The following is a 69,792-nucleotide window of genomic DNA, read 5'->3' as shown; positions in this document are numbered from 1 at the left end:
TGTGTTTACTTGTGTCATCTTTGTATAATATTTAAATTTGTTTGACGATCTGATTAAAAGGTCAAAGGTTATGCTTCATGGCCCAACAGTGAAATTACTCTGCTGACGCTGGGATTTAAACTATTATATTTCCGTTAGTATCTCCCCAATCACAGAACCCTGATCAACTAAGGGGTTTGGCATCTGCTCAGCTCTTTCAGGGTCAAAGCTCAACTGACTTGCTCTCAGAACCCAAAATCTGCAAACACCACAGCCCACCATGGAAGAGGGACTCCCATCTCTCAAGGCAAGGTACCTGTGTGAATTGTCTCCATGGTGTGGGTAAAGTGGGACGCTCTCTCCTCTCAGATACAAACAGGATGAGGTCATCCAGCGATGGATTGGGACCCAGCTCTGCCTCATACGGCAGCTGGTGCTTTGGAACTGGTGATTCTATGATTACGAGAAAAAGGACCATCACTACGGCAACCATCCCCACAGGCAGTCAAGTGCATCTGGGCTATTTGGTTGTTGGATGCTTTCAGGATAATTCAGTCAAAAAAAAAAAAAAAATCAAAATATAGGTACCTAGTACATTGACCTTAAGGATGACCGGTTCAGATGTTTGAAACTTGCCTGTTACTTACTGATAATCATATCAAATTATTCTTTCAAAAACCTTCTATACTCTCTCAAAATGCTTTATCCAAACAGAACCATCCGCCCATCCATCTATCCAACCATCTATCCAACAGTTTGTCCCATACCAGATTGCAGAGTGGCACCGACCCCGGTAACAGGTAGCATTGTTACCTCACAGGTCTCTCCACCCCTCTGCATGTGTGGGGTTCCCCCTCTGTCCGTGGATTTCTCAGGGGTGGCCAGTTTCCTCCCACATTCCAAAGACAAACAGTCAATCTAAGTGTCATTTCTAAAAAGTGTCCTTTGACGCTGCAAAAGATTTTAATCTAAGCAAATATAATTTTGACATCTAGAGAAAATTCTAATTTCATTAATAAACTGACTAACACCACATCTTATTCATTAGATTAATTTGCTTGTATTTAGGCATATTGTCTTATTTTATGACGTCTTATCAAGTACAATTTTCTTACTGCATTCAAGTATTAGATATTTTGAGATCATTTTGGTAGTTTTAGGCCAGTTTGTCGCAAAACAGAAACAGAAAGGCCATTTTTTGCTGTGGATGGATGGATGGATGAATTTTTTTTTGGCTAAAACCATCTACACAACTATAAACAAAGCTAAAAAGCTAAAAAAAAAAGAAAAAAGCTGAACTTTGAGATTTCGTGCTGAAGGGGGTACAACTCTGCTGCTGTGCTACTGGAAAGCTGCTGGGAAAATAACGGAAGCACCCGGCAAACGGGTACAGGCTGTGCATGATCACCTGCATAAAGGTCGGAGCAGCGTGCCCAGAGCTCCCACAGCAGCAGACCTAGTGCGTACACATCCCCCTGGATCAGGCACCGGTCGTTGTTCAGGTTCACGCAGCCCTCCAGGACCTCTGGAGATGTGTAGCGTAGTGTTCCCACCTGACTCCTCAGCTGGCCAATTGAAAACACCAAAGACATCCAGCTATTATGCAACTGGCCGCCATACTCTCAATGCACATTACCTTCAATTCTGGGCTTTAAAAAGAGTTTGACGGCTGGATGCTTTTAAACACTGTTTGCCCCGTGTGTGCAAATGTTTCTGCACACTTTGGCATGTTTCTTGGAAGTTCCTAGTCTCCCTGTTTCAGATGTCACAGGTCTGTTCCAAAGGGGGGGGGGCAGGGGTGACCTTGCCCACCCAATCACAAGCTTGGCTCACACCAAGGCCAGGCAAATGGCAAATGATCTAGAGTGTTTGTTTATTTTTAATTATCGAAAATATAAGGATAACAAGCCAAAAACCTATTTCGGATGGACCTTTTGAGTTTTTACACCCAAATACCCCCCCCAAAGGTAACCAGATAATTCTGTGGTCCATCCTGTGCGTTAGAGCTAGACTGGGGCCTGAATAATAACTACCCGTCGGGAACGACAGCTGTTGCCAGATGTGTCATGTCATGCGTTCAGCTGACAGTAAGGGTCACCTGGGCACTCTCTCTCTGCTGCTGCCACCTCGGCTGTCCTGAGCAGCCGCGGAAGACCGTCGCACAGCCGAAGTCACAGAGAGCGCATGTGCCGTCCACCCGCACCAGCACGTTACTGCTGCTCAGGTCGCCGTGGGCGACGGCCGGCTTGTGCAGCTCTGACACACACACAGGTTGGGAAGGGTAATCAGGCGCAGCAGAAACAGAAGCATAAATGAACGAGCGTGACGACGACGAGGAAAATGTGTAAACGGTGTCGCAACGTTCTTGAGACGGAACGCGCTTCCTCGGATTCTAATCGTGGCCATAAAAGACGTTCATTCATTGTTTCGTTTGCAGCCCTTCTTACCGTTCCTGTACAGGTCAGTGTGAAGGAAAGCCAGTCCCTGAGATAAAGTTTGTGCCATTTTCACGGACGACGGCCAGTCGATGCTGTTTGAGGACAGGAAAGTTTTCAAAGAGCCCTGCGTGCAAATGAAGAAAGACAGCATTGGGTTTACCTTCATGTGGCTTAAACTTCATCACTATGAAGGCTTTTACCTGAAAAGCAACTTTGATTGCACTACGTCAAGTTGTGCTTAATTGTTTCATATATATTCGGTTCACAAACGAACATTTTAGTAGTGATTGGGAAAAAATACGGCTTTCCGACTCACTGTGGGAGGGATCACTAGGTACTGTCACTTAATTCCTGAATTAAATCAATTGAAAATGAGCTGGGAATTAATCCCAACACTGCATGTTTTAAAGTCCCATCTCCTCTTGCTAGCTAGGTTCCCACATTCTGCCTATGGGTGGCAGTATGGTGCACTGGGTATATGAGCATGTGGCGGCACAAACATATGTGTGCAGAGTTCCAAGCGTCTACTGATTTGAAAAGGCCACAGAGGATTCTCCAAAATACGCTGAATGCTTTACAATAAAAAATGAGCTTCTCCATTATTGCATATTTTTTTACACCGAATGCTTTCAGATCTCAAGACAAAATGAAACAGTAAAGGGAATCTAAGTAAACAAATAAACAAACACAGACATAAGTAATAAATAATGTTACGTAACATGAATTGCCCTGCGTGAGCCTCCTAGATAGAGCAAACCAATTAAAGCGATAATTAGGGATTCCTGTAACTGTACACAGCCAGACGTGATTGCAGGCACCCTGCTATGAATAAAATCACTCTTTGATCTGTGTATGGAGGAACACAGAAATGTAGGGGGAAGAAAATCATGTTGTTATTTATCAACGTGGAAAGTGATGATGGCAGAAACTAGTTTTTGCGAGTGCGACTGAGGATCAGAGAGCAGGGTCGGACAGTGTACTGACACAATGGAGTTATGGACCTTGCTCAAGAGCCCAATGATATAATTACTCTGCCAGCTATGGGATTTGAACCCACAACATTCCGAACATGGGCACAGGTCCCTGACAAACATTAATATTATGATCATTAAAACGTTTATTCAAAAAGTTGTTGCCTTTGGTAATAAACAAGGCATAGTTTTGAATACTGCACTTACATACTTAGCCAACTCCAGCAGAAAGACCCACTGTCCTCCAGTAGGTTCCATCCCAGCCCCCATGAAGCACACCAGCCCGGGATGCTCCATGAGAGGCAGTCCGAAAACCTCCCTCTCCTTTACGAAGGAGCGCTGGTGTGCAGCGGGGAATACCTTCACTGCCAAGGCAGCCCCATGCAGACGGCCCTGCCACACAGATGCAAAATGGCCGCTTGCCACCATCTGTAAACCAGAAACGCTTCGCAGAATCAGGAAGATGGTCAACTGGCTGCTCAGCTTGGTCTAAGAGGCAAAACTCCATTCTACCCCTGAATCGAAACACATTTTTGTCGAAGCTTGTAATATTTCAATCCAAAATTTGTTTCATATATTGAATTTGGCAACTGAACTGTTAACTGCTTTGAATCCTTTGGGTCAAAAAAAATGTATAGATGTGTAACAGCATTTTGTTCTGAAGACACAGCACCCCCCAAATGATACATAAATATTGTCGGTTTTTGTTCCATTTTTAGTATTAAGATGACGCTTATCAGGAAACTGGGTGGAACAAAAACTTGGGTGAGTCCCAAGGACCAATAATAAAAGAACGCATTACCAAACCGGCTGACTTTCAAAAATATTTCTCTTCGGAGACTGATGAACTCTCTTGGAATCATACAGCTAATCAGACAGTTAAGTTGTTATTGCTATACCCCTAGAAACATCTATTGTGACAATACATTTTTATCTGCCAATATAATACAAATTCCTCATCAGTCAAGTCAAATATAGATATTATTCTTAGAAGGTGACAAAATATTCTGGTTAGAATCTCTAAAATAATTTAAGTAACCACCACAACTGACATGAGAAACTTAATTTTGTAATTCAAAGTATATAACAAGTGTCTATAATATTCCATTTACATTTGAACATTTCTATATATTCCTTCACTCACGTTTGGCTGTATCATGTTTAGATCTCCCATAATGCATTGTGTTTGGTGCATAAGAAGATATGAATTACATGCAAGACTAGTTTGCAGCAATTATACATAGAGACTTTATGATTAACTTATTATCTGCAATTTTTCCCCCAAACCTGCCTTTCAGGATCAGAGCATATTTACAGAAAGTAAACTGCAAGACTGAAAAACACACAAGCCATAACATAATCAAAGGGATTAAAGAACAGGTAATATTGTCGGTTTTAACTGCCCCTGCAACAGAGTGCAAAAAGTTTGTTACCTGTTGCAGCTCCAGGTTAGTGAGATCAAGGTCACTGGTTCCTGGCTGAGCACAGGAACACTGTGCTGTGATTGGTCCTTTGAGCAAGGAGGCCGGATTCTCTACAGAGCAAAAGATAGGATGCTGATTCACTTCAAGCCAATCAAAGGGCACCACACCAGATCAAGCATCAACATTGTTTTACAGTCTTACATACAGACCTAGAATTCAGAGGACTAAGACTTGAAGTTGCCTCTAATCATTAATAGGTAAGCGGTAATAGCAGAAATTAAAGAATGAATGTCTGGAAGAAGGAGGTATATTATTCCAGGAAACGCCAAGGTCAGGCAGGAGTGAGGTGGGAGAGCTGGAGGAGGCTTAGCTGCCCCATCTGGGTACTGATATCTCCATACTGTTTACATTCTCTAGGCAGAGCATAAAGATTTTTTTTTTTTAATGAAGAAGCAAAAATAGGAAATTACATCATATGTAATGTACAGTAACTAAGTGCAGACGAGCTAATTTACCATAACATTCCCGGGCTCCCCCACCAAAACGAGCTGAAAGGAAAAAAAAGAGATTACTCTGCACATCCATAAGTATTTTAGTTCATTTTCTTTGACTTTCCTTTTTTTTCAGCTGATTTTTGAGCCTAAGCTTATATGGGTGATTGATTGGGTAGTACTGTTCCTGGAACCTTCTGGCAGTATGTGTGTGGGGGTTCTGTGGGTTTATTCTCTAGTTTCCTCCATTCATCCATCCATCCATCTTCTATATCCACTTGTCCTACTCAGGGTCATGGAGGTCTGGAGACCGTCCCAGAAACAATGCACACAAGCCAGGGAATAACCCAGGCCAGGGTGCCAGTCCATCGCAGGGCACACACATTATTCACAGAAACATTCATACTTATGGACAGTTTGGCGACGCCAATTTACCTCAGCATGTTTTTGGGCTACGGGGGAGGGGAACCAAAAAAACGGGGGGGGGGGGGAAACTCTACAACATCACAGGGAAAACAGGCACAACTCCACACCCTCCACACAACACCAATGAGCAACTCTGAATCCAAACCCTGGCTCTGGATGCCGTTAGGCTGACTGGTGTCTTGAAGTTGCTCATTGTGTTTAAGTCCCCTTTGTTGTACGCTGGGATTCCTGGAATAGGCTCCAAGCTCACTGTGACCCCATGCGGAATAAAAATATGACATAAAAAACTAAATCAGTTGACTATGTCCACCCACTAACTAAAAAGTCATTCATTACCATCCATCCTCTAACCACTTATCCTGGTCAGGATGAGCTGAACCCTAATCCAAGCAGCACGGGGCATAGCGCTGGATTACACCCTGGACAGGATGCCAGTCCCATGCATGGCACATACATGAACACACTCACACACATAATCTTGCTCTATGGGCAGTTCAAAGACTATACAGAGCGAACACACAAATTCCACCCGAACAGTCTGAGGAAGAGTACACCCGTAGAGTACACCCGTAGAGTACACCCATAGAGTACACCCGTAGAGTACACCCATAGAGTACATAGTCCTCAATCATTCAGTTCTGGTTTAAGTGAGAAAAAAAAATAAATTGGCAAATACAAATAACAGCAATTTAAAAAGTCAAAGCAGTGGTAATGGGTTAACGGATTAAATCCATCGTCTAATACGCGAAGACTGCGAATTAAACTCGGTTAAGTTTCAAAAACGATCTTACCCCAGTCTTTGAAAAGGCTCCTATATCGAATCACCGCGTAAAAGATGCCAAAAACGAAAAGGATTCCTATGACGGTGACAGCTACCCATGTGCTGCTCTCACCTGTACAAACGTTAACATTGTAGCGATTCAGACACATCACACCGCTAATGTTGGCACAAAGATATTGGATGCTACTAACGCTTACTAAACACACACATGATACGATATCACAGCATCTTCTAAATTTAAAGAAGTCATTAAGTCATTTTTTTTTTAAGGAAAGCATGACGCTTTTGTGAGCATGATTGCTTGACAAGATTTTTTGGAGGGGGAAGGATAGAGGGAAACTCAGTGGCTGCCTGGATTAGTGTTCAAGGTTGACACACAAAAGAACAGAGAGAACAGGGAGGGAAGGAGTGTGAAGGTAAGCAGACTGATAAGATGGGAAATTTTATTTGAACTTTAAAAAAAAAAAAAAAAAAAAAAGAGTCAGTCAATTAATGCCTAAGAATGACTCAGCAGGTCTGGTTAAGGCTGAAAACTCCAATTTGTTAACTGTGGACTGTTTTAAGAACTGCAATGAAGAAGAAAAATGCAATTTGTGATTTGTGATCGTCATAGATGACGATGATGATAATTAAAGAACAGGTAAATATCCATCCTGTCACACATGCTGTTTCAACACAGGCACACCGACATGCACGCTGCAGTTGTGAGAAAACACATACTGAGAGACCGGGGGTGCTGCGACTGGCTGGTTTCTAGGTTCCATGTGACGTTGGTATTGCAGAAGTCGGAGCTGCAGACACAGCTGACCGTGTTCTCCTGGCGTGTAAAGATGTGGCAGGTGGGATCCAGGCAGTTAGTCTGGAAAACGTCACAACCTGTAACGACAACAGAAAATGCCCCTGTAGCAGTCATCGGGGTACCGGTGTCCATCAGCGGCGAGCTGCCCTGTCCCCTTACCCAGCTGCTCCGGCACGGCCTGCCCATCGACAATGCTGTAGAAGCCCATGCAGCAGCGGGTGCTTGCACAGTACTGTACTGTTCCACTGACATTACCTGCCCATTTCACGTTGGCATTGCGGGGACTTGTCAGGAACTCACATCTCCTCCCTTTGAACTCGGCTGGAGCTGACAGTCCGGCTCGGAACTGTCCTAAAACACAATGGGGAATAACAAATATAGTCCCACAAAGCACAACATTTTATTGAATGCAAAGTAACGTAAGGAGCCGGACTCACCGAAAAGGAGGACGACTTTCCATGGCTGCATGGTTTTTACAGCGATGTGCCCTCTGTGCGAATCGGTGTCTTTCCGTGTTCTAATCGCTGGTTCTTTCGTCGCTGGGAAGATGTCCAGTGTGGGAAACTCCCCGTCACACACAGCACCTGCAAAGCGCACACACACAAACACACAGTGCGGGAAGGCTCGCGGAGCTGATAACCCCGAAGAAAACTGAAAAACAGTTTCACAGACGCATTACCGCATGTTTTTTAAATACTCATTCCCGGCATCGTGTCATAGAACAGTGGAGCGATGATGAGTATCAATACGTATCCGCCTGTTAACTGGAGTACGTCGCGGGGGGGACAATCCCAATCCACATAGGGCAAGAAGCTGGGATGCGCATTATGTGAGATGCCAAAGTATTACACACTGCATCAGATCAGGGAAGCTGATCAGTCAGACTGGATGTTTTCAGACTGCGGGAGGAAACTTGAGCAACATGCCAACTCTGGAGGTGTGAGGCAACAGTTCACCATTATTAACTATTATTACTTACGTCATATTTGAGACTGCGGTAAAAAGGACTTAACCTTTTCACCTTATTCCCGCTATATAAAACACATTTTTATATTCTGATACGCATGCCATATATATTTAAGTCACAACAACGAGTAACATAGCCTAATATTGCGCAACATTTGTGTTCCTGAAAAATGGCACTCGGGGTAAAAATACCAGGATATACGTTACTTAGGAGTGTACACGTGCTGCCTGTTTCATTAATAATAATATGAAGTCACTTTTGTAATATGTCTGCAACATATTTTTTTTCTGGTTACAGTCCTAAAAGAGAAGCACTGTTTTTACGACTAAGGATTGTAATTTTCGAGCACAAACCCTTGTGATTTTTTTTTTTTATCCCAAGGTTAATCTGCCGTCCTTCAGGTTTGGAATCCTAATTGGCTTCAGGAAAATATAATTAAAATGCATGCGAACCAATTAAAAACAATATGAGTGCTATGAGTGGTTTGGAGGCTAATATTTATAGGCAGGTATTCGTACGCATTTGAATTTTGTGTTGCGAGTTGAGGAAACGGATATAATGGAACAGGTAATGGTATTTGTTTACTTATTATTACACGAAGAGTCGTAAGGACACATTTACTTTTTCGAAACTTTCCACGGGCTATACAATTACATACGAATTACGGCTCACTACACTAATCCATATTTTTCTCGGTAGACCCTGTCGTCGTTTTCTAGGGACGTCGCGGATATTTTCGCAGAAAATTCCGACAACGATAAAACTTTCTACGGATTTTCTGACTGCGAAATAAGCGGTGGTGGCGATTTGAAGGTTGGCCCTGAACGTGCATATTCACGAGTTGATGGTCAGGAATAAATGTCATATACCAGTTGTTTGACTCGAAATTTCATTCACTTTACACATGCATATTTTTAACATGACCCCTAACATGCAAATAATTGTAATATTATGACATAAGGAGTTTGGCTGTTTAATATTACAAATTGTGAGTGCTTAATAGAATTTTTAGGTTGGGTACTAAAATTTAATATAAGGTTGTTGCCCTCAGGTCACCAAGGTGGACAACCGACTTTTATTATACCTTCCACCCACCCCAGTGTCTGCTACCACTTTTGATTTTTCATTAACTAATACTGATATTTGTTTTCCAGAGTTCAGAGAGCGACGACGCTGCTGTCAAACGCAAAATCCCAGATCGCAAACCTGCCCACCGTTTTACCATTAGGGTGGCCCTGCGTTCCCGCTCAAACAATGCCCAGAGTGAGGATGAGGGTGAGAAGGGAGAATGGCCTGAAAATGATGGGAAGACTGAGTTTAATTTGAAGGAAAAGGGGGAATGTGGCAGGCCGTCACCTCCAAAGTCAGACTCGGACTCTGAAGCGGAGGGTTATCTGGAAAAACGAGCCTTAAACATCAAAGCCAATAAAGCGATGGTGAGCCAGGAAGCAAGTTCACTTAATCCATTTAAATGTATCTTTTTTCCCCCCACTAACGAACCAAAAGTATGTACAAATGTCCTGTTACTCTTTATTGTATGGCGAGAGCCAGGCCTCAACCCCACAGTATTAGGGTGCAAGTTCCATGAGATGTGGTTGGTTTTTATGGCTTTCAAGCAGCGGCCTGCTATAATCTCCATATCTCTTGACCTTGCAGCTGGCCCAGCTAATGGCAGATCTACAGAGGATGCCTAGTGCTTTACAGAAGAGCCCACAGGTGGATCGACCAAAGGGCCAGCGGAGTGTGAGCGAACACTTCTGATGACGTCTTTGGCCTGGCTGTGGATGAATCTATTCAGTGTCTGGTGCTATTAACCAGGCGTAATGATTGGCGGATATTGTCTTATCCATCAGTAACGGCATGTTAACTTGTCTGTCTGTCTCACCAGTGGGCTCCCCCTTCCACTCCAGCTGCCAGTGGAGGTCGACGGTATCCCGAGCGAGCCTCAAGGAGGCAGACTCGCTCCATGGGAAATTATCAAGAGACTCCAGTACCCCAGAAAGAGAAGGATTTGGAGCTTACTCTTGAGGAAGAACTTATGGAGGTACACGTTGTGTTTTGGCAGCAAATGTTGGAATTAATTATAACTCGAATCTAAGATCAGGGTTGGGGGGAATATTTGTTCTGGAAGTATGTGTCAATATGCTTTCTACAAAACTGCAGATGTGATGCAATAAGGATTCTGGCACCTGCAGGTCCGACAAGCCCCTCGCCGTCGTGGCAACCCTCGAATAAACAAGTCCAAGCCCCACATCGTGCGGCCGGTGGAGGAAATCGCAGAAGACGAGCTTAATCTGGTGGCAGATGGCATGACGGACAAAGTGTACAACAGTGCCACCGTGAGTCTCGACTGTATTTGTGCTTGTTCACGTTTAATTGGAAGTTAGGCTAGTTGTAAAGAGCTTGTTGAACCTGTAACCTCAGGGCACGACGTGTCATCAGTGTCGGCAGAAGACCGTGGACACCAAGACCTGCTGCCGCAACACTGACTGCCGTGGGATCCAAGGCCAATTCTGTGGACCCTGCCTACGGAACCGCTACGGTGAAGATGTCCGTAAAGCTCTGCTTGACCCGGTTGGTGATTCAGCTTCTGGATTGTCTGTTTTCAGACTTCAAATCCAATAGCAACCAACGTAGAGTGAAGCATTGGAAGTATCCTGAATGACCTTGCTTGGACACATGCTGACTCCAGGTCCCCTCATTGCCTTCAACCCCCAGGGATGGTGGTGTCCTCCATGCCGTGGAATCTGCAACTGCAGCTTCTGTCGTCAGCGGGATGGTCGTTGCCCTACTGGCATCCTATTTCCTCTGGCCCAGTACCATGGCTTCAATGATGTCCACTCCTACCTCAACAGGTCAGGTACCTGGGGACGGATTGATATTCTTCAAAGTCTACAGCTAACAAGGCACTTTGCAAACCAATTACCCACTGTCATTGCCCATCTTTTGCCAATTATGTGCATTTCCGCTCTATTCTTGTATACTTTTTGGGGGTGGTTTTCCTTTTTGTATTGTACTGTGTTTATGCTTGATGAATCCAGGAATCGGGTTAAAGCATTTCACTCCAGTCATGCAGTGAATGATTTCATATGTGACAAAACATTAAACTTGATTTCTGTGGCACCTAGCCCTTTCTGATGGGTAATGGGGCTTGCATTTCTGGAAAAACTCTCTCATGACCAGTATTGGTAATTTTATTTCACAGCCTTCGGAATAAACTGAAAAATGAAGAGGATGAGTGACCAAGAGCAAAACTGCTCAATTGCACCGCTGTTGCGTAATTTTAAAAATGAGAAATAAAGGCTTAAATGTGGTCAAATTAAGTCGTACCTCTTGTTCATCTCTAACTTTCACTGGCCAGTCTGGGATACCAGATCTTTAGAAATGGGTTTAAAAGCAAATTACTTATCAGGAATGTGTAATTTAACGGGACAAATTCGTGAGGGGGAACTTGTGCAGTATTGAACGTTACCATCCAGTTTGACCACAAGAGGGCACAAGTTGCCAAGATGGCCTTTCTACTTCTGACAGCGTTCAGCTTTGTCCACATTTGCTGCTACTCCTGCTTGGTACATTCACTGTTCAGTCAGTTACTTCCATACACAGTTAAGCACAAAATTATTTGATCCTTTGCCAAAATGATGTATTGTGAATTATTTGATAAATTAGGTTTCTTTAGCTGGAAATGACATGTAAGTGATAGTAAGACATTGTGCTGGAGATGGTCAAATCATATTTAGACACCGACATTTTTACCAAAGAATATCATTCATACCCTTAATCATTGGCAACGCCTTTGACATCACAGCAATCAAACTATTGTCCAAAATCCCACTGTAGGTTTTTGCATGACTATCTCCTTTGTAAAGATCTACAGGTTTTCAAGGTAGGACAACTACCTGTCATCACTCTAGTTTCCACTTCCCTCCACAGAGACTCGAGAGAATTCAGGTCTGGACTGGCTCAATGACTCCAAAAATGTTTCAAGTATTTCTTGACCAGTTTACCGTGAGTTTTAACTCGCTGTCTTGTTGAAAGATCCAGTGCTGCCCAAGGCCGAGTTTCTGTGAACTGGCTGATGCTTTCCTCCAGAATCTTAATGTAGTCCTCTTTTTCCATGATGTCATATACTGCAAGGCTGCCTGGTCCATTGGCTGAGAAACACCCCTAAAGCATTACATTGCCACCACACTTGACTGAGGATGTTCTTGGGATTCAATGCTTTATTTTGCCAAACAAAAGCCATGTCCCTGCGTCCAAAAAAAATCAATTGTCTCATCCAACCACAGAACTGATAACCAAAAGCTTTCTTCTTTGCCCGGGCAAGCTTTAATGTCCCTGCCTTGGACAAGTGGAGTCCTCTGTTGGCATCCGCGGAGATCAGCCTTGTACAGTGTCCACTGAAGTGTCTGCCTAGGGATGTCGATACCACAATTGCTCAGATGTGTCAGGACGGTCTTGGTAGTGATCACTGGATTCTTCTTGGTCTCACACACTACGATTCATGCTAGAGCAAGGAGGACATTTTTCACATCCTACCAACCACTTTGATTTCTCACAATATAGAACTCCTTGTACTTTTAGATGTTTTGCACAGTGACCACTGGAAAGACTCCAAAGCCATATCCAGTGTGTCAGAGATACAAGGCTCAACCAGAGGTCATCACTAAGCTCTTAGGTTTTAGCCGTGATTTGCAGTTGACTAGTAACTGACTAGAGAACTACTGCATCAGTTATGTTCGTTTTATAGTCGATTTGAACACTCAAGAACATGGTAGTAATTACCAGGACAATTTGGAATGGTACAAAAGCTTGCATTTTCCAATATTTGTGCAGTTTTAAGAGGAAAGAACAATAGGGAACATGGTTCTTCTTATATCTAAAAAAAGCTTTTCTTAAAGACAATTTGACTAATGTGACACCTTATATACTTATGGTATTTACAGCCAGGAGAAACCTGTTAGTCAAATTCATTATACAGCAAAATTTGGTATGAATTTTGAGCTTAACTCTATACCTGTATGACACTGCATGCTGAATCTGTGGATGCAAAGCTGGCAATGCTTTGATCTGTACAGATACCATCACGGGATTACAAGGCGTGAGGAAGCTGTACCTCTTAAAGAATAGTCTCAAAGTTTCAGGAGTTGGTCCAATGCCTACCATGACCCAGTCTTAGGACCACTAACGTGCCAGTGTAATAAAGTGAACGTTACCATAAAGCACTGATTTAAAACAAAAATGTGTTAAAATTTATGTGCACTTACTGCCTTTTGCCAGAGTAATTTAAAATTTGGGTTTAACATATGCAGTGTCATAATTTAAGGTTAAAGGAAATTGAAGCAATATTTCCAAGATGCAGCTAATCTACTGTATGAAAGCCTCCTGACGGTTTAACACATACATTTGATAATTGAACTGGACCAGTTAGAGTAACAGGCTTGTCTGGCTGACACAGTGGACAGACCCTAGCCCAATAATTTACTATATAAATGACACCCTAGCAATATACTTCAATTAAGCAATATTACTAGTATGGTCTGACACACACAAAGGCCCAGGTGCCTACGGCAAAGGGAGGCACGTCTAACCATGACAGGGGGTGTTATGTCCGAACCAATGACAGCTCCGCAAATGACAAACACCAGACGACCTTTGTGTTCATAAGGACTTTAATCCCACTGTTGCCATCTGCAGTAATGGTACCCACAAGTAAAAGATCAGCCCCCTCATATACGTATTTATAAAACAAAAACAAAATTGTATAAAGAATTCATGATGTTAAAGGGCACCAAGTTCCCTGGAAAGAAGTTACCTTAGGAAAGGAGTTTATACCAGCCAAATACTGTCCCTGGCATTATTACGTGTATATAAATATAAATATATATATATATATATATTTTAGTCACCTGACATTCCCAAAGAGATACTTTAAATAATAGTCGTATACTGCCCTTTAAAAGGTTTAACATTCTTCTCTCCTGAAACTGCTTTCGATCTCAGAGCCCGTCCCATATGTTTGCCTGTAACGACATTCAGCCGATTGTGACTAAAACAGTATAAAAAGGTACACCTTAAACACAACGTTAAAAGATAGCTCGCCACCAGTTAGACCTTTTTAATCTGACCGACAAAAAAAAAAAAAAAAAGGAAAAAACTGATATATGGCACAGCTCGGCAATTTCATTTATGCTTCCACAATAACTACGATCTCTCGTGGAAACAAGTAAAGGAAGAAAAACCAACCCAGATACATAACAAAACAAGTGACTTGCTACAGCAGTCCAGGTAGTGAAAGTGACAGGAGCCAGATTCCACACGGCTCCAGGACTCTGGACAGTACATCACCCCCCCCCCCCCAAGCTGACAGTCCATCTTACCCGAAGTCCAGGACAATGGGCACCATTCCCCTTCCAGAGATTTGATATTGTGTACAAGACCTTTGGTTTGAGCATAAATTTTTAACGTTTGAAATACACGCTTTAAAAAAAAAAAAAAAAAATCCAATATTAACGAAACTGCGTTCCTCAATTAAACAAGCTAATTCTACAGGAACCGAACCCAAAAATCTAGATGAACGTGAAAGGCAGGATGAGAATGAACCGTCCTGTCATGCTGAATGACCGACGTCCATACCTGGAGTGACACGACTTTCTCAAATGCATACAACGGATGCTCTCTCTCTCTACGTCCAGCTATAAACTTGGTCACACAAGATCTATTTATATAAAAATTATAACAATAACAAAAAAGCAACAACAATAATAATGATGATGATGATGATGATGATGAATATAACAGACTTAGGATTGTTCGTGTATGAGGCACACAGCAGAAAGGCAACATCTGGCGACCATACAAGTTGATCCTTACTACGGTGAGTTGCTGTAGATTTCCAAATCTAGAAAATATATATACAAAAAGCAAGCTATCCAAAAACAACGCAAACGAAAACTGCTGACAGGTTTATCAAAGCATGATGGCTTATATGTACCTATATTATCGTTCATATAAAAGGCAAAAAAAAGAGCCATAAATTCAGTGTCCTTTCACCCACAATTAATTAGTGCTCCTGGGACTGATGCCGGCGGACCCAGTTCAGCTCTCCATAGCCGCAGTGTGATCTACGTGTCCACTGACAGTCGGAGCAATCCCAAAATGCTTTCGCCCAGCACCACGGTGACTTAACGAGCACTACAGTGGAGTACGCTTCTGCTGGAGAGGGTGTAGGCGACCTGAGAGTAAAGGGGAGCCGCCGGCCAAAAGCAGCAGCGAGGGAGCTCACTGGGAGAACGGAGTGTGCGGTTTGGGACAGGGGCCTTCCTTACGGGCAAACTCCCGATAATTCTGCTGGCTGTCCTTTGTAGCTCCAAGTGGTTGTGGAGGAAGGGGAGGGGGCAATTTTAAAGGGCGGGGAAAGGGGAAAATAAGAAATAAAATAAAATAAAAAAGATACACTGGAGTACATGCACATTTCTGCTGGAATCCTGACATTTTCCCCCTTTTGCAATTTAACTTAATCAGCTCCAGTCCCTTCAGACACAAAGGGTCCTCCAGCCACCACTCTGCTCTCCCCAGAATATCAGCCACCCCTCCCACAACCCTCCCCCAAGTCTTGCCAACATTTACACATCCCCACCCACCCCAGTCCAGCATTTCCTAACCCACCGGCCACGTTTCATCTCGCCACCGTCATTGGCCTCAGTAGCCATTGCTGTTCATGTTAATGGAGTGGATGTCAGCCACCTGCATGACATTCACGCCGCTTCTGGCTAGCCGCGAGATGCTTTCGGGCGACAGCGTCTCCATGGTGATGAGGGCGTGCTGGTCTGACGGGACTCCGCCTGTGGCCACAGAGTCTGAGCCAGTGGTGGAAGAGGTGGTTTCGCTGGTTGTGTTGGTAGCAGCTCCCTTCTTGTTCAGGTGGGTTTTGATGTGCTTGGACAAGTGATCACTCCGCATGAAGCGTTTGGGACATTCTGGGCACGAGAACTTCTTTTCTCCTAAGGACCAAATGCTCGTCAGGAGATATGTAGAGTGTTTAGCTTAAAACGAAAACAAGCCCACGGGACCAAATGATCTTACCAGTGTGCGTCCGCTTATGTCGCTGCAGCTCATCAGACCGAGTGAAACGCTTCCCACAGAAGGACCAGGAGCAGACAAAGGGCCTCTCTCCGGTGTGCCATCGCAGGTGGGCCCGCAGGTGGGAGGTCTTGCCGTACACCTTCCCGCAGCCGGGGATGTGACAGATGTGCTGCTTTTTCTTGCCAGGGTCACTGCTGCAATAATGTAGACAAAAGTCAGTAAACCCAAGGGGGGGGGGGACCTGTAAAGTTAGCATCTTAAGGTGGCCACAACTCTCTCTTGCTGGCTGTCTGGAGCTGCGTTAACACGCAAATTTCCCCACTGTGGGATCAATAAAGTCCTATCTTATCTTATACTTCAAACGAAAAATTGGCAAAAAAAGTCGTTTTGGCAATACACCGTTGTATGAGTGGTGATTACAGGCCCACAGCCAGTGCAGCGTCCTGAACTCAAACCATTTCATTTTTCCCACAATCACGTGACGTCTGCTGTGGAATGCTTGCATTTCATTAGTGTGTGACCTTGAGTGTCAGTTAATTGTTGGCTTCCCTCTGTGTGCTGCTGCTAGTATATCAACAGCAGCTGTTAATAGAATCAACCACAGCAACTTTATTTTCACCCACAATCATCGCAATACTTTTTCATTTGCGCTCTTTGTGGGTCTCCTTCACTGGAAACATTTTGCTTACTGTGACATAGAATGAATGGCGGCAGCGTAATTTTAAGCGTGCAGCATGTTCAATTTCGTTTCGTCCGGTCCGTTTAAAGTGTGTGGCCAACTTTATCCAGGCTCCTCCCTGTCAATTATACCCAATGCACCGCTAGGCCACTGGACAAGTGGGTTATTAGAATTGATAGATGGACAGTAATGGTTTTCAGTCAGCCATAAATATACAGATGGCCAAGATGGCTAAGATGGCTAAGATAAACATGCTCTGGGTCATAAAGACTGAACCGAACTAGAATCCGCAAAGTTTGTGGCAACACCAAGGGGTTCGCTGCTACAAAACTACTGCAAAAGTTGTACTGTTGAGAGTATGTATCACATCACACTTTGCCTCTATATATATAAAAATGTTGAAGGGTGTGGAAACACATGCAGACACAAAATGGAAACCGCTGAAGACACATTGTGCTGACATGCTCGATTTCGGATACATACCGTCCTTCACCCTCCTTGCAGTAGGGACAGGTACAGGCCTCCCGGCGTGTACGACGACTGGGAGGTTGTGGGCTGGTCTCTCCTCCATCATCTATGGCTGTGCTATCATCCAGGCTGTCTCCACCCACCCCACTGGTATGCAGCCCCTGGTCTCCTAAGGGAAGGAAGGAGCACCCTTCTTACTAAAACAATCACTGGCAGCTACCCTACACGAATCTGCAATACAGATTTTATATAAAAGTTAGGCATCCTTTGCATGCCAATACATGTCATGTGACACCTTCAACTAGACCTACCTAAAACACTTCACTGCCATTTATAGTTAAAATAATCTGTTCAAAGGTTCTGGGCAGAAAGCAAAATGTTGTTGGGTTCATCTAAATAACCTAATGAGTTCTGACAATAAGTAAAATGAGTACAACAGAAATTCCTAGAAGTACCACACCCTGGTTTTTCATGACATTCATACTGGGGCCACTTTAATGCCCCCTGGGTCTCAGATACCATAAAACTCCACCCCTTCTTCTTCTAAGAAGCAGAGGCCACCGTTCTGTTTAGACAAACTCACACCAAGTCTTATTCACACTTGAAATCATGCAGAGGCAGGAACCAGCATTGACACTTTGGCTAAGAGCCAGACGAGCAACTAAAATTGTAAAATGGAGTAGGAAATGCGTACCAGACAGCCAGCTATGCATTTACACTATTGGTTTCTTGTATATGTGGATCTTATCACAACTGGCAATTATGCCCCCTCCCCCTACTCAAGGGAGTTCTCAGAAAAGAACAGAAACAATCCAAGCTGATCTTCCAATCAATTAAACCGCACTGCCTTTTGAGTTAAGGTCTGTAGGTGTCCAGGCACACGTGTGTTTACCCCGTTGCCTTATTATGTCTGCTTCTGAGCTGAGAATGGGCTCTCAGGAAACAGGAAGAGTGCCCAAGGACAGAGGGAAGGAAATTCGTAACCTGCCCTAAAGTCCCATGGAAAGCCTGTAGCATAAGCCTCACACACTAAAGTTCTGAGAGTATGACCCTTGCTCACTTCAACAGGAAATAAGAACAGTAAAGCACTAGTTAAATAAACGGGACACGTGACTCGTCTCCTCCTCTCTAGAGGAGGGTGGTTTGGCCTGCGATAAGTCCACCCAGAGCCTGGGCAAAGTGGGCGGTGTTCAGTTACACCCATCCATTGTACCAGTTCTCTGTCAAAACACGATTCACACGCACCCACGTTGCTGCAAGTGTGCAGTGTCGCATGCCATGACGCTTACACCAGTCAGCTACTGCACAATACACAGCTTTTGCAAAAACCGACCAAACCAGTGTGGTCGGCAGAAAGAAAATAGGAAGCCAACCCATCCTACCCGACATGCAGTCACTTTTGTTATAATGTCAATTTAGCCTATGGCCCGACACAAACAGCCTCAATCAGATAACACGTTATTGGCTCTTAATGAGGGGGGGAAATATGTTCTGCCTTCTAATCAGGTATTGCACAACAAGTATCCTACAAATAATAACTTCAAGACTGAGGAGCAGAGAAAGCCAAAGTACAGCTAGAAACCCAGGTTAAAACACGAAAGTGGACAACTTAACTGCAATGCAAAAAATGCTGCATGTCATTTTACAAACGTCGACCTGTACAGCCTCCAAATAGCTACTCTGAGAAAGATTGTCAGTCTGTTAACTCACCAAGGCAACACTGGCTACACCTAAAATTATTCCTCTCGTGATGTATTGACTTCTTTCATACACATATTTAAATGAGACTGCACAGGATACAAAAATTGAAAGCTTATGACCTCTCAAACCAACACTTTTTTAAAATCACATGTACTTTTTACGCGTTTGCACCGTTACTTTTACTCATTTACTATAAAGCGAGTACAACTATCAAGGGTTCAAAAAAAGCCAAAAGATGGACATCTCGTATTTTTTTCCAATGCCAATGCATTTATCAAGCAGAGTATTTAAACTGGACTGATTTCTGTATGTCACAATGTAGACAGGAGCTGGTCCCATATTTTTAAAGGAGCTCCCTACATTTCTCATTATGAAAATGTTACCTTCTCACCAGTTTGTTTGAATACACACTCCAATTTGCCTTTGCTCGCATAAAAAAGGACATATTGAGAAAGCAGCCCCTTTCATGCTACCAATATTAGCAATATTAGCATTATGGTTTATTGACCAGCAAGGATCACACCGCATTAAACATCACACTGTGTTGAAAACTTCATGTGCTTCATGCCCAAACTGTCTCTTGTGCTCTCACACTCACACATACACACTAATCAAACATACCAACTTCACATTGCTGTTAAATGCCGACTTTTGAGAAGTAAGTGTCAGCCGGATCCCTGCTGTAGTTACGTAGAAACATAGCAAACGGCTCCTATGTTACCCTGAGAGACTTGACACTGTCACAATCAAGCAAATATCAGAGGCAGACCCTAAAAAAAATCATAAAGCTAACATTGCAGCTCTAACAAAAGTTAAGGTTTAATATATGCTTAAGACAAATTTCATTTCAGAGACTTTCCCTTAAAATGATACGTTCCTCAGTCCTCAAAGGAAAAAAGAAAAAACTCCACTGTTAGTAAAAAACACTAAAGGAAAGGCAACACTCCCTTATGCCTACCTGTTGCAATGGCAATGGGGACCCCCTGCAGCTGGTGCATCTGAAGGCCTGTATTGCTCAGTGTGTTCAGGTTGATGGTCTGCAGGCCAGGCAGCTGCACGGGGTTCACTGTGACCCCGCCTGCGCTTCCCGTCTGTGCCAGCTGAGGAAGCGACTGCAGAGACTGCACAGGGGCGAGCGTGATCTGGGCTCCAGTGGGACTCTGCAGCTGCAGCGTCTGCCAGCTTACTTGCCCATTGGGGCCCAGGGTGCGCACGAGGATGGGGCTGGCATTGGGGATGGCTTGAATTTGCAGGTTCTGCAGGGCGTCCTGTGGCAGTGCCTGTGCGAAGACCTGTCCGCCGGCACCAGCCTGTAGGGTTTGCAGGGAATGTCCCCCTTGGAGAAGCTGCTGTGGCTGAATGAGAATTTGCTGTGGCTGCTGCTGTTGCTGGCTGTCTCGGTTATCTGGCTGCACTGAGACCCCACTGGCTGAGCTCTGGAAAGTGCTGCTGCTCTGAGACTGCGTCCCACCTCCATAGGAGGTAGCTGCCTGAGTGGTAATGGTAGCCGTGGAGCTAGTGTAGTACCCAGTGGTAGAAGACACTGGCTGCTGTAGGAGCTGCTGGGAGGATCCTGAAGATCCAATGCCAGTGGCATCACCACTGCCACCACCAGTGCCTCCTGTGGCTACAGGCAGAAGGGTGATGTTCCCATTGAGCGACACAGGCATGTTGGCCAAGAATGGAGTCTGGTTCTGTATGTTACCCAAGCCCAGGTTCTGTAGTGGGATTGCTTGCTGGATAAGGCCAGGCATGGTTAAGATGTTCCCAGTACCCGCCCCCCGATTGGCAGTTGCGATCAGCTGCTGCCCGCCGCCAGGAGAAGACACCAGCTGGAACTGTCCTGCCGCAGCTGCTGCTGTGGGGTCCTGCTGGGCTGTGGCAAACTGGAGCTGCTGTCCATCCACTGTCTGGAATTGGGGGATGACCTGATACTGGATGTTAGGCATGACCCCAGACAGGGCAGTGAGGACCTGCTGGCCAGGTATAGTGGGAGTGGTGGCTACTACATACTGCTGCCCAGGCTGGCCTGCAGCTCCAGATGACACCACCTGCCTGTTCTTCCCTGCCTCGGCCATGGTGCCCTGCCCGGACGTTGTGGTGCCGGAAGTGCTGGTACCAGAAGATGGCTGAGCGCTGACCGGGATGATCTGCCAGCCGTTGGCCGTTTGGGTCAGCTGGGCCTGGTCTATAAGCTGGCCCTGCTGTTGGGACTGCTGCTGCTCGGACTCTGCGTCACCCTCACCAGGAGTGTCGATGCGACTGCAGGTGGCGGCTAGCAGAGCCAAGGGAGACGGCTGCTGAGAGTCCTGTAGGTGGTAAGAATGGGCGCCCTGCCTTTGTCAACGGTTACTGCTAAAGAGGTCTTGGTTCAGTCTTTTTTTTTTTTTTTTTACTGTTTAGAGGGGTTTTCCCATTCTCATAACAAGCTTAAAACACACACATTCTATGGTGTAATAGCAGCACAATTAAAAATCAGCTGTGCTAATCTTAACCCATGCCAGTCGCCTGTGCAATAAATGTAAGCAAACATAAAAAGATAAATACGTCCACGTTAACGCCCGATTAAAACAAAAAAAAATAAAAACAAATCAAACCGAAATAGCGATATATGGAAAGCCAGCAAAAAAAAATCTATACAAAAATGATAAAGGAAAAATAAGATTTCTGATGTGCCGTTTCAATGTTGTTTTCTCCGCTATTAGTTACACGAGCTTTGAATTTCGGAGGGAGGGAAGCATGCGCGCTCTGGCAAATGGGTGGGATTAAAAGGGCTTTTTTCCAACCGAAGGCTGGCCACGCATCCCCTCCCCTCCCCCCTTCCACCCCCTCTCCCTCCCATCTTTTTTTCTACCCTATAAACACACTTATTCGCTGGAAGCCACCCCCCGAAGGACAGCCAAAGTGGGCCGAGCAGACCGCTCTCAAAGTGCGGGGCTTCTGACAGGAACACCCCGGTCAAGCCCATTTCACCTCCGCGTTGGTGCCTCGGCTCTCCCCCACACAAATGACATGTGCTCGAGCGAAATCGACCGAGCAGGTCTGCCCAGTAACTCAGCAGAATCACATTTCTACCGGAAATTAACTGCGAGATTACGTCGTTATCATTACTAAACGCGGATAAAAAGAAACTACGAAATAAGCTTAAAGCGAAAGAAGGAAAAAAAAAAAAACTTACCTGCCCCGTATTCGAGTTTCGCTTTTGAAGAAAACCTCCACCGCTTTCCACCAACGCGGCCATTTCATCTTGCTGTTGGTCTGCGTGAGAAAGGAGAAACTAGTGGTAAGTTTAACCAGTCCTGCAGCTAACCAGGGCAGCGACGCGGTCATTAAGCGCTCTCCTTTCACCGCAGACCGACCTGGCGACAACCTTAAACTTGTCACACGAGTTCCACGCCGCGGACTCGGCGCTCAGCGTCGAGTGACCGCGAAAGCTGAAGGAGAGACGTCGCCGTGAAACCGAGCTGACTATTCGGACTCTTAAAAAGTCAGCCGACGACGTCGAATGTAAACGCAAAAATCCCGACGACTACGCTAAGCTGTCTTGATTTTCAACTCCCCAACTCCGCCGCAACGAACTCGCCGCCCCGACATTTCACGCACAGTTTGTATTATTACTACTTAGCCCGACGCTTGCGGTCGGAAAATTAACCAGTTTCTGCACTATTCGTTACGGTAACGATAACGACGTTTGGGGCATCTAGCTGGCTAGTTAGCAAGGTAGCTAAGCCAACTTTGCTGAAATGCTAACTACCTAGCAAGTTCAGCGCCTGTACATGAAACATTCCGGTTTTACGGAGCGGTGGACAATTTCATTAATTTTTATTTGGAACAACTTTTTAGGCGTCCGGTTCTTTATTTCTGGCGGTTTGGTTGGCGTTTTACCAAAAGTAATTTACTTTTAAAGAGTTCACTTACCACTCATAATTTTGAGACGGGAGGAGTTTCACGGGCTTCGTTTGGGCTGACATCAACTTAGAAACGACGCAACCAATCTTGACAGCGTCACGGCGGAGGAGAACGAGGAGAAACTCTGTTCCAATTGCAGCGCGCAATCTCGCGTCCTTGTCCAATCGGAATCTCCAGTGGGATGATCCGCCATTAGTTATGTCTTCAGCCGCGTTTTTTACTGTGTGGGTAAGGAATGTTGGGCGTGAGCGACGTGCTTCACAAGCCAATAAAATACGGGCATAGACACCAAGGGGCTGGTGATATCCAATGGAAATTTGATTTTGGGGCGGTATTTGGGTGGGGTCATCTTGGGGTAGGTTGTATTGCTGCAGGCTTGACTGACATTACGTCGACATGAGGGATGATTATTTTTTGGCGGAAAAGGCGCCATTGACAAATATGGCATTGACTAAATAAATGATCTGTAAACTTTCATACAACGTAAAAGTAATCGCTGTTAGCGAGAGATAATAACGAAATCCACACCAATGTATACGTTTCATCCAGATGACGAATCCTTACTTATGCTTTACGTGTGAATGTGACTCGTCTGTCATTGTTGAATAAATTTACCCGAATAAAAAATTAATGTGCTTACATAATGATTATAATTTAACGAGAATACATGCAGTACTTTTCACACGCTAAAAGTGGTGAGCTACTTCATTTGGCACACAAGCTTTAGGCGAAGACTGAAATAAAAAACACCTTTATCCATTTCCGTGTACGTACTTGTTACTATATTACCTGCAACAGCACCAAGCTCGTGTTTACCGCTGTACGCTGAATGTCATCTACTTTTTTGTTTATCTGTATTTTTCTACCTAAAGAAGCTCCGTTTTCTCAGGTCCATGTGAGTAGGGAGGGAGGGTAGTAAAAGATACTCGCAGACTGCGAGGAAGACACAGACCAATGGCTGGACACTCCCTGCAGTCCAGTAGGTTGAGAGATAGATGGGCGATTTAAGGGGGAGGGGAGAAGGTGGGGCAGAGAGAGGTCAGTCAGCGAGAACGGGCGTGGGGGCCGGTTGGTGACTCCCAAGTGGGGGTGGCGGGGGTGGGAATCACCAAAAGCACATGCCAGTTCCCTCGCATGTAAACATTGCAGTCCCACTGACGGTGGAATTGCCATGCTTGTCTTTGTTCCTTCGTTTTGGGCTGTGCAGTGTTGAGTAACTATTCACAAGTCACCTGGTCCAACAAGCAGTCACTCAGGTTGCACCCCCCCCCCCCAACATACACTTACATTATTTCTGGAGCATTTCAAGGACTTCGTTGTAATTTGTGCAAGTGTGGGTAATATGTGTGACTGATTCTTGTAAGTAGACTGATTCAGCGTAAGTCTTGTAAGTAAATAATAAAAAAAAACAAATGAAAAGATATTTGAAATGTTATTTTTATGAATGAAGGGAATCAGTATGTATCCACATTACCATTTAAGTTTTGCATAGTATTTTTTCAAACTGTTATTTTTTAACTGCTTGTTTCAGTTCTGGGCCAGTAATACTATACTACAAATTTGAAACCTTAGCCGTTAATAAAACATTTATTAGCATTTAGCACATTAATACAGATTGCACACTATTTAAGAATACTTGAGGAATTATTACAGTCAAACACCTTTCCAACAGGTATAATATAACAAGTTATAACACTCACACAATTGATAAGACCAGCAGCACTGAATGACACAACAATTTCTTAAACCCCATTTATCAATGCCATAAAAGCTGTTTAAAAGACACATATGACATTATTAATAAACTTCATTCGTGTTCTTTTTTGTCATGCGCCAACCTGACCATCAGAGGGAGCCAAGGAGCAGATTTTCTCACCTCAATCCACCTGCTTAGTAGTTTATCGAATAATTAGCAGAAGCGATATTAATATTTGATCCTTAGGGGGACTCAGCCCCCAGTAGGCTAATCACTTTCAGTCTGAAGAAATACAGGGCTGAGACAAAAAAAAATATGTCAGCTGAAGCCCCCTAAACAGAATCTAAAATCGCTTATGACAATTAGTAGAAAGGACCTACATCCTTGTGTAGTTTGGTACTGCCATGGAAATACAATAATCAAGCGTTTGACTTGTATTTCTATCTTTGGTAAATGGGCTGCTAATCTACAGTGGGACTTTGGAGGAAGAGCTTTTCCAGCAAGCGCTGTGATATGCTTTTATATATCCCTATACCTAACCTCATAACCGGCACAGTGGCACAGTGGTCAGGGCTGCTGCTTCACACCTCTGGGACTAGAGCTTAGCATCTCCACCATGCCTCTGTGTGTGAGTTTGCAGGACCCCCTGTGTCATCGTGGGGATTCCTCCGGATTCTCCAGTCACCCCCCCCCCCCCCCCCCCCAGTGTACCTACAGTATACGAAAAAAAACATCATTGTGCCAATAAAAATGTGGAGGAAACGAAATGAATTTGCAGATGGATTTAACACTTGTACAGCATTTTGAAAAATATCAGATCCACTCCATCTACATCTCTGGCCTTGAAATCAGCACTGGACACTAATGCAAAGACACAAAATAGAATATAAATGGATTCATCTGCTCCTGACAAGGGATTCTATGGCGCTGAAGCAAAGGTAAGTGATGAGAAGTATATCAAGAGCGAAGTATATAAATAGCAGAATGGAGAGATCAGAAATGAAGTGATTGTTATTTATTTGCACATGTGCACAAGATGAAATAACATTGTAATTCTTTAGTTTTTGCATATCCCATCATGCTCTCCCTTCAGACAGACAGACAGACAGACACACACACACACACACACACACACACACACACACACACACAGGTGACAGTAAAGCTAGGGGTGAAAGTGTGAGTACAGGGTCCACTATTTACATGGCGCCCCTAGAGCATTTTAGGGGGGTTAGGGCATTGCACTAGGGCTCAACAGGGATGTTACTACCCTGCCGTGAATGGGATTCTAAACGGCAGCGACTGATCACAGACACAGCCCTAAATCTCTGAGCCATGTGCCCCACCTCAGATGCCATGATTGTATGTGTTTATTTATTAATTTAGGGAGGTATGCATTCTACTGTTAAAGAGAATTATTTTAGTTATTCCTGAATAAATCATATTTATTGTGTGGAAGCTTTTTTTTTTTTTACTAATAAATTATAAGCACTTTTTAGAATCACTGGGTGATTTCTGGTGAAGGGAATTGTTTACTTTTTCAAGAAAACTGTGCTCAGCTTTCCTGCATATATATTATTTATTATAACCTAACCCTTACGCTATAACCCTTTAAAGTTCAAGCTAGGGTTAGGTTTCAGGCTAAGGTTAGGGTTACGGTTAGCCTCGCTTGAACTATAATGCTAACCCTAAGCATAGCTTATAAAACCTTTCTACAGTAGGTGATAGTCAGCAGTGCTACTCACTCTTTTTCTTCTGATATATGATATACGGATTATGGAAGTGGGGCTTTTTCTAATCTAAAGGGATCCTTATTTGTCATTTGAGCCGATTGAACAGAGACATAGAAATATAATAGTGGTACTTTATTCATCCCCTTGCGTAAATAGTTTTGTCACCTAACCCTTCTTTCTCTTTATGAGATTCACACGCAGGTGACAGCAAGCTTGGGGGTCACACCACAGGGTCGGCCGACATGTAGCCCCCCTGGGGCTGGGGGGTTAGGGGCCTTACTCAGACCAGCAGTGGAATGAATAATCTAGGTGTAATAGTTTTTTTGTGCATGCTAAACTATATACTACAAAATATATTTCAGTGTATTTACTAAGATTTGTAAAAAAAAATAAGGGAAAAATTGTGCAGAACTGTTCACCTAGACTTTACACTGCCTTGGTCCCAGCTAATGTGTATGCAGCCTGAGATTCATGTGTGCCTGGTGTCTAACAAATACTGCACGTGTGGAGGACTGAGTCATGACCTTATGTCATCACAGAAGGCCCCTAATGGATTACAAGGGCACATCAGCAGCCACTCTCCATATCACCATCTTCAGTCTTGTATCTAATACGCAGAAACCCTCTTGGTTACCCTTTTGTACTCTTCTGCTGAGTTGAGTTTTGGTCCTCTTTGAATAGGGGCCTATTGCTAATATTGTGTGTGTGTGTGTGTGTGTGTGTGTGTGTGCGTGCGTGTATTGGATTATGTTTTTATTACATTGTGGGGACCAAATGTCCCCTGATATGTAATAAAAACCTCTTTTTTGACGTTGTGGGGACCACTTTTCAGGTCCCCACAAAGATCTGTGACTGCAATCAAAAAACAAAAAATACCAAAAGTCTCATGTTTTGTTTGGTTACTTATGGTTAAGGTTAGGGCTGGGTAGGGGTTAAGGTCGTCACGTTGGGATTAGAGTTTTCACCATAGAAATTAATGGAGAGTCCCCACAAAGATATAATTACAAACTTATGTATGTATATATATATATATATATACAATAGCAGTCAACAGTTTGGACACAAATACCCATAGAAAGGTTTATTATTGCTATTGTCTGCATTTGAGAATAATTGCAAAGATATACAAATTATAAAATAGCATATATGGAATTATGCACTGACCAAAAAAACATCCATCCACCCATCTCCTGTAACTGCTTACCCTATTCATGGGGGTTGCAGAGCCAATCGGCACACGGCAGGAAAGAACCCAGGGTGGAGCAGCAGCCCCTTTGCAGTGCACACTCACACACAGTCACTCACACACAGTCACTCACACACCAGTCACTCACACACCAGTCACTCACACACAGTCACTCACACACAGTCACTCACACACAGTCACTCACACACCAGTCACTCACACACAGTCACTCACACACAGTCACTCACACACCAGTCACTCACACACAGTCACTCACACACCAGTCATTCACACACAGTCACTCACACACCAGTCATTCACACACAGTCACTCACACACCAGTCACTCACACACAGTCACTCACACACAGTCACTCACACAATGTTACTCACACACCAGTCACTCACACACAGTCACTCACACACAGTCACTCACACACAGTCATTCACACACAGTCACTCACACACCAGTCACTCACACACAGTCACTCACACACACAGTCACTCACACACCAGTCACTCACACACAGTCACTCACACACCAGTCACTCACATAATGTCACTCACACACAGTCACTCACACACACACCAGTCACTCACACACCAGTCACTCACACACAGTCACTCACACACAGTCACTCACACACACAGTCACTCACACACAGTCACTCACACACCAGTCACTCACACACAGTCACTCACACACACAGTCACTCACACACAGTCACTCACACACCAGTCACTCACATAATGTCACTCACACACAGTCACTCACACACCAGTCACTCACACACCAGTCACTCACACACAATCACTCACACACCAGTCACTCACACACAGTCACTCACACACCAGTCACTCACACACAGTCACTCACACACACAGTCACTCACACACAGTCACTCACACACCAGTCACTCACATAATGTCACTCACACACAGTCACTCACACACCAGTCACTCACACACCAGTCACTCACACACACAGTCACTCACACACACAGTCACTCACACACCAGTCACTCACACACCAGTCACTCACACACAGTCACTCACACACACAGTCACTCACACACCAGTCACTCACACAAGCACACATCTGGCAGCTCCAATTAGCCTTAGCATGTTCTTGGAATGTGCGGGGAAAACTGAGTCCCCAGAAGTAACCCCCTGATGACATGGTGAGAACATGCAAACTCCACTCGCGGAACCCTGGCAGAGACTTGAACCCAGGTCCTCGAGGTGCTAACCACTGACCAAAAGAATATTTTTTGAAAGTTATTTTTTGTTGGGGGGGGCAGCTCTGTGGGTTCGGACCCACAGAGAGGTTGCCCATTCAAATTCTGTGGTTGGCAAAGTGATGCCACCCTTGACCAAGGCCCTTACCCCAACTGCTCTACGCCAGTTCCGTAAGGTGGCCCCTGAGATGCTTTTCCAGCTGTCCTGAAGGAGATCCCACATATTCTGAGCTCCCATTGTCTTCTTTTCCTTCATGCTCTGGTAAAACTCCTATAAAAATATTCTGATGTGTTTAGGTCAGGTGGTCAGTTCCCTTGATTCGACACTCTGTCACTTTTCTTTGTACGCAGCTTGCCCTGTAAAAACTTTTGACTATAGTTTGTGTGTGTGTGTGTGTGTGTGTGTATAGGTTTGAGTATTAATGTGTGGATATACAAAATATTCTCCACTTAGTATTTAGTTGTGCATCAAATCAAATGTATCGAATATTACTAATATACAAAACCTATTAAAAGCTATGAAATAGAACCTTACGTGATTACGTCATTCTGGTCTGGGTGTAGACTGCATGTTCTGTACCCCCGATAAGAGACCGCTCTCTTCATATCTACAGCTTAATCGGGTGATTCATAAACAAAACTGTAAATAAACCCTGGCAAACTAACACGTGGGAGCCCACATGTGGGAAAAAAATATTTAGCTGTAATATGTGTCCTGTAGGTTTTGGTTGTATTTTTGTTTTCATGAATATCGGAAGTCGCGTTCTTTCTCCTTAATCATCAATTCTCCTTAAGTCCTGTAACTGAAAGCATTTTACTGAAATAAAATTGCAGTTGGAATATGTTTACCACGCTGGTAAACTTATTCGGAATGCCTTAACATCCGTTTCCCATATTCACTTGCGATGGGGATGCTTTGAAAGTAACTACTGACGTTGATGTATTGCAGAAGTCAGTCATCAGTGGAAACAAATTTGAACGAAGCATGCCTACTGGGTTTTCCACGTGCCGGTGGTCAAAAAGAAAAAAAAACACGTTTGGCACACAGAGTTCTAACGAAGAGAAAGTAGGTACAGCCAAATGGACTTTTTAACCGGTATTGTGTAACTATTGTGTAAAATAAGTTGCGATAACATTATGATACCATACTTGACAACCCAAACTGACAGGAATCTGCGGTGGATTAAGAACAATCTGGCAGATGTACTCAAGAATGAAGTATGATTTCTGAAGAATCTGAATAATTCGGCTCCGCTTTTCCCTTCTTCTTTCTTTCTTTCTTTCTTTCTTCCTTTCTTTCTTTCATTCTTTCTTTCTTTTCTGTCTTTCTTTTCAGCAGCACTTCCTTTCTTGAGCTAGCTCATTAACGCGTCACAGCTCCGCCGCGCCAACTTCACCTTTTTGCGTCGGCGGAGCCGCAATGACAGTTCACTTGTTTTCCGGAAAGTTATTGTCGAGGAGCCAAGAAAAGCATATCGGATCACCGGTAATCGGGGGCTACAGAGGCATCTAGCCGGGGGGGAGGGTTGGGGAATCCTCTGATACCGAGCTGCGTCCCCCGGAGGCGACGACCTAAATGGATCAATTACTGCACATGTAGCTGGACCCGCTAGATCTGCAGGTAAAGACAACGAAATTAGAATTGCTCAAATAACGCTTAAGCCTACTCAATCTCACCGAAACAATTTTATATTTGCAAAGATTTATAGTTCTTCTTAAACTTCATTGCACCTTGAAAAAAACATAAAATCAGCCTTTTGTTGTTATGTTACATTTTGATGTGTTTTGTGAATTATTTTTCAATTGAGTAACTTTTACCGGTATTTTACTAGTTACTCAACCGGTTTTTTTGTTGTTGTTGCAGTACCACTTTCATTAGATGATTTCATGTAGCTTATTGCGATTTCATTGTAGCTGCACCTGTGTCTGTCTAAATGTAGGCAAAAGCAGGAGCAACTTTAATACCTTTGTATTGTGTTCCTGCGTTCTGTAGGAGGTATGATATTATCTCTGGGCAAACATTTTGCCTCCGTTCAGGAAATAAGCTGGTGATGTGAATGCTGTTCACATATGGCACTTTGTATTCAGTTCATAATCAAAGAGAATCCGAAAAAGTAAACGCTGGTAAAAAATAAAAAAAGTACTTGGAAATGAAAGTACGGGGTCTTCAATACAGTGCCTGAGCTTTGCCAGCAGTACGAAAAAACGGGCCAATTGTTCCGTGAGAGAAATACCGATTCATTTGGTCGGCAGATGAAAATGTTATTATATATACAGTATACAGTATACTGTATCTATTATGTCATTATATTATATTGTATATTAAAATACATATTAGATTTTGAATTCGTTTACTTCTGCGCTTAAGAGCAACCCCGTAACCCTCAGCTCCCGAGCGGCTCTTGGCCGCCGCGATGGAGACCCCGTCCCCTACCGACCGCCGCCAGCGCTGGGCGCGCACCAGCCGCCGCTGGCACACCCTGGAAGAGGCTGACCCCCAGGGCTCTCACACTCCCGTCGGAATACCTTCTGACAACTCTGCTCTCTCGGAAGGTGGCAGCTTTGATTGCACTTTAAAAATAATAATAATTTAAAAAAGTAGTTTTTAAGGTTACAAAGCTTGAGTGAATTCACTTGTCACTTTTATATAGATGTTATATTATGCCGCAAGGAAAAATCATCCCTTAATACGTCTTCTAACTGCTTATGCTAATCAAGTTAGCACGAGGGCCTGGAGCTTATCCTATAATAACAACAGATTTTTTTTTAAAGCTAAATTGCACAAGTAGCTCTTATTGATTTATGCTACATTTTTACAAGTATGCTATATTCAGACACTCACTAATAGGAACTAACTAAAGAAAACAGGCATGAATGTAGTGAGAAAACATGTGTTCATTCATGCAGAGGCTGCTTTCAAGCGTACGGTTTATATCTCTCTCTGTTTCCACAGGATGCTCTACAGGAAAGATTGAGAGCTGGCTGCAGGCCTGGGGGTGAGTTAGCGTGCGGTTTCTGCGTCGAACATGGCTAGATGGACCTGAGATATGAGAACATAGCCTCTCTCAAATACACGTATTTCTTTTTTACAGTGTCTGATCTTTGGTCTGTTTCGAGCCATTGTAAGTGGCAATAGAAAGCAAACTGAATGTTGGAAAAGTGTGGAGTTTCGGTTGTGATTTGAACAGGAGTGTTTTTGGAAGGGTAAAATAAAATGTGTCTGAATCACAACCCGGTTTATTCTGGGAGAGAAATAATTTTGAACCCCCTCCATGTTTTTATAAGAAATTAGTCAATATCTCATTAAACTTAAACTATATTCTTCCAGTCTCTTGAATAATTTATAATTATGGATTTTCTTTTGTTAGTGTACATTTTAAACCCGTTTTTAACAACAGGTTTTGTTTAATCACAAACAAATGCATAGAATCCACTCTCAATTGGCAATGTAAGGAAGCCAGTTTGCCTAATTGTTTGTTTTTGAACTGCGAGAGGAATCTGGAGGAAGCCCAAGCAAAGGGGGTGGGACTGGAAACCGTAACCCAGAAGATGTATTTGTTAGAACAATATCATTGTCTAATATTGTACTAGTCAACAACCACATTAACCCAAGGCTGTGTGTGTAGTCTACCATTAATAACGGATCTGTGCAGTAATTAACAGTTGAAACCAGTGATTTTTTTAAATTCCATTCTTTTGTGTGAATGTCTATTTTCCCCAGACCTGAGGAAGGCTTGGACATTCATCAGAGTTTTGGTAAGCATCTCCATCCACCATTTATGGGTTTGCCCACTTTTGTGTCAGTATTATAGATTTTCCAAGGTCTTCTGAAAATACGCAAAATGCTTGCTGAACATTGCTTTACACTGCAATAGATTCTTCTTCTCTATGTTCTTGATGACTGAGGTGGTTTTAGGTCACAGTTTAAACTGGAGTCTTTGGAAAGTAGTAGTTGTACTGTACAGTTGTTGCCAGCTGATATCGACAGCAGGGGAAAAACATGTAGCAATATACAATTTATCGGTACTCAAGTACTTAATCAGCACATGTCTGGACTTATGTCTACAAATGGGGTACAAAGTATTTTCCTTAATTTCTGAGCTTTGACAATTTGCTTTGCATCAATATGACAAGTGTTCTAGCCTTCCCATGAAGCTATGGAATTTAAGGCAAATATTTATGCTTCAATAAGCAACTATAGATAAAGGGTATGATGTACAGGGTGGAGTATATCTATCCATTCGTAACTGCTTCTTCGGTGCAAGGTCATTGTGAGCCTGGAATCCATTCTATATGACACGACATGGAGACACCAGTCTGTCACAGGGCCCACACAGTGGGCCTTGTAGAGACCAATTCAGAGAAAACACATGCTTTCAACTGTGGGAAGAAGTTGTGTTCCAGAAACGCAGAATGGGACTCAAACCTACAACCAGCTACGATACCTCCCATGAAATGATTTATATTGGGCTCTCTTACTACACTATTGGTTTCCAAAGGGAGTATTTCAGCAACATGGAATTTGTGTCAACTTGCAGTTCCATGAGTAGATGGTAATCTACAGGTGAATGCATTGTGTGCAAAGTATCCGTGTTACCGTCAGCAAGCATCTTCTTCTGGTCTGAGCTGTGCTCCTCACTTAGCGTGCCACCAGGGAAGGTTCCAGACTCACATTCCTTCGAAGGAGAGTATCATGGTGTTTGCACTGATAAACAATCAGAAAGAACATACAGGGTGAATATCTTCTCAGAATTCTGATAAGAGACCGTCATTTTAGCTACAAGATAACAGCTACAAATATTTCTGTGCATGCTGTATGTCTTGAGCGTTCATCATACTGTTTGGTTGGCTGATTGTTCCGCAAAATCGTCCATTGACTGGGAGTTCCTTCTTCCTGCTGCTGCAGAGCCTCTCCTGAAATCCGGGGCCAGTTTTGAAGATGATCTGAGTCTAGGAGCTGAAGGTGAGGGAACGGCTCCGCCAGGTTTGTGACGCCCACGGTGTTTTGGCCCATGATGTGGAATGACAGGTTTACGAGTACAAATCCTGTCGAAACAGCGTTCCACTTTCCCGTCATTTGACCCACATCGCGACCCAGCGACAGAAATCGGAACGTGGAGTCATAGGGAAATGAGCTGCGGAGTCACATGCGTGGATTTGTGAATCGTTACATCATCTTTCTTATCTGATATCCTCATTATTGCCATTATGTCTGCTTCCCTGTTGGGTTTACTGGAGCGTGCGTCTGTATGTGTCTGTCTGTGTGTGTTTGTGCACGTTTGCTATGTCTGTTCTTTACTAGTGCTTCCTTCACCTAGGTTGTGACTGACCACTCAAACGTGAATCCATTTTAGTTGTCGTCAAGGAGACAGAAATTTGCAAATATTACATGGCATTAAGATTTCCTCTTTGAGTCGAACTGCTAATTGCTGCCGAAATCGACTGCCTCAGTTTTGTTATTCAAATGCTCATATCCTACGTTTGTTGTCATCAGGCTTTTTTTTTTTCTTTCCTTCTTTCTTTCTTTCTTTCTTTCTTTCTTTCTTTCTTTCTTTCTTTCTTTCTCTTCCCCTTTTCCTCTATCTGTATATATGATGTAGCTATATAATATAACTTAATAGTATAACAACACACCCAGATAAAGTACCTTGGGGAGACTGTTGTGGAAGGCACACTATAATAATGAACTGAATTGGGTTGATTATATCAATCAGCAATCTGTCACTCTCCCTCAGTCATTGTCCTCCATCCATCCATCCATCCATCCATCCATCCATCCATCCATCCATTTTCCAAACCGCTTATCCTTCTGGGTCGTGGGGGTTCCGGAGCCTATCCCGGATGCAATGGGCACGAGGCAGGGAACAACCCAGGATGGGGGCCCAGCCCATCGCAGGGCACACTCACACACCATTCACTCACACATGCACACCTACAGGCAATTTTAGCAACTCCAATTAGCCTCAGCATGTCTTTGGACTGTGGGGGGAAACCGGAGTACCCGGAGGAAACCCCACGACGACATGGGGAGAACATACAAACTCCACACACATGTGACCCAGTCTGAGACTCAATCATTGTCCTACATTAAACGCTAATTGTCGGGCTACCCAGTCGCAGAGGACCATAACATGAGGCACTTCCGCTCCTTGTGTGAATGGGTCGCCGAGGCCTGGCGACAATCCACTCTCCCGAAAGCCCGGAGTGGCAGTGGCAGTTGCAGTGGCAGTGGCAGTGGCAGTGGCGTGTGGTGACCAGGAGCCGCTGACTGCAGACTGTAAACAAAGGGCTCTTTGTCACACTGAAACCTCTGGCTTCTTCCTTAAGCGTAGCCAGTGTTTTTTTTCACATCCCATTTTACTTTTGCTTTCTTCCGGGCTGATCACACACTCAGCAATTACGTGGCCCTCTGGACCCACCCTCTTCACCTTGTGTGGTCCGCTCAGAACGTTCACGAAAGATTTTTTTTTAGCTCTTCTCGAGTTGCAAAATGAGACATTGCACAGATATTATTAGAAGTGCTACTTCTTTTAATTTACGCAGGAAGTGCTAAATCACATGTAATAGCAGAGAAGGTCATGCTAGTTCGCGTGAACATTTAATTAATGAAGAATTTATCTAAAATATATGTGTAAAAAGTTCAGTGAGGACTCTCATACTTTTACTCGTAGGATTTTCACGATCGTACCTTGAGATTTAGCTCTAACCTGGGCTGTTTTTTTCTATTCCTTCTCATATTGATTGCATTTGACTTTTACTTCCCAGCTTTGGCTTTCACTACCCAAACTGATGGACCAGAGATAAAGGAGGGTAGAGGGTAAGTTTTCGTTTTTGGCTTTCAGGCAATTTTGTTTTTAACAGGGTTTTTTTTTATCAGGAACTGTACGAGATGAGGCTTTGGTGAAGATGCTAGTTCAGCTATGAAAATGCTCGGACTGTTTATCAGATATCATTTGGAATCATTAGTATGTGCCGTAGCATTTAATGTGGAAGGGAAATGCTCTGCTATCTATAACTGTGGATCAAGGTACACAACAAACATCTAGAATAATAGGTGAAGGTCTAGTGTTAAAAATCTTTCTTGACTATGTGCAACAGGAGCACTGAGCGGTTAGGAATTCCGGTGAACCTGTTGCACTTGGCCATATAACATGTGGGTTAAAGGACAAATCGAGCATTCAAGCAACAGGACAGGAATTTACATGAAAAGCAGAATTTTGTTTCAACCAATCAGTTGAGCATAAAGAGTCACAGTCACAGAGTCCTCAACTGGTTGGTTGGAACAAAATCCTGGATTGGATTTTTACTTTCTGGACCTGAAATGTCCGCCTATGCTGATGACCTGGCTGTGTCAGGTGACTGCTGCTTACCTGCCCCTGTGCCCATTCTGCAGGGGCTGTCCGCTGCTGTTGCCCCCACCTAGGCCACGCAGCAAGGGGCAGGTCACCAGGTAAGCACCCACCAACCCCTAGCCTGTTCCTATCAGGCCGGTAGACAGGAATAAATTTTAGGTGGTGGTAAATTTTGAAGGGGGATCATACTGGACATGTTTGTACCGGGATGGTGAACAGAGCCACTTATGGGGGTGGGGGGGGGGTGAGGGAAAGGCTTTTGTGGAGTGGTGAGAATGGGGACAGGTGTTATAAACAGAGAAAAATGAAATGAAGAGGCAGCAGTTTTTCTGCTGGGTCGGGGGGAGTAAATCAGCCAGGGCGTTTCCTCTCACCTCAGAAGGACTGAGTATGACTAAATTCTTGACCTCACTTGGTTACCACATACTTGTTGCTGACCATAAGGAATTTCATCACGTGCTAACATGAACAATCCATTCATTTTCCAAACCACTTATCCTACTGGGTCGCGGGGGGTCCGGAGCCTATCCCGGAAGCAATGGGCACGAGGCAGGGAACAACTTAGGATGGGGGGCCAGCCCATCGCAGGGCACACTCACACACCATTCACTCACACATGCACACCTATGGGCAATTTAGCAAGTCCAATTAGCCTCAGCATGTTTCTGGACTGTGTGGGGAAACCGGAGTACCCGGAGAAAACCCCACGACGACATGGGGAGAACATGCAAACTCCACACACATGTGACCCAGGCAGAGACTCGAACCCAGGTCCCAGAGGTGTGAGGCAACAGTGCTAACCACTGCACCACCATGCCGCCCCAACATGAGCAATCAAACATGCTAATTTTAAAAAGTGGCAAAAAGCATATGTAGTTTACCTAACATTGTACTACTGTGATCTCCAAAGTTTATATAGCCAACCTTAATCTCTGTCTCTATATTATGATTATTCCGATATTTTAGTTAATCTATTTTTTTTGGCACAATTATTAATACAGTGGCTTAATCAGCTTCATTTGGGTTCAGTGCGTCATCTTTGTTACTCTTGTGTCACTCGGGCGTAACCCAGACAGCATGGCGCTATGAATCGGGAGCTTTGTGTCTCTGCATCCGTGATGTGGACACACTGCCTCATCCTCTCACCCTGCGGCCTACGTTTACACACAGCACTCCCAATGAGAAACTGGCCCCACCGCTCTCCCACCTGGGCCACAGCACCACCTCCAGCGCCCTCTCGTCTTCCAGCAGGACCGCCTCCAGGTGAGGGGCGGGGGGTGGGGTCTCCCCCCAGGACATTCCAGCTTGCAGTTCTGGCCCGGGCTCAGAACGTCAAGACCTCTTTCCATTTCTCTGGCTAATTGAAGAGCAAATTTCCAAAATTCACGCAGGCCATGCGATGGGTCCTTCAGAAAATGTCTGCGCACGTAGTGAATTTTGGAAATTTAATGAAAGTTCTTCACTGGATTACATGAGGACTGAGTGAGTTCTGAGTTTACAGTAACGTATGCTGAGGAAGCCTGACTTTAGGTCATTGGTGGTCTCACCTCAAAAACACCTGCTAGCATTTTAATATTACCATTCTAATACTTATTATCCAAGTTCCCCAGTGAACCTTCTGAGAGCCAATCACAAGACATTAGTTTCAGTCCCTTAACACCACACCCACTATCCCTTCCTGACCCCCACCAGCGTGCAGGACCTGCTGCAGCTCTACGCCGAGGACGCGGAGGACACGCTGTACCGGCTGGGCTTCGGCGGCCGCGACGAGCCGCAGGCCACCGCCCGCATCCCAGCTCGTTTCTTTAGCTTCCCTTCCCAGCTGCACGGCATTAATTTTCGCGTCTTCCTGGAATCGCAGTTGGCCCGCCTGCACCAGGAAGACCCGGGTCTCTCGCTGGCCAGTGAGTCTATCCAACCGCTCTCTTCTCCACCTTCATTATCGAACTGACTATCATCATACTTTAGTCGTCTGGCCAGTGTATCTGGTTTGAGTACAGAGTTCAGCACCAGAAAATCCCACTGTCCACAGATGGGGGTAAAGAATGGTGCTTTGATAGAGATCTTCTTCCGGCAAAATGTTCCTTCACCCATGTTTTTACACCAATGATCTGTAACTGTGTTTGTGTTGTTTTAATCGTACCATGTCTACCAAGAACAGGCAGCACATTGGCTTAGTGGGTAGTTCAGTAGCCTCATGATTACAGGCAGACCCGGTTGGCTATCTGGTACACCATGCATTTTCCTGTAGGCCCATGAGTTTGCGGGTCGCAGAAATTATCGCACAGGACCCCAAAGTCCAGGGCCGATTTGGGTGACTGGGTGGGGTTGGATGATGATCAAACCCCACGCAATAGTCGCCTCCTCAGTTTGTGCTCTTCAGCTTCAGCCTTGCCTCTAGGGTTGTGGGTGTGAATCCCACCTCGAGGTCTGCTTGTGTGGAGTTTGTATTCATATTGGTCAGGCTCGCTGCTTTCCTCCACCAGTCCAAAAACACAAAGTTATGCGAATTGGTCTCCGGCCTGTGTGGGAATGGTGTGTGTGCCCTGCAATGGGTTGGTACCCTGGCTGAGGGTTTTCCCTTCCTTGCCTGTACCTTCCTTGCACAGAACATGCAGGTACAAGAATTGGATAGTATAATGCAGGCCCATAGCCAGAAATTCTGGCGGGGTCCCACTTGGTAGATTTCGTTGACAAGGTGGCAGGAGAAAATCTTGCTAGGGAAGGTGGTTATGGAATTCGGATGCCTATTTGCATGCATCTAAAGCTTAAGGACACGATATAGAAGTAAATGGAACCAAGTGTCACATGTCTGTCTCCTGTGCAGGCCGCTTTCGGCAGGTGGAGGTGTTGGCGGCAACAGCCAACGCCTTCTACTCGCTGTATTCGCACGTGTCGCGGACTCCGCTCCAGAAGCTGGCGCCGCCCGACGTGAGCTTTGCCCAGTCTCCGGCGGAGACCAGGATGGCGCCGCGCTTCTTCAGCAGCACCCGCAGCGAGCCAAAGTCTCCAGTCGAGCGTCTCAAGGACACCGTATCCAAAATGTGCCTGTATACGGGCTCCTCCCTCCGGTCCCCAGAGGCCACCTCCATCTGCAAGCGTCCCAGTCTGCCGGACGTCATAGAAGCTGTCCTGGAGAGGGTCAAGGGTGGTGATACCGTAGCCGAACAGGCTGAGGAAAGCCTGTGGGGTGGGGCTGTGAACACAGACAACAGAGTGGAGAACCAGAGGGATTCTGGGAAAGAGAGGGAAGAGCAAAAGACAAAAGCAGAGAGACATAACTTGGACTGTAGGGATCCCAGGGGCAGAACTGCCAAGGGGGAAGCAAAGAAAGCCGAGGCGCTGAGCATTTCTCCACTTCTTCAAAAAGAAGACTCCGAAACGAATCAGCGCACCTCCAGTCCTCTAAGCAAGGGGTTTCAACTAACCAGCAACCCCTGCTTTATCCCAGATAAACCCTCGAGTACCACTGATGATGCTCAAACCCCACCCAGGAGTCCCCCAAAAAGGCTTTGTCTAGGAGCAAAATTCTCAAAGGATATCATTTGTCCTCAGATCATGGAGAGTGTTCGCCAGGTGCCCTTCAGCTGCCTTCAAAGGAACGATGAGCCAGCTTCTCCCATCATGTTTCATCCTGATGGGAATCCCAGAAAAGATGGGTCCGATTTAACCACAGAGGGCCAAGCTGTGCTGGGAGAAGAAATGATCCACAGAGACACGAACGCTGAAGTCCTTCTGCTCAAATCCAGGACACTGGACAATGAGAGCTACATAGGAGATGTCCATCTGGACAGTGCAGCACATTTGGAATCCATGCCTTCCGCCCATTCTGACCCTGCTAAGCAGAGTTCCCCATGCCGCATCACTGTGACTGGGTGGGAGGGAGACACCCCAGCTACAACGAAAGGGTCTGGAAGTATTAGCGAGAACCAGGAAACCCCTGATCCTGAGCCACTAGGCAGCCGGAATTTCCTGAATCCCGTTGAGCTGTGTACTCTTGGACAGACTCCCCACAGTCTGCGACAGGCTAACTCCTTTGAACTGGAAGAGGTAGGTATTCTCCAAGGGTTTCCAATCAGATCTGGGTGCTCAGAGTGGGTGCAACTTGTGAAACTTGTGAAAGGGCCAGATTTACTAATGGTTTGCACCAGCGCAAAGACTCTTTTGGCATTATAATAGTAATGTTGGGATTTACTAAAGACACGCAGTGAAAAATCAACAGTGGAGAAGCACTGACAAAGTTAATTTTGCGACTGGCCATATTGTATATACATTTGTAGGAGTTTCTTATTTAAATGAATCATGCAACGTAATTTACTTAAGCATTAAAGGCTAAAATGCACAGCGATTTCTTGCCATGACAGCATGAGCTACGCATTTGCGCTGCTACGACAAGAAATTGCCACAAATATTGCTTTCTACAGCGAATGTGTACCAGTTATGTGCACCCCTGCAAATTATAATTATAGACGCTCCTCTACTTATGAACTTTCAACTTACGAACTTTCAGAGGACTGTAAGACCAAATTGTGTTCCTTTGGCTCCCGTTTCCTGTCTGCAACATCAATTTTTTTTCTGCTTAGTACAACTTCTGAACGCTACTCCCTCCGCGCAGCAGCGTAGCGTGCGTACTCCTAGCATCCTACTTCTTTGTACTTACATATACCCTTAAAATGATGTTGAATAACGACTTACGAACATTTCAAGTTCTGAACAGCCGTTCGGACTTACAACCAAATCGACTTATGACCCGGCAGTCGGAACCGATCGCCGTTGTCAATCGACAATGACCTGTATTATGTATATCATGATATTTTTTTCAGGTTCGCCCTTACTGTGGCAGTAAGTGTTTACGTCAATAAAATATGACAGATGTTTTTAAAATGTTTTTATTAATTATAAAAATTCAATTACCATTTGATAGTATAACTTACAAGTTTTATTGGATTATTAATGCCGCCTATATTCTGTTCCATAGACAAGTTTTATTATAATCATGTACTTAGCTGGATAAAAATTGTTTCGCTGGCGTGTTTTATTAGATTAATATGTATTTAGCTTGGTAACAACATGTTTCTTTAACTGGCATGGTTTTAATTATCATTACCGTGATAAATGAATAATATTAGGGATTTCGCTTTTCCGATATGCATTTAACTACAGACTCAATTTTATTACACATAATCAAAATTTGGGCACAGATTGAAGCAGTAGCTATAAATCCGATAGCGCTGAGCAGTAATATATGTGGAATTGTTTTGTTATTAAACTGTAACTGTTAGTAAGAACAGGGGACCGGGTCCTCTGCATACACTCTCCATAGCAGAGAGCAATATTATATAATTTGCTGCTTTTTTAAGTGTTACAGCTGTTGCTTCAACTATCCTATGGTATGGCGGTATATGGAAAATTAAAACTGGTATATCGGATGAACTGGTATACCGTCCGGCACTGCCTACGCTTATATTATGTGTTTGTCATTGTCTGTGTTGTTAGTAGATTTTAAGCACCCTCATCAAGTGTGTTTGTCTGCCATGCTGCGCTAATTTGTGTTCCCTCTGGTAGCTTCAGTGGGTCACTATTTTAATAAACAGACCGCGTCTGTGTTAATAAATTTGTAATTTTTTTGTAGATCACCCACAGAACTGGCCGCTCCCATTTTGTTTGCTCGCACACGCTAATTTGCTCTGCTTAGTAAATCTGGCGCCGAAGGTCTTTCCATCCATGGTATAAAGGAAGCCTAATTAGCCTAGTATGATAAATATTTCAACGGAACATGTAAGTGACTGCGGTTTGGCACACGTGTAACCTTCTAGAAACAAGGGCAAGAATTGCTTTCCACATCACATTTTCAATCAGCGTATCTTGTATTCCTTTTAATACTCCTAACCTGATTTTTCTTAATATAAATGTCAAGTTGGTGCATGATTTCATTGTGATCAAGTATCACCGGTTTGTTGATATCTTCACAGGTGTGCAGTGCAGGAGAAGACGATCCTACACAATCAGACTCCAGACGTTCATCATCTCTTCTGTCAGCTATTAATCAACGTAGAGGTTAGTCAACCAGTTAGCCAATATAGGGTATCTAAGTCTTCAGGGTACTACCAAAATAAATGAAACACCAACTTAAAGTATCTCAGTAGGCCCGTTGCCTACCATGAGCTTCATTGTCCCTTGGCGGATTCTACAGTTATCTGCTATTGAGGAATGCAACCTCATTCTCCGTGAGGCATTTTCTTGATATTAATGCCAATGCTATCTTAAGCACCCAGCTTCATAATCACCCATAAGGGTGCCGTTGGTTAAAATGTGGTTATGGTTAGGGTGCCGCCAATACCAGAAATGAACTAGTTCACAGTTAGATGAATGTGATCACATATAGCTTTCTTTTAATTGGCATTTGTGTTACCCTCTTAAGGGTTGAGGGACCCTAACCATGACAAAAAAAAAAAACCACACACACACACCCTGTGTGATAACTGAGCCGCCAGAAACCTTCTCCGTGGGAAATAAGCCAACGTGGTTTATTAGTGCACTTCCTACACTTCTTATGAACAGCTGAGGGTGACTCGTTGAGACGTCACTTCTCCCCATTGCTCAGGGATCTACCATCTGTATCAGTACCTCTGATGGTGTTTTTCACCATACACTGTGTGAAGTGTGAAGTTCTCGAAGGACGGTTCTTCGCGCGGCTGCCCGCTCGGGCACGTGATGTTTCGAATTGTCCGTGTGCCTCGCCTCCCGCTACCAGCCAACGTGCAGAACGCACAGTGAGGTGTTAAATGCTTTTATATACAGTAGGTCTTAGCTAACGATATATTTTCTTCGGCTTCCTGCCCCAACTTTCTCCGAGTCACTGAGATCTCTTTTTATGGTCATGGGGGTCAGAATAAGGGGGCTGCATCTAATGGACGCTAGGCATGATGGGACATAAAACGCTTTAGGACCCACGCCCATGTGGAAGCTATTGCTATTTGTATTTATAACAACATAAGAAATTTACAAATGAGAAGAGGCCATCTGGCCGACGATCAATCTATTTCTATTTCCACATGGGTCGGTTTCTTCGTTTCCATGGTTACCTGTATGTTTATGCTAATAATTAGGCTTTGTTGAGGAAGTCCACTCTTAGGTAAATATTCTGTACAGAAAAGGCAGCTAATGAAAGACGGCGGCTATGCTCCTTTGCAAACGGGGAGGAAATCCAGTTAGAAAATTTGCCCCAGTGATCTCGGCTTTTTCTTAACATCAAGCAGCAGCAGCAGAAAAGGCCACTGCTGTGGCTTTGAGTACGCAGGGGAAGAGGAAATTTTGACAAATATCAAGTGTGACCCGGCCGATTTCCTAGCATAAATACGTTTGCTGTGAAGCCCTCACACAGGAAGTGAGTGGGGGGAAAATAACTCAGCACTTGAAATTTGTTTTGGGCTTTTTGTTTGTAAAGGGCTTTATTTCAGCTTTTTTGTTTCTTCACTGCACATGCCTTAGTTACTCACTCATTCATTCATTCTACTGGTGTACAGACTTCCTCCTGCGTGGGGACAGCCTGCAGTCGGACAGCAGTGGCTACGTGGAAGAGGACCATCCTTCTCCCAGCAGCCCTGAGCACGACGGAAGCTGCAGCCAGTTGACCCCACACACCGCAGTCTTGCCCCCCTCTCCCTTAGCTGGAAAGGACCACGAATGAAATTGCGGTAGCGCCCAGATTTCTGCCTTTACTTAAGTAAAGGCATTTCCCTACATTCGCCTTTGTAGTACTTAAGACGTCTTGCTCTTAAGATGCGTATAATCGTCATTGCTGTTCATCATGTTTTTTGGCATCAAGTTAAAATCTTGGCACACACGATCCAAACTGGAAGGAGAACTATGACATTTTTTTTTCCAACATTACAGCGAACGCTGCTTTTATTTATTAAAATTATTTATAAATACAATCGCCTTATCTTCTTAATCTTTAACAAAGCCACTCAGTTTTGGGGGGAGACGAGAATATGCAGAGCCGGTCTGCAAAGGTGTGAAACACGATAAGCCCAGTAACATCGTAAGAGCACATTTCTGGACAGATGTTTCATCTCCAGAGAAGCTCAGGGCTTTACTCACATTTGGAGCTCTTACAGTAAACACTAACATTGTCAAACAACGTTTCTAGGTCTGATCTAAAGTTACGAATCACTGCTGAACTGACATTTAAGGGGAGGGGTTTCAAAGGTAATTCACTGGCAAATTGCACCATGTTGCATTACGATTGTCCTCAGTGGAGCCTCACGCTTTCAGGCCAGCACACTCGTTAACACTAAAGAGGTAGATCAAAGAGTAAAAGACTCCAATACCTAATCCAACATTTGGCAATGAGGAAAGATTTGGAACGTAGAAGCACTATTTACACAAACCAGTCAATGAACAAAAGAATAGTATTCACTCTTCTAAAACTGATCCATCGTCAAAAAGCTGACCAATCCATGTAAAGTCTATATTCCATGTAAGCTTAGCACTCGTTTTACTATTAACATACATTATTAAAATCAACTGCGTAAAACACAAAACATAATTGACGCTTCCATTTCTGTGCTGTAAATTTTCATGGCACATTTCTACTTGAAATTCAAAGTAGCACTCAAGGTGACATGCCATAGCTCATACAAACATCTTCCTCACACTCAAGTTGAGCTTATTTCAGAGTCCCAGACTTGTTCAGGCATGAGATAAAGATTTGTATCATGAGCAAGGTCACTGACTTTAGTAAATGAGTTGTTCAGTGATTTGCATTGAGGTTGATATTAAACATTTCATTCTAGAATTTCCTCAGCAGAAGCTGAAGCAGTTCTAAGCATCTTTTGTTGGGAGTCAGGCAATGGCATGGACGATGGGTGGCAATGCCACTCACAGAGAAACAGCGACATCTTGTGGCCAAAAATGGGTAACGACACAGACATTTCTCTTCGTTGCATATCAAGTAACGTTTCTGGATGCGTAAACACTCCATTAAAAACCTTTAAGAGCTGAAAGCTAAAACACCCAAGACAGAAATTAGCAAATTTTCTGCAATCTACCCGCCATCTGCATTATGCCAGACTCAAAATAAGTTTATTTGAAAATCATTTAAAAACAGAATTTCAAGAGTGTTAAATTAATGAGGTATAAATAAAACTTTGCCATTTATTGATTTTCCTGCTAAACTGTAGGTTAAACCTTAAAAATGGTGGGCGGACGCATCTCTTATCTAATAAGTTCAAGTGCTCACCTGCTCACCCATTTCCGCTGAGGAGTGACGACCACGTAAAACACCTCCATCGCACAGGGGGCCAAAATGCAACAATGCGTCGCGTCTTAAATCCCAGACTACCTACAATAATCTTTGAAACCTCCCGTTTGAGTTTTGACATTTAAAATAGTTTTGCTGGAAGAATAAAAATGACAAAAAAACATCAATATCGTTTCCATGAAAAGTTAAAAAAAAAAAAAATACATGAACTGACCTAAGATGCCCAATGCGGAAAACGGACAGAAACATTCTTAATTGGGGAAGCACGTACATCTTTAGCAGTTCGTGACTCCAAGACGCCCCTGAATCCCTCACCGTTATCTATGGAAACAGAAGTTTGAAATCCGCAGCTCAGACACAACGAAGACGTTAAAGGGAGTCGCTTTGGTGGGGATCAAGAATTCAAGCTTGATTTCCACCTTCAGTTACCCACTAATTTTTTGACTGCCACCTAAATCCTTCTCTTCAGAGTCCCTAAGACGCAGACCCAGGGTGGAGGGGAGGTGGGGGACTCACATCCGCCATGGCAACCCAGCCCGGGCAGGCTGGAACGATGGATGGAAGGATGGCACAGACGTCTAGGTCACAGAGGGCGGTGCTTGGGTGGGAGGGGCTGCTGGACGGTCACTTGGTGCCAGCCATGATCTTGAGGTACTGCAGCGCATTGCGGGCGGCACTGGCACGGGCGGCATCCAGGCTGGGCGCGAATCCATGGCACACTGTGACGGGTTGGGTAGACAGCTCCACCAGGCACTGGGACATGCCGCTCAGACTGCGTTCTTCTGAGAGCCGAAAGAAAACAACCTCAAACAGCTACATGGATGAATAAAGTGCTCTTTCAACACCAATATATAAAGGGGGGGGGGCGCATTTACTGCTGGGCAGAGAGGTGTGGTGACACACGAGCTATACTTACTGGCAGCAAAGTGCCACAGTTTAAAGCAAGTCGCGGGGTATTTTTAGAAAAGGCAAGAGGCAATTACGGCACAAGCGGCATGAGCAAAGCAATTTTGCTTGCAGATTTAAGGCCTCCGCTAGCTTCCGAAGTTAGAAGCTTAAGAACCTCCTTCAGTTAGAACCATTAAGGGTGAAACCAGACCGAAAATCACCCAGACGTCGCGCCTGCTCGCTTCATCCCCCCATACCGCTGCAAAGAGGAGACGCATGAGCGAAGCCGGGAGACGCCGCGCAGATGCCAGGGCTCACCCAGGTCCAGGTAGCTGACGTCGAAGCGCTGCTCTTCGGACAGGTCCTGCAGCAGGGCGCAGAAGTTAGAGTCGGGTTCCCCCAGAGGCTGGCTGCGCAGCTGCAGGATCTTCTCCCCCGCCGAGTTCCTCAGCGAGTCCCATGTGCAGCCAAAATTTTTGCCTTTGCCTCCATCGAGTCGGCCGCTCATGTGCTGCGTGGGGAGAGATGGGAGCCATAGAGGAGCAACGTGGGCATCCCTTTCATTACCAGGCATTCAGCCAGACACCTGACATGTTAAGTCTAAACCAGTGTTTCTCAACCCAGTCCCCCAAAGACCGCCAGCAGTCCACATTTTTGCTCCCTCCCAACTTTCAACAATAGGTATTCGGAGTTATTGATTGGCTGGCAATTTAGATGGAGCAAAAATGTGGACTGTCTGAGATTCTCTGAGGATCGGGTAGAGAAGTGACCTGCTGTTTTTGCCAATTGAAGGTTTTGCTGGTGTAATTCAGGCCAAATACTGCACCCTTAGCCTCTAAGCTACCTGCTACCCCAGGTAACTTCAAAATCCAATAATTCTAATAAGAACAATGTACTGCTGTTATAAAACACATTTCTCATGCTGCTTAATCACCGGCAATGTGTAGGACCTACCTGGGGGATGCAAGATGCCCAACAGACAGGAATTACTGTGCATTAAACTCTTACACCACCTTCCCTCTGACATCCACTATGAAAATAAGCCTGACAATCCAACAGCCCCTCCCCGCAGGCCCTCCCCCCAGCGCCACTCACCATACTGAATGTGTCATCCTCAGCCTCGGCCTCTTGGTTGCTCCGCAGCTCCATGGGCACGTCGTGGATGCGGGAGAGCATCTTCGCTGCCGCATTGCGCTTGGCCAGCTTCTTGGATGTGCCGCTTCCTGGAAAAGCGGCAAGGCCAGAGGAGGGGGGGAGGGGAGTGGGGGAGAAGATGGGGTGGAGCATAGTCCCCGAATCAGACGCAAGCTGAAATAATGACAATTCGGCATCAAAATATCACGCCAAGGTTGGCAAAAAGGGCCCAGAGCAGAGCCGACGCACCGATCTCAACGAATCTCTCCACTCGGCACGTCATGGTGAACTCCTTACGGTGAGCCGGGCCTGACTCCTGGGTCACGGTGTACTCCGGCAATCGCCAACCCTTCTGCACCACCAGCTCCTGATGGTGTTGGTAAGGTGGAGGCGTGCAGAAGCAAGCAATTTGGCCAGGGTGACCAGTTTGAATTGCAAGAAAAGACGGAGACAGATTTTTTTTAATTATGTAGAACAGACTACAGAATGCATAAACTAATATTTATGACAAGCAAACGGGCACTTACATCTATGTATTTAAATAAAAAAATACACACAGAAACAGTCCAGCGTCCCACTCAAACTCACCTGTAGGGCACCTACTGGATTGCATTCTGCCTGCGGTGTGGAGCTGGACATTTTCAAGTCTGGCTGAGAGCTGAAGAGAACAAGTTTGCTAGTTACTGGGCAAGTTAAGTATGGAGTCCTGCAGTGTCCAGGGGAGAAATAAATACACCCAACACCAAAAGACACCAAACCGGTAAGACATAAAACAACAAATGCATCCCACCACTGCTACCCTTCAACAGCAAAACAGGAGATTAAATGTGCGACAAAAAGATTCCAGACATGCCTGCTTTCTGTCTGGCCCACAGAGTAGTAGGAAAAGTGGTTAAAGACTCATTGAAGTTCTAATGGGAATCCCACTGTCATACAGTAGTGTATTTACCCTGAACTTTTACTATAAATATCCACTAAACAATAACAACAGTTCAGAAGCGCCACACTCTACTTACTGTACTCCATCCATGGGTGCCTTCACCCCAATTACATCATCGTCGTCTCCTGCCCCAATGCAAACGCCGCTCGCTTCAGGACTGCAAAGCTCTGCACCGATCCCATCCATCCCTCCTTTAAGCATCTTGAGGGCAGCCTCCGCGGCCTTGTGCTTAGCAGCCTTCTTGCTGGGCCCCTGGCCGGTGCAGCTGATCTCGCCCACAGACACGCGGAAAGTGAAGTTGGGCTGGTGGGCCTGACCCTCCGCCTTCAGCAGGTCATACACGGGGGTCTTGCCTATCCGCGTTCCATACTCCTGCAGCAAACTGATGGGCGTCTTCCCAGGGTTCACAGCCAGCATTTGCTCAATACTGTAACTCAAAGGAAACAAGGCAAGATATCACTGGGGTCTAGTCTCCAAAAATACTTCAACTGCATTTAACAAGTTAATTTTACGACTGGGCCAAATAAATCTCGCTGAAGGCATGTATAGCACTCTGTCACCAGTTTTCAAATGATATTTGGTTATGCACGTGGAGAAGCTTATAAATAACATTGATCAGCTGTCATTCATAGCAATCTGACACGACAAATTGGTCGGCTTGATTAGAATATGATTAGTATAATCAGACGAGTTGCAAGTACCGGATTAGTCAACGCGTTTGACATGGATGAGACACGGGTTGAATGTTACTTTATGGCCTGAAGGATGTCCTTGCCAAATATGAATCGAAGGCACCAAAAGCATAACCCCAGACTGCTCGCTAAGTAAGTATTAACCAAACAAAATATGTCATTTTAAAAGCAAAAACACCACCCGTATCACCCCCCGCACGTCGCATGTCCCTTACCTGGAGCACCCAGAGTTTCTCTTGCAGCTGCCCAATGTTTTCTCGTCGTTCATTCCCTACTTACGAAACAAAAGCCAAACGGTTCCAGATTACAGACCCACATGTGACAAAGCAATCGGTTTCATCGGCGCTTCCCACAGCAACGCTGAGAGCGACATGAAGGACAAGTGGCCCTATTTACATCGGCCGTTTCGGGGCATTTCTAACTGTATAATTGACGGCAGGACATTATACTTGAAGTCCTTGCGGGTCCTGCACACGCAAAGGAACCGGCCGAATAAGCCGGGTTTTCATTGGTTACTGCTTAGCAACCTTCCTCTTCGTAGGGTTTAAATTCTGACCAATCACGTCGCGCAGAAGCCAGCGATGTCAGCGATGCTTAGTGAGAGCGGATTTTGCGGTTTTCCCCATCGTAATGTTTGTCCATCTTTTGATGATTGCACCGATATCCAGTAATATTGCTCTGACGAGTTGAGCTGCTTTGTCGAGGTAGGCTACCGTATGGTTAATCAATAGTCCTAACCCTAACCCCCCAAAAACACCTAAAATTCCAAATCGGTGGAACTGCACATGCGCAGAAAGGCTCGATAACACGTCTCGATAGGTAGCCCAACGCGTCAGAACAATATCAACAAGTGCAATTAAACATTATGAATACATTTTCTTTCTGGGATACAATATGCAGTAAAAGGTGTATTTATGTGACAGTTTACATGAATTTGTTTAGGCCTATAGAAATCATTAGTTTTCTTTTAACCTTCATCATAAGATGCCTTAATTATTGGAAATGATTTTAAGTGAGGCTTTTACTTTATCTCTTCTTTTTTTGATTGTATACACTAGTATAGCCTTTATCTACTGCATCCATCCTTCTTTCCATCCATTATCTGTACTATCTTATCCTATTCATGTTCTCGGTGTGCTGGTAAATGTTATTCAAAATCCATCCATCCATCCATTTTCCAATCCGCTTATCCTATTGGGTCGCGGGGGGTCCGGAGCCTATCCCGGAAGCAATGGGCACGAGGCTGGGAACAACCCAGGATGGGGGGCCAGCTCATCGCAGGGCACACTCACACACCATTCACTCACACATACACACCTATGGGCAATTTTGCAACTCCAATTAGCCTCAGCATGTTTTTGGACTGTGGGGGGAAACCGGAGTACCCGGAGGTGGGGAGAACATGCAAACTCCACACACATGTGACCCAGGCTGAGATTCGAACCCAGGTACCAGAGGTGTGAGGCAACAGTGCTAACCACTGCACCACCATGCCGCCCCGTTATTCAAAATCATGGTATTGTTAATTTCGGTATACATTTCTGAAGCTGAATCATCTGCTGTATGTTAGTTGCAGTTTAAAGAAACCTTCTAATTTCATCCTTTGTGGGTGAGACAATTGCCACATGGCAAAAAGCTTTCTTGCGATTTGTATAGACTGCTGGTTTAACTAATCTGTAGGCAACGGCGTATAAGAACGTAATGCATAGCTGACGACACTTTAGTCCTAGTATGAATTCACTTAGTGTAGAAACTTTCGCATTTAACTGAAAGAATATTGACAGAAATACATCTATTTTCAATCGACAATAAATATCTCATATTTCATATTCACTTTTAAGCAGTACTATAGTATTAAAAAGTACAACTTAAACAACTAGGTTAGGAATTGTATTACGCTGTTACATCGTAGCCGACATAGACTATCAACCCATCCATCCATCCATTTTCCAAACCGCTTATCCTACTGGGTTGCGGGGGGTCCGGACCGACATAGATTAGCTTTCGGAAAATCATTGTGGGGAAAATGGTGACGGTGATGTAGTTAAGTATCCTGACGCAAGAGGGCAGCATTTTCTCGCAGGTAATTTACCAATGTCTTTCAACTGAAAAAAAAAAAATCTGGTAGCCAACTCCAGTCCTGCAGGGCCGCAGGGGTTTCTGGTTTTCATATATCTACAGATTGTTATTTCTTGCTCCGAATGAAACGTGTACTCTTCATAAAGGGGGCCGAAACAAACAAACAAACAAAAAAACAAATAGATGAAATAATACTTATGTCCTGCTTTCACCTGTGTCTATTTCTGACCAGCCTGAAAATACCCACCTTCCTCGGCTAATCTAAAAGGATGTATATGGGAACTGAGAGCGGGATATACATACAATAATGCTACAGTAAAGTGGGTTTCAAATATATTTGTTTTTTCTATTCACAAGCAATTGGCATCCCTTCCAGGGGTCCCGGTGCCGAATTTCTCCTGGGACACGCTCCAGCTTCACCACAACCCTCTACTGGATAGAAGGATGCATATACTGCTCATCGTGATTATTATTCTCCTTGAACATTACAGGCATTTCAGAATGTCTGTGAATGGATGAAAAACGTAGGTGACTCAAATAGCAGCGCTCAGTAATTTTATACAGTGAATGGCAGCAAAAGTGATGCATCCCTGTGTCATTTTAAGAGCTTTGTAATTGCATTGCAAAATGCTGATTTGCGATCACATTTGTAATAGATTTGTTAGTATGTCTGTTATTCTGTTACCTGTTGATGAATCGTGGAGTTCAAGAAAAAAAAACAGTCTAAGTCAATGCCCAGCGTATGATGGGCCATTTTAATTAAGTCTGGGTCAAAAACCATAGCACATTCTGAAAAGATATCATTGAGAAACAAGTATAGCTAAATGAACAATTTTTTCCTTCCCCAATATGATGTGTTTCCTTTTTTGTGTGTGTTTTGATCCTACTCCTGCGGCCGGGCTTCTCTGTGGTGAGGCGCGGGTTCGAATGGCGCTCCAGTGTTATTTTTGGCGGCTGCGATGGTTGGTGGCTCTCGGGGAGAGAGGAGACAGCGGGGGGATAGCTCCCGTCCAAAACCGAGACCGTTTAAGGGATTTCTCATCTGAAGGAATAGCTCCGTAATGATCGGGAGTCATTATGCGCGCACAGGAACCAGCGATGCGCGCACATGCGGTGCAATACGCTGTAGCTCCTCCACGCGCCGCGATAAGCGAATGACACGTCATGTTAACGAAATTAAAAGTAAGCATACGCTTTAGTCTATGCGAGTTCTTTTTTGCCTTATGTAAATTTGGACAACTTTAAAAGACAGATTTTCCCTTCTTTCTTAAAAGACTGACAATTTTTGTATCCCGTCAGACAACCCCCCCTCCCATACTACTCTGTAACATTTTGTCAAAAACAGAGCTTTTCTTACTTTACTTACTTGGCCGAGCTTCAAGTGAATATTATTATTTTATTTTATTTATTTATTTTTCTGTGGTGAGTGTGTGAGCCTGTGTGTGTGCGCGTGTGCTTTAGGCCACAGAGATATTTGAATTTCTTCAGGATATTAAATAAACATACAGCGGCAGCAGCCCCAGCAACACGCCGCCTGCCAGTTGGATGGGGGAAGGGGGAGAGCTGCGGCCGTGACTTAGGGGGGGTTTAGCGGCTGTTGGTCAGGGCCCTAGCCGGACACGCTGGCGCCTCGCGCTGGAGGACTTCTGAACCACCACACTCCTCCGTCTCAGCCCTGCCAACCCGGCCTCTCTCTCTCTTCCAACCCAAATTGCTCTCTCCTTCCCTCCCACCCTCTCTCTCTCTCTCTCTCTCTCTCTCTCTCTCTCTCTCCTTCATACACACACATACTTTCCTTCTCTCATCCTCATCAAGTTCCTCTCCATCTTATGTTTGTTTAGCTCAGCGTCTGCCTTTCTCTTGCCCCATGTTGTCAAATTTGACTTCCATTTGTGTTTTAAAAAAAAAAGTTCCTGTTAATCGGCTAACCCCTTTCCATCATTTTCTTTGGTACTTCGTTCATTTTCCTCTAGCGTGTTTCCCCCCACATGCCCCCCCTCCCTGCCCTCCCCCCTGCATGCGCGCACCCTTCCCCTTAAATCCCTTGCCTTTTAAAATGTTCCTAGGAAGTCTTTAGTGGCTTACAATTTTAAAAAAAGGAATGAGGATGGTTTGGGCAGTACGTCAGTCGGAATACCATAATATCATCAGATACCAAAGAGTACTTTTTTTTATAGTAAGCATTTTTTTGAAAGAGAAACTACATCTGTATGTGTTATGTGTGTCCTGGAATTAGAACTAGCTACCAGTTTTGTCTGACATGAATAAATGCAATATCCTGTTCAATTTTCTTTAAAAAAAAAAAAAAAAAAACCTGAAAACAAGAAATTTTATGGTAGTTTAAGCAGATGAAGACCAGGGAAAACATAAATTAAATAAATACATGAAATTTATTGTTTCATTTATGAATATCTTTTATGTTTTAATTTTTAACTTTAAATGAAATTTTATCTGATTATCAGCTTTGATCTGATTCTCAGATATAAAGCCATTGTTTTGCTGTGGTCAAATAAATATTTCAGCTTTATTCAAGCCGTCTTCACAATGAACTGTTTCATCATCTGAAAGTGTTGCCGAATATTCAGGATGAACTTCATGAAATCGTTTTTCAGTGCAAAGAGAAACAGACGCCTGCTATGTTACATTTCAGACATGCATAACTTTGTATTGGCCGGAAACTTGGTTTGGCTTGGTTAATGTGAGGCTGGTTAGTGTATCAGCCTGGTTAGTACAAAACTAGTTAATGTATCTGCCTGAATAGTGTAAGACTGCTTAGGCTATCAGCCTGGTTCGTATGGAACTTTTTAGTGTGTCAGATTGGTTAGTCTAGAACTGTAACAGAACTAAAACCTTTACAGAACAAAGGAAGTCTGCATATTTCAAATGGTCCATAATATATGCAACATTATGCTGTTTCTGCGGAGGGGGGGATCCACAAGATGGCAATGATTAAACGGGACATAAATAATTTACAAATCTCTGCACGCATGTCAGACGGCCATTAACAACACGACCACCCCCCCCCCCCCCCCCTGCTATGAGACCATTACTTTCAAGTTATCCATATTAACAATTATCTTCCCACTAAATAAACACTCCTAAGTGCTGGACTGTATTGCTAGTTCCTTAAAAGTTATGAAATGCTGCTCAAGCCAAGGTTATAAGTTCATCAAATTTATGTGGGATGTTTTAATCTCGCTGACAAAGGGCCCATTCAAGCAACAGCAGCCCCATACAAATAGCCACTGAAACGTCTGATAAAGTTGAAGGAAGTCATGAGAACAGCTATTGTCCTGCAAGTGTCGTGGGTCATGTTGCTCGCGATGGGCATCAATCTCTTGCCTTCACTATCAAAATAGAATCTTTCCACCTTGCCTCGCATTACCTAGGCTTTACCTAACCCCCTCGCACCCTAACTTGTAAGTTCACTCAGGTCAGTCTAAGGTCTTATCTTCTGACATTATTTGGGGCTGGTGGTTCCCAGCCTCCCCGCCCCAGGGCACACTGCTCCCCATCAGACGCCCGAAACCCCAAAGAGGAGTGCTTGCCACACCCGTGAACACCTGTGCCTCTCTCCTGTTTTAAATGGACCCCCCCATACCCAGGGGCATTGGGGAGTTGAGACTGTAGGAACCAGCATCATGAATACATCTGTCAGCACATCACCAGCAAAAGGAGGGGGGGGGGGGTGGTACCTAATTCATTTGTAGAAATGCTATATTTTTATAATGATTGTAGAAATGTAAAGCAAATACAGAAGCAAAAATAGCAGTACAAGACGAAATGAAAAAGAACATGAGAGAAAAAGCAGAAATAACATAAAATAATGCAACAAGACACATTGCCATGAGAAAAGTAAGTAAAACTAAGCGCAAAGTGTCAGTCTGACCATGTCTAAGAACGTGTTAGCCTTCCGGATGGTAACTGAAGCTTCCCTGTGAAAATGGCGTTAGGATTACCGTGTTTACGTTTGAGGTTAATTAGGTTTTCGAATATATATAAAAACAGAAACTGCACAAGAGCGATATTATATCATTTGTGACATGTCACTTTTGTTTGTTTGGAAAATAAGTTCCAAACCATGCAGCTCACAAATAGTACACAAGATGTTACACAGTGGGTGTATTGTATGTAGAAGCACAATTTGGTCGTGTGGTTTTCAACTAAAACATGCTCTTGCTTAATGTTTAAGTGCTCAGGATTGCAGTAAGCCTACTTTTCTGATACAGAATTTTGGTACAGAAAGACCATAGTATGACTATTGATAACCATATTCCCAGCTAACTGGGAACGTTCACAGAAATTTAGCCAACGTTATATTTAATGGTCTTCTCTAAGTTGGCGGCGAACATTCTTAGTATCACGTTAACTGGACGTTATTTCCTCATTTCGCGCTTTAACAAAGGTTCATGATAACATGGTAACATGATAACATGTTAAAGGTTCCTTTTAATGAAATTGAATTGAAATATTGTTTTAGCCTATAATAAAATATCATTTTGTAAAACTGCCACAGGTTTATACTGCAAACACACCATCCAATCTTAGCAGGGCTACCCACTGCTGTACCATATCCATTATTTCTTGGTATAACTTATAGCTCTTAGTTTAGTAGTTGTAGTAGCGCAATAACGTTCTGGGACCATCAGGAAACCTGGACCCTTCGAACGTTTCTATACCTTAATCGTGGTATTCAGTAAACGTTCTTAGAACGAAAAATTCTTAGCGGGGGTTGATATGTATATTTGGGCTGTATGAGGAAGAAATTCTTGAAATGAGAAATTATCAAACGTTAAACCAAGAATAAAGAGCGAAAGAGGGTTTTGGACATGTGGAACAGTTTTGTCCAGGGTTTCTCCTTTTCGCACGTGTGGCAGAATATATTTATCTTTTTATGACCGTATTTGAAGCGACTGTTAACTCTTCCTGGCTTCCAATATAAAAAATAAAAATAAAAAAAGGTTACCGCTGCCACCGCCGTGATATAAATAAGGAAAAAATACCACCGGGAAAATTTAAAAGCCATTTAGTGACCCTCTCTTACCCCCATCCCCAATGTCCTGACACACCCCACCCATTCCCCCCACCCCCTGCCTTTTATGTTGCGGACACGACCGCGCACCCACTTCAGACCACCGTAAACATGTCAGTCCCTGATGACAGAGCCGGCCCGAGGACGTTTTATATAAATTGACCTCAAGTACAGCTCATTAGATGCACTAAATTGGAACCATGCAGCACAAGACGTGTAGAGAGACGTCCGGGGGGTTCGGTTTGGTGGGGTCGGGGGGGATAAGACAAGTCTATGTGTTAAACGCGGTATCGTTTTAAAAAAAAAAAAAAAAAAAAAAGTTGCATTGCATGATGGCAACCTTTCGTTATCCTCGCAGAGAAATGGAAATTGCTGTCCCCTGAAACCCGCAGCAAGATGCCCGAAAGGTTATCGCAAGTGGCGCCGGTGAGCGCTACCCACAGATAAGCTGTCTGCTCTAAAGCGAATAACGATGGTGACAGTGGTCAGTTCATTTAAGTTAATATCATAACTGATGTCTGAAGAGATGCAGCCACTTCCGACGTCTGACTTGTGATTCTCTGTAGTTGGTGACGTGAGATGCTCATTTACAGTGCGCTGTCACAGAATCAGCTTGAAAAGATTTGCTTTATGCATTTGGTACTCAGGACAGTATTATTAATGTCCGGTAGAATACATAATGCATTTGAAAATATATATGCCATATATGCAAGTTATTAAAAAGGGGAGAATTGTTGAATTATTATAAAAAAAAAAAATAAGAGCAATAACACAACAGAGAAACCATGCTTAAATTTGAAGTTGTACTAGATAACTAAATGTCAGTGGTGTTTAGGGGAATATTAAGTTAGGCAGGAAGATTACCGTATCCCTTCTTATAACTGACCCCAGTCTTCCCTACCTACAGTGTATGTATCTCTGAAGTTTTTATTCCGCACCAGTCGACAGTTGTATAACAGCACTCTTCCTTCTTTCCTCAACCCGGCTAAATATTACGACTCATCACAAGCCTCATTCTGTCTGTCAGTCTCCTTCCTGGTGTTTGCTCTTTTATTTGGGTATTAAGAAGTGTGTTCTGACTCATACACTTTCCGCTAACCTGTATTAGGATGGTCCCCCGTGCCCTCAAAGGCCTTTGTGCCCGGCGTGCTCCCAGCCCCCGTGGGGGTAAGCTCGCTCGCTCGGTTTGCTGTCACCCCCCCATCTGTGGCAGCTCGCGCAGGTCCTTCAGGCCTCATTCTGCTCCTACACATGGCTCCTTCATCAACATTACGGCCCCCGAATGTCTCCTGCGTGCGTTTTCATGGCTTTATTGAATCCCTCTCGGCAAACGCCTTCTCAGTTTCATTCCAGAGAACAAAGTGCTTCCCCCCCCCCACTACGTTCACATAGGGGCAGGAGTAATTGCCCCTCTCAGACCATAGAGTAAAGCAATTGTCACAAGTGTAACTACAGTGTCTGTCTGAAAGGGGTCATTGTGCGGCCTGGGAGTTCACCTCAGTGCGCTTCTTTGTTTGTGCTACTAAGGGTAATTAAGGCACTTGGTCAACCATGGGGGGGGGAAGGGGGGGGAGGGTTCAGGGTGGTGATGGAATAGTCTCAATACAGAAGGGAGAGACAGAAATTATGAAAGATACACAAGCAGTTGGCAAGAGGAGACACAAAGGAGATCTGGGGAGGAAAAGGCAAATGAGGAAGGGCAGATAAACGGAATAAAAGAGAGGGAGGAGGGACAGGGAAGGGGGGGAAGTCAAGAGAGGTTAAGGGAACCGAGTTGGGACTCTTCAAGCATTCGGTGCGCTGTGGAGGGTCTGGGCGCAGCACCGGAGACCAAATGTTTGTACTGCGATGAGGTTTGCTGTACAAACACGTTCCGTCCATGGTGGGCCCATTTGAGTGGTGTGGTGTGGTCATTTCTGAATTACCTTCGGAAAAAAGATACGCCCCCCCCAAAACCCTCATTGGGTTTCCTTACTTTTTATGATGTCCACAGGATCACTCAAAAAAAATGTGAATTTCTTGCACAGTTTGTTATAGCTGTTAAATCACCGCCGACCGTCAGTCATCATTTTCCTAACTGGACATTCACTCATCAGTTTCATAAAGATTCATTCGTCACGTCAAATTTCGTAATGTCATTTTTTTTTTATTTGTGCTTTTTCCCAAGTGAATAAAGAATTGCTTCCTGTCAAGTTGTGTTTTTCTTTAACAAACAGATCAGTTACAGTGAAGAGGCGCAGCACCTCCACAGAAAGCGTCCGTGCGACACACAGGGTCACACGCTGGATTACGACAACAACAATTAAACATAAAAAGGTTCCATTTCCCTGCGGCAACATCACCTAGCTGAAAGTAGCAACCGCTATTTACAGATCACATGTTTTTAAACTTTCAAACAATAATGTAAGGAATTAAAAAAAAACGTAAAAAAAAACAAAGACCATTTTCTGGGTACTCCTTAGTATTGATGCGGAAAACATTTTAGGGTTTTTTAATCATATAACGTATATTTACATATTGAATAATTTTTGTACGTACTTCATAAGCACAAAAGCACCATTCGATAAAATTTAAACATTACATTTTAAGTAAACATATTCAGATGTATGTATTTGAATAGAAAGAATAATTAGCACCTTTAGCACCTTACAGCTTAGCCAAATCCTGTGACCTACAATAATAATTACTACTGCTACTAATAGTAGTGATAGTTTTATATTATTTCGTATTTAAAATATTTGGAATATGATTTTTCATAATAGATAAGCTGTGTGGTATGCAAATGGCCGTCATTCAATAAAAATATTAATAATGACGATAATAATAATAAAAAAAGATCATAATAAAACTTCACACATTTCGGTTTGTTAGAATATTGTGAGAAAAGAAATAAATACATCTAGAAAGGTAACATATAAAAGCAAAGAAGAAGAATATGTACACTTTTTGAGAGGTTAAATAAAATAAAAATTAAATATGGGAAAAGCAATCAAAATAGAAAAGCGACTATTTCAACTATGCGAGTAAAATAAAGTCACGATTTTAAAATTAAACAGCCACGAGACAGAGCTAATCATCGAGATACATAAATAAAAACCTAAAACCAAAGCACCTGCATTCTGTTTTATTAACTAAGACAATTCAATAAATAATAGAACAATCTTCATTTACTAAGTTTAATCTATGGCCAGGTACCATCAAACATGCCATTAAATTAAACAATACCTGTAAGACGTCAGAATTTATTCTCTTGTATGCAGGTAGAATCTGCTCATAAGTTAAGATATAAATAAGAGACGTGAGTGAAGAATCAATTAAATAAAACACAAGAGGGAAGCTTGCCAACAGAACAGGCAAACACACAAAGAACACAGCAAACGACACTGAACGACCCAGAGAATCTAATCGGCAAATCTGTTTGACCCCAGTCATGGTTTCTCGTTAGGGTGTCGTTGTGCCGCGGTTAAATTAAGAACTGATGAGTGCAGCAGTGTTGCTATAAAGGCAAGCTGGCATTTTTCCACAACATTTCCATGGATGTGTTGGATTCTAACCAGAACCATAAGTCTGGAGTTGGTCTTAGGGTTTGGGTTGACTTTAATGAGTCTTGTGATAGCAATTACCTCTGTTTTTTTTCCTTTTAAAAAATTGGTCTTAGCTTTCACCCAATCAGGAATGGCCATTTGCCACCTTTTTTGGCCAAGGTAAAAACAAATATCACTCTAACAGGGGGTGGGGACCGGTACACGCCTCCTTTGACTGCTTTTCACTTGTCATCCACAGGAGGCAGCACCATTACAGAGAGGCCGCCTCCCTGACCGACGACAAGCTATTCTGGCATTTTCTGTCGACCGTCTCGATGTACATTTGACCCAGTGGTGTGTGTCCGCGTGTGCGTGTGCTAGACATCAGAGCCGCCACTCTCAAGTCCATCGGCCGGGGCTCTGCAGTCAGTTTCATTCCGCAAAGAGCCTCATAGATCTGCAATTAAAACAACAATATGACTTTCTGCGATTAAAAGATTAAAGCAGGCAGCTCCTTTACTGTGGGGCACTGGGGAACCTGAAATAAGCACCAATATTCGTGCGGCGATCCACAGCAGCCGCTTAGATCTCCAGGAGACTGCTGGCTGTTTCCACGCCATTGCCTGGCTTCTCCTCCCCGGTGTTGACTGTGTCCGGGACGACATTGGCGGACGCGGTTGGGGCGGAGTCTACAGTCTCTTCGCCCCTGGGGTTAGGATCGCCCTCGCCGGCCACCTTACCCTGCAGGGGGGCCTCGGCGTGCGTCTTCTGGTGCTTGCTGAGGTGGTCGCTGCGCGTGAAGCGCTTGCTGCACAGCGGGCAGGTGAACTTCTTCTCGCGCGTGTGCGTGCGCACGTGGCGCTCCAGCTCATCGGAGCGCGTGAAGCGCTTGCCGCAGAAGAGCCAGTTGCAGACGAAGGGCCGCTCGCCCGTGTGCCAGCGCAGGTGGGCCTTCAGGTGCGAGGCCTTGCCGTACACCTTGCCGCAGCCGGGGATGTGGCAGCTGTGCACGGGTTTCTTGCGGAGGGAGGCCGCTGAGGCTCCCAGGCGCTCCAGCTCCTGGCAGTTGGGGCAGTCGCAGGAGGAGCGGCCCGGGGTGCTGCCCCCTCCATAACTTCCCGATCCGGACCCACGTGCCGGCTTCAGCCCCACAGGAGTCTCCATGATTCCCGTACCGGGAACCGGCTTGGGCTTATACATGTCCTGCGGCAGCACGTGTTGGGAGGACTGGAGCAGGTGGGAGGAGGAGCTGAGTCCAACGCCGGGGTAGGGAGCAGGGTTAAGGGGTGCGAAATCAGAGCTGTAGCTGGGCAGCTGGGGGCTGAGGGAGGCCTGGGGGGTCACCGGCTGCAGGGAGCCCTGGAGGCCGTCAGGTTGGCTCTGGGCAGCGCTCAGCCAGCCTGAGTTTGGGTGTACATCCCACCAGGAGGAGGTGGCGTTGGCGGGCGCTGCCGTGATGCCGGGATGGATGCCGGCCTTGTACCAGGAGCCATAAGGATGCGGCATGTCCAGTGAGGTGTAGACACTGGTCAGGCAGTCGGCAGTGGCGTGGGCCTTGGACGCCAGCAAAGACGGATCCTGGGAGCCCGAGTTGGTCTGGAAGGAGTGGGAGAAGGGGATGTACTCAGAGCTGTAGCCCCCGGCTGGCTGCGGAGGGCTGCCGGAGGGAGTCAGGAGCCCACCGCCTGCATTGAAGGAACCAGTGTAGGAATCCGGCAGGCCGTCGCCAACCCTCCCACCCTTAGGGGCCTGGAGGTCCGAAATCAGGCTGTAGGGCTTCTTTCCTGGTGCGGCGTTACCCGTCTTGCCAGGTGTGGCAGAGTCCCTGACCGGACTGGTGCTGCCGAACTTGTTACAGGTGGCTGTCAGCATTGCCAGGGGACTGGAGCCGTAGCGAGCATCGTCCTGCTAGGGCAGAGGAGGACATTTTAGCAGGAGGTGGTGCTACTACTCAGCTGGAGGGAGCTCATGGCTCTCCTCCCGCAAGAGTCACACCTGTGGAGTAATAAGGCAAACAAAAAAATGTGCTGATGTGTTCAGCGAGGATTGCAAAACACCACATGATGGAGCGGACAGTTCAGCTCGTCGTGAAACTAAAGCATAACCATTTGAGAGCTAAAAATACCCGTTGTTTCTGTGAATAACCTGATTATCATGCTATTACTGCACTCGTTGTCGGTCAAGGCTTCACCATCAGTGCCTTTCTTGGCTTTTCTCACTGCACCTGGCACTGGTGGGGGGGCTGAGAGTGGATCTCCTACAGAGTAGCTTGCCCAGAGAATGCCAGGGGTGAACACGGTGCCCCAGGGGGCTGCCAATGTGATCGACTGAGTTGACAACTACAATTATACATATATGACAACTAGCAGCATGATTTAAGATGAGACTAGGCAAACTCTATTGATCGCAACATTATTGATTTTATTTATTTAGTGCGTCACTTGTGCATGTTGTGCAAAGGTTTAAGAAAATTAATCAAGTCCTTAAAAGGGAATCATCAACATGAGAGATGACAGAAGGTGTGTGTTATGTTTCAGATACCTTTGCCTCTTTTTATTACCACGACATCAAAAGTCTTGCTGATAACCTTCACTATTGAAGGTTGCCATAATAACGAACACCCACAGAAATACTTCACTTCTGTAACTCCTGCTTTGATAGAGGTAGACATCCAGCTTTGCTCTCTGCCGAAGAAAATTAATTACCGTTATGGCTCCAGTCAGCAGGACCCGCAGAACTGCCTTAATTGTTTTCATTCATCAGGTTGACAGTTTACTGAACCACTAATTACACCTGTCTGTATTCTATAGACGCTGCAACAGACTATTACATCTTTTATTTATTTTCTGCAAATGAATCTTAATATGTGTACAAACAGTTATCTTGGAGGTTATTAAAGGTGAGGATATGGCATCTGATGCCTGTTTACTTACTTTAAACCCAGATTTGTCTATGAAACTAACTTCTTTACAAGTAGGTGAGCTGGTATCCTGCAAATCCATTGACCGGCATGACTGCGTGCTGGTTGTTCTTCATTCTGATTGGATGCTAGGGCCTCCGATTACGTAATTTCCGATGTCAAGTTATGGGCCGTTTTTAAATTAATGCAATCACAATAAAAGGTTATTTGCCCACTTTCAGGCCGCAGCATCAGTAGGTTGCTCGTTGACTGCGCCGCAAATGACATTTAAGAGCATAAGCGGAGAGAAAAGCAAAGGGGATTTTAGGCTGTTAATTTAATAAGTACAACCGCCACTGGTCTTCAGTTGAAATTTCCGTATGACTTTTATGTGGTTCAATTATCTCCCGGCTTTATGTTGGGAAACCACCGTGGATTCAGTAAACGTCAAGAGCATATCTTAATATAAGCAGAATCAAGCGCTGGAAATTAAGCTGTTTTATACGACTTGCCTGTAGTTATGTCAACTGTGCCCGTTGGAAATGAACTTATAACATTATTCAGTATTTTAAAGAGTATTGTTTGCTAAATGTATGGTTAGAGGCCGTTTGTAATGAGTTTGGCGTGTAATTTCTATGCGAGAGTTGAACTCTCTATCTGAATATGAAATGTTCCTCAAATCAGTTATAAAAACCAGACTTAATTACTGTTATTTCATGTTAATCTCGCTATATAAAGACTTTTTTGATCGCTAAATATAGTCTCTTTTTACGTTATCCAAACCTTCCCGTCTTTTTTTTTTTTTTTTGAAAATTGTTGAATAATAGATTCATATTCGTAGATGATGGATATTAGATTATTTTCTCTCTTGACTCATTCCAATGAGAGTCGCTGACGCACTGCTGATCTCCACCGAAGACATTAAACTCTGACGTATTACGCTGATCGCCTCTTCATCCCCTTAAGCGCCTGTGGTCGGCACGGCTTGTCCTACTTGTCTACTTCCCATTTCCAGGTTAATTGCATCCTATTACAGAGTTAAACGACAGGATCTGTCTCCCACGGGCGGAAAAGTTAGACTACTTAGTAATATGTGGAGTCACCAAATGATTATAGCAAAAGGTAGCACACTAATAGAAAATCTGCAAATGGACAGAATTAAACTGATTTTTGAGTATCTCCCTGGATGCAGAGTTCATTTATATATTTCGCAGTATTCACAAGCACTCTCGATAAACGGAAGCGTATATATGTTCCCGATACCATCCCACGAAACATATGTTATAGTTATATATGTTACATGTGTAAAATGTTTATAAATGCGCACATCGCCTACGTTTTCGGCACAACTTACAATACAAAACTCCAGTTCCTTCCTGAATACAGGCCTAATATCACCAGGGTGACATAGAACTGGCCGTAATACAAGTAAACCTGAACTTTACACCATCGAATATTTACCTGATTATTTATTTATTTATTTATTTATTTATTTATTGGGGGGGGGGGGGGGTATTTAATAAGCCCTGTAATACAGCGGCACATGGGAATGTTTATTTTCAGAGTTCAGCTGAGGCACAACAAAAACCTGTAGGTCTCAATCTCATGACGACGAGACACCTGGTTAAGGAACGAAAGAGCAGGACAAGCAGCCTATTGTACTTATTCGTTTTTCGATTTTAATCCTTTCTTTTGAATATCGAAAGGAAAGCACCGTTCAATTAACTTTTAACTATAAATCTAGATGTAGGCCCATGTTAATGAATCCCATCGTATTTGTGGTTCTTTAACAGCTAAAACGTCCCGCTTAATGAGGCACTGCACACAACGTCCCGGGAGTGAGGGACAGAACAGCGCCTAGCTGTCAAAATGCAATCTGAACGTCCCAGTGCGTGATACAGTTTGAGCAAAGTCCCCGAGAACAAAACTATTGTTTGCCATTTTGAATATGAGTCTATATGGCCAAATTATAAACAAAACGTGTGAAAAACGTTCAGTTGATAAACGAGCAGCTCAGTGTGTGGGACTAGTAAGCTGCGTACAGAGAGGATCTTGAAGGATGCTTCGAATGAAGTCTTTTTATGGGCATTGTTGTAAATGACAGGTATGCTGCGGAATTAAGCGCAAGAAATCATCTTTATAATCCTTCCTAAATTGTGTAATATAGGCACTCGGCACATTATTTCATGTCCGTTTTTCTGTGTAGACGTGTCAACATTTCTGCTGCTAAATGCACCTACATATAAGTCTAAATTTGTAAGTATAATGTTTCTTTTTCTATAAATGGGGAATGAAAACAGGTAGGTCCTAGGTATAAAAGAACAAATGGATGACATTTTGACAAACACTGGTGGAACACTGCAGTAGCATATTGATTTTAGCGGGCATGACATAGGCTACGCAGGATATACACTGAAGGATATTAAGCCAATATTTTGGGTAGCTGGAAGAATTTAAAAGCAGACCAGGTTTTATTAAAAGTTGGCTACGTAGGACAGTCGTGTAAAACGAGCAAAATATTAGATAATAAGTGTATTACGTACCTCCAGAATAGACGCTGCCATCCCTGAGAATGAAATCCCAAGAGCTTTAAATAAATACGGAGGGGGTCTCAGCTCGCGGTCCTGGGACAGTTTAGAGTAGGAACTCCGACTAGAGCGCAGGCACTTCTATGAGGGATGCAGATCCCGCCCCCTAATTACAGACTCGGGGAGCTTTGAAGAGCCGCCAAGACGCAATAAAAAAGGAGGTAGGACAGTAGAGGGGCGTGGAGGAGGCAGGAATGAGACCACACCCCCGGGAACATCCGCACGCGGACAAATCAGGACGCAAAAAACGGAAAAAGTGACTTGATAATGTGGGGGCATTGCCTACTGTTAAAAAAACTGACCTGAGACTAAGGGTCATTCTTAAGGGGTTAGTTAAACTAATAGTTGTAAAAGTAAAAAAAATATCGCCATAAAACACATTATTCTATCAGTCAACGCATAGCACTGATACGATTCTCATATTTGATAGTATGAAAAACAACTTAATTTTTGAGCCGAAGTATTCTAACATTTATGCTGCCTGAATCTTCTGGCTTTATTTAGGAGCACGTTTAAATTGTGATTATTATAATTTTTTGATAGTTTTGTTCCATGTCTGAATTAAGCTTTATTTTTACAAACACTGCTAGAAAGCAAATTGTTTACACGAAGTAATTTCAGTAGTAATATACGCTACCAATTGTTTAACAAAAAGTGTTAGTGGTAACGATTGGATACAAAATATTGTATTTTAAATTTATTTCAGATCAAGCTCTAAGGAGCGAACTGGAATAAGCAACCCACAAAAATAAATCAGCGAAATTAAGATGGTTAAGTTTGCGGTTTCTGTTTGAGATTTTATTGTTTGGTTTCTAAAAACCTCTTTCTGTTTTCAGTATTTTGAGAAAGCCAGTGAAGGGATTTCAAGACTGTGCCTTAAATTTAAACCGATGCAGTCATATAGACTGAACCTTCTACACAACAAAATAAAAGCGAAAAAATGAATAATGAAAATATGATTTTTTTTTATTAATTCGGGAATGTTTTCCAGACCTCCCCCACATTTTGCACCACAAACTAAGAAACAGCAACAGCAAACCTCAGTCTGTTCACATTTGGAAATATTTAAGTACCGTCTATGTTATTAAGTTTTTAAACAATTCTCTTTTAAGTATTTTAATAAAAAAAATGTCACGTTAACATAACTGAGGTTAACTTGGATTATTTTTTTCATTGGATTTATACGTTAGATTGAATATATATGTCTAACTAAAGTAGATTTCCTTAGCAGGTGTTAACTGATAGAGGTAGCCTACTTCTTATAAACTAATTTGAAAGGATGTATGATATTTATCGGTCACTCACACAACCCTTTCCTTTCACATACTATACTGAATAAAACTTATTTTTTTAATGTTTGCATCTGAATTTTGATTTGTAACACACTCATGGAATTGACACGCTGTGTTCTTAATATATTCTGCGGCTGACCATTTCATACATCAGGTTGACGGATTTTGTAAATGTCTGACCATTTCATCAATAGAAATTTAAATCAATAAAACATGAATACGTGACTGCGGTTATAGACAATTTTATAATTTTCAGTTGTTAACATCCACTCACATTATCACTGACATTTCGTCGGCCTAGATTGTTGCATACTACCCTATATTGCAATTTAAAACATTTTAAAACAAATCGCGATGTGTTGTATGATTTACATGACTGTTGAAATTTAAATCTACATGTTCTAATAAACGTGTATATAGATATGGCGAGAAACATCGGATAAAATGAATGAGCTAAATTTTGTCTTTAGTATTTCAATAAAATAATATTTTACTTATCTGGAAGAGGTAGTAAATTATATTAGGCTGACCATTGGTGGTTTAGTTTATAAAATCACGATTTCAGAATTAATATCTAAAGGATAAGGGTATGGCCATACAGAGAAGCGAGGTTTTGTCTGATCGTTTTGTTTGTTTGTTTACACAGTGACATACACCCGCAGTGCTACAATCTTCCACTTATATTGTCGTTTATATACCGCAGTTCATTCTATGGTATTCAGGAATAATGTAATCTTTTTCGTCTGAGTTATTTCTGAATGATTCTCTTTCCCAACTATTTTCATTGGAACATTTATGTTCCAATTGATTGTGTCACATATTCTTTAAATTCCTTTGTTCTACGTTTACTTTTGGAAGACTCTCATCCGTTTAACACTGAACTGAATTTGAATAAGTATTGACAATCTGTTTATTAATCTCTTCTTTGTCTTTCCACTTTGCTCCTTCATTCCTGATTCGGTCTTTTAGCAACCCTGACATCTTTTTCTGCGTGCTCGCTACTTAATATACATTGTTCTGTATTTCAATTATTTCCAGTCCTGTCGATGGCTACGCCTCTGCCTCCTTCGACGCATCCATTTAGGCCACTTACGGCCGTCAGACGCGTGCTACGTCGATAGCCAACTGCATATGAACGTGCAGAGGAGTGTTGTGGGAAAGCAGTACCGTCTACATCAGACACTCTTCGGTAGCGATATGCATGTTGTTCGTCAGTGTTTTTATTTTTTGCCATAGCGAAGGGTGGCTGAAGAAGAGCACTGTCAATAGCCATAACAATAGAGGTCTGTCAATAGCAGGTTGACAATGCAAGCATGCCTCTATTTATGTGCATGTGCAACATGTGAGCGCACTCGGGGGTCTTATAATAAAGATCTAATTCCTCGTGGCCGATGTATGAGTCAGCACTTAAATCCTCAGTGTTTTAAGATAGACTGAATGTCGAAAGGACCACAGGATGGATCCTCTTACCCTGAAACGAAGAACCTATCTGTCACCTCTCAGCTGCCTTAAGTTATATAGTAATGAGCCTGTTGGTTACAGCTTCATTAACCTTGCTGAGGGTCTCTTACATCATTGGTTTATTTCTTGACTGACAGTAGCAACAAAGAGGACAGATACCTTTTTATAATCTGTAGCCACTGGGGGGAAAACTGGAATTGCAAGCTCGCAGGTTATTAGGGCTGGAGACATGACTGCACACACAAAACGCATAAACAAACAGCAGGATCAGCCTTCCGGCAGCCCCGGCTTTCAGCATCCTTGTGGGCGTCTCTCCTCAAAAGGAGAGGAAAGAAGATTAAAATTGTCGTTGAAAATAAACATGTAATTTCATCCTTTATTTTTTTCCAATTACAAGGCATGGCCAGGGCTGGCCCTCACATGAACAGAAACGCTATATTTAGCAGTCTGTGCTTCGGCTGACCTGCATCTCCTCCTGTTTTGTTTTCGCTAAAGGAGACAGAGGGACACACACACACACACACTCACACACACAAAATTAAAAGACACATGCATTGTTCAAGCCCACATCCCAGCTGGTGTCACCTGAAGCAGTGTGGATGCCGACCCAGCCCCGGTCTGCGGATGGTGTCGAGGGGCTGCGACCCAGCTGCTATCCGGGAGCATTCAAGGATTTGCTTTGGTTTCAACATTGGAAGGGACCAAATCACCCCCAAACCCCTGTCCCCCTAAATGCACGTCTTTACCATTAATACCCAGATCTACACCCTTAATTGTATCTAATCCTAGTTATAATCACTGGAAATTAGGTTTCACACAAACTTCATTTCATTGGAGGGCAATTTCTATCACAATTATATTACATCCTGATTCATTTCTTTTAGGTTTTTTGAGAAGATTTTTCAGACTGTAACATTCACACACAATCTCGTCAAGTTGTCAGATTAAATGTGTGGATAGTTATTTGCTAAAAATCTGGTTTAAAAACTGACGTTAATATATTTTCTTTATCAAAGCTCCACAGCCTTTGATGACAGTGAAAGAAAACCACTGTAATCTGTGTTCTGTGTATCCAGTCTGAGTGCTGCAACACAGGCATGGTGTAACTAGAACCTTCAATTTGCCCCGATGACCTTTCTGTGGGCTCGCAGTCACCGTCTCGGGTCATTTTAGCTTTCGTTCTCTTCCCTTTTAGCTGGATTTCTGGTTACACACCAAAAAATGCAATGGACAGTCGCAGTATCTGACGGGTTCTCTAACTTTTTGTCTCCTTTCACTAATCATTTAAATAATCTAAATGCATTTCAAAGGCAGCCTATATAATTAAATCACGTTGAGACCTGTATTATTCTCGCAAAGATATGAAGGGCATGTCTCCCTTTTTCACATTCGGCTTTTTAAAATACTTTGAATTTTTCCCATATTTTGAAGAGCAGTCTGCCCAATAAATATGAAATATGTAATTAAATGATTGAAGGCTTCATCAGAAAGTGTCGCAGCTCAACTTTAGGATTCTTCTTTGCCATGTTTCTTTGGAAACGATACTTGAGTTGCTCCATTCTCCTCTACAATGCCCACATGAAATATGAAATATTTAATGGAAATCTATTGTTGGCTGGAGCTGACTGGAATCAGTAACTGGCATTTATTCGGAAAAAAATACTTTGTGTTCCATC

General features: G+C 43.8%; 6 protein-coding genes across 12 annotated transcripts in view; 2 read left to right on the top strand and 4 right to left on the bottom strand.

Annotated features, from left to right (window-relative positions):
• Positions 1-8,062, bottom strand: part of LOC125747483 (anti-Muellerian hormone type-2 receptor-like) — a 10,452-nt gene extending 2,390 nt beyond the window's left edge. The window contains exons 1-12 of the mRNA XM_049022778.1: positions 7,989-8,062; positions 7,747-7,893; positions 7,469-7,660; positions 7,231-7,386; positions 6,521-6,622; positions 5,328-5,360; positions 4,822-4,922; positions 3,596-3,817; positions 2,427-2,541; positions 2,078-2,235; positions 1,388-1,544; positions 296-432 (exon numbers count right to left, since the gene is read on the bottom strand). Of these exons, the coding sequence (XP_048878735.1) occupies positions 296-432; positions 1,388-1,544; positions 2,078-2,235; positions 2,427-2,541; positions 3,596-3,817; positions 4,822-4,922; positions 5,328-5,360; positions 6,521-6,622; positions 7,231-7,386; positions 7,469-7,660; positions 7,747-7,777 (1,404 nt within the window). The 5' untranslated portion in view covers positions 7,778-7,893; positions 7,989-8,062. The remainder of the gene's footprint in view (positions 1-295; positions 433-1,387; positions 1,545-2,077; positions 2,236-2,426; positions 2,542-3,595; positions 3,818-4,821; positions 4,923-5,327; positions 5,361-6,520; positions 6,623-7,230; positions 7,387-7,468; positions 7,661-7,746; positions 7,894-7,988) is intronic.
• A 636-nt stretch (positions 8,063-8,698) lies between these two features.
• On the top strand, positions 8,699-11,595 carry LOC125747485 (cell division cycle-associated protein 7-like). 3 transcript variants are annotated; one of them, XM_049022781.1, is made up of 9 exons: positions 8,699-8,843; positions 8,976-9,089; positions 9,431-9,712; positions 9,933-10,019; positions 10,165-10,320; positions 10,472-10,615; positions 10,719-10,850; positions 10,969-11,131; positions 11,482-11,595. In XM_049022781.1, the coding sequence occupies exons 1-9, from the start codon at positions 8,835-8,837 to the stop codon at positions 11,496-11,498; spliced, it is 1,104 nt and encodes a 367-aa protein (XP_048878738.1). In that variant the 5' UTR covers positions 8,699-8,834; the 3' UTR covers positions 11,499-11,595. The 3 variants fall into 3 exon arrangements, with proteins under 3 accessions (XP_048878738.1, XP_048878737.1, XP_048878739.1); XM_049022780.1 differs by having other exon boundaries at positions 10,701-10,850; XM_049022782.1 differs by having other exon boundaries at positions 10,701-10,850; positions 10,995-11,131; positions 11,482-11,518.
• A 2,335-nt stretch (positions 11,596-13,930) lies between these two features.
• Positions 13,931-23,805, bottom strand: sp1 (sp1 transcription factor). The gene is made up of 6 exons (XM_049022767.1): positions 23,128-23,805; positions 22,388-22,467; positions 20,168-21,518; positions 17,524-17,677; positions 16,362-16,555; positions 13,931-16,279 (listed from the first exon to the last, which is right to left on the bottom strand). The coding sequence occupies exons 1-6, from the start codon at positions 23,132-23,134 to the stop codon at positions 15,978-15,980; spliced, it is 2,088 nt and encodes a 695-aa protein (XP_048878724.1). The 5' UTR covers positions 23,135-23,805; the 3' UTR covers positions 13,931-15,977.
• Positions 22,389-44,259, top strand: tespa1 (thymocyte expressed, positive selection associated 1). 4 transcript variants are annotated; one of them, XM_049022764.1, is made up of 13 exons: positions 29,911-30,036; positions 30,310-30,591; positions 31,359-31,523; positions 31,924-31,966; positions 32,692-32,726; positions 33,877-33,933; positions 35,736-35,787; positions 36,364-36,420; positions 37,493-37,585; positions 38,015-38,226; positions 39,150-40,372; positions 42,295-42,379; positions 43,849-44,259. In XM_049022764.1, the coding sequence occupies exons 3-13, from the start codon at positions 31,385-31,387 to the stop codon at positions 44,010-44,012; spliced, it is 2,160 nt and encodes a 719-aa protein (XP_048878721.1). In that variant the 5' UTR covers positions 29,911-30,036; positions 30,310-30,591; positions 31,359-31,384; the 3' UTR covers positions 44,013-44,259. The 4 variants fall into 4 exon arrangements, with proteins under 4 accessions (XP_048878723.1, XP_048878721.1, XP_048878719.1 ...); XM_049022766.1 differs by lacking the exons at positions 29,911-30,036; positions 30,310-30,591 and adding an exon at positions 22,389-22,492; XM_049022762.1 differs by having other exon boundaries at positions 29,911-30,591.
• Positions 44,260-45,387: 1,128 nt separating this feature from the next.
• On the bottom strand, positions 45,388-49,721 carry tarbp2 (TAR (HIV) RNA binding protein 2). The gene is made up of 7 exons (XM_049022774.1): positions 49,457-49,721; positions 48,626-48,976; positions 48,198-48,267; positions 47,859-47,976; positions 47,571-47,698; positions 46,794-46,986; positions 45,388-46,369 (listed from the first exon to the last, which is right to left on the bottom strand). Exons 1-7 carry the CDS (start codon positions 49,507-49,509, stop codon positions 46,212-46,214), a joined length of 1,071 nt encoding a protein of 356 aa, XP_048878731.1. The 5' UTR covers positions 49,510-49,721; the 3' UTR covers positions 45,388-46,211.
• Positions 49,722-58,498: 8,777 nt separating this feature from the next.
• Positions 58,499-65,430, bottom strand: sp7 (Sp7 transcription factor). Of its 2 annotated transcripts, none has more exons than XM_049022771.1 (2): positions 65,319-65,430; positions 58,499-61,781 (listed from the first exon to the last, which is right to left on the bottom strand). In XM_049022771.1, exons 1-2 carry the CDS (start codon positions 65,337-65,339, stop codon positions 60,459-60,461), a joined length of 1,344 nt encoding a protein of 447 aa, XP_048878728.1. In that variant the 5' UTR covers positions 65,340-65,430; the 3' UTR covers positions 58,499-60,458. The 2 variants fall into 2 exon arrangements, with proteins under 2 accessions (XP_048878728.1, XP_048878727.1); XM_049022770.1 differs by having other exon boundaries at positions 58,499-61,784; positions 65,319-65,395.
• Between the last annotated feature and the right edge of the window lie 4,362 nt (positions 65,431-69,792).

Source organism: Brienomyrus brachyistius, chromosome 8 (genome assembly GCF_023856365.1).
Source record: "Brienomyrus brachyistius isolate T26 chromosome 8, BBRACH_0.4, whole genome shotgun sequence".
Lineage (NCBI taxonomy): Eukaryota > Metazoa > Chordata > Actinopteri > Osteoglossiformes > Mormyridae > Brienomyrus > Brienomyrus brachyistius.
Note: the sequence above shows the minus strand (reverse complement) of the source record. Positions and strands in the feature narration are given on the sequence as shown.

Coding starts and splice junctions, on each gene's coding strand:
- LOC125747485 (XM_049022780.1), top strand. Junction 10,321..10,471: donor TTGAGGAAGAACTTATGGAG/GTACACGTTGTG, acceptor TGGCACCTGCAG/GTCCGACAAGCCCCTCGCCG. Junction 10,616..10,700: donor AAGTGTACAACAGTGCCACC/GTGAGTCTCGAC, acceptor CTGTAACCTCAG/GGCACGACGTGTCATCAGTG.
- sp1 (XM_049022767.1), bottom strand. Junction 16,556..17,523: donor TGCAAGGAGGGTGAAGGACG/GTATGTATCCGA, acceptor ACATTATTGCAG/CAGTGACCCTGGCAAGAAAA. Junction 16,280..16,361: donor ACATAAGCGGACGCACACTG/GTAAGATCATTT, acceptor TTTGGTCCTTAG/GAGAAAAGAAGTTCTCGTGC.
- tespa1 (XM_049022766.1), top strand. CDS start 31,385: ATGGAGACCCCGTCCCCTACCGACCGCCGCCAGCGCTGGGCGCGCACC. Junction 33,934..35,735: donor TCTGAGTCTAGGAGCTGAAG/GTGAGGGAACGG, acceptor TTTACTTCCCAG/CTTTGGCTTTCACTACCCAA. Junction 37,586..38,014: donor TCCAGCAGGACCGCCTCCAG/GTGAGGGGCGGG, acceptor GACCCCCACCAG/CGTGCAGGACCTGCTGCAGC.
- tarbp2 (XM_049022774.1), bottom strand. CDS start 49,509: ATGAACGACGAGAAAACATTGGGCAGCTGCAAGAGAAACTCTGGGTGC. Junction 48,977..49,456: donor AGAAACTCTGGGTGCTCCAG/GTAAGGGACATG, acceptor TTTGAGTTACAG/TATTGAGCAAATGCTGGCTG. Junction 46,987..47,570: donor AGGATGACACATTCAGTATG/GTGAGTGGCGCT, acceptor CTCCCCACGCAG/CACATGAGCGGCCGACTCGA.
- sp7 (XM_049022770.1), bottom strand. CDS start 65,339: ATGGCAGCGTCTATTCTGGAG. Junction 61,785..65,318: donor TGGCAGCGTCTATTCTGGAG/GTACGTAATACA, acceptor CCTCTGCCCTAG/CAGGACGATGCTCGCTACGG.